This window comes from Felis catus, chromosome F2 (genome assembly GCF_018350175.1).
Source record: "Felis catus isolate Fca126 chromosome F2, F.catus_Fca126_mat1.0, whole genome shotgun sequence".
Lineage (NCBI taxonomy): Eukaryota > Metazoa > Chordata > Mammalia > Carnivora > Felidae > Felis > Felis catus.
This window is the reverse complement of record NC_058385.1, coordinates 61,054,223-61,126,311: the sequence shown is the minus strand read 5'-3', so window position 1 is coordinate 61,126,311 and position 72,089 is coordinate 61,054,223. Positions and strand designations below refer to the sequence as shown.

Below are 72,089 nucleotides of genomic sequence, written 5' to 3'. Positions count from 1 at the left end.
ATTTAGCTACCTGAATATATTTCACAATGCCATTAATTACCATCCTTTTAGAATGAGGCAGCTATTTGATGTGTTGCAACAATATTGTATCAAGATACTTTTAGTTGCAATTAAGAGAAAAACTTTGTTCATATAGCCTAAGCAAAAAGGAAAATTTATGAGCTCATATAACTGAGAAGTAGAGAGATAGTTCAGGCTTCAGGCATGACTGGATCCAGTTGCTTGATGATTTTACCAATGACTCCGTTTCTTTCCATTTCTACAGTCTGCTTTGAATGAACCTCACGAAACATGCCGCTTTTCATCTCAATATGGTTATCAGCCACACAAAGCTACACACGCCTTCTCCTTCACCCAATGAGCAAAGAGGAAGCTCCTTTACAGAAAGGTCCTAGCAAAATTTCCTCCTACCCTACTGGTTTAAACTGGGTCATCGGTCTAGCCCTAAAATGACACTTGTAACCAAGAATGTGGGAGAACCAGCTGATTGTCTTAGGCCAGTCAGAGACCACATCTGACACAGAAGAGGTGAAATTGCCCTCACACAGATTACATAGCTGAGATACTGAAGATTAAGAAATCTAATAAATTGAAAACGATGAAGGGAAAAATGAATTCTGGAGAAGGAATCCACAAATGTTCCTACAGCAGCTAAGATTAAATGCTTATTCTATGCCACGAACAGTATACTAAGCACCATATGTTATCACATATCATTCTCATATTGAGCCTAAAGCCTCAAGAGGATAAATAACTTACCAAGTGACTGTGGTGGAGTCAGCCACCCAACTCTAAAGTCCATTATACTTTTAAACCACTTGGAACAATTTCTGGCACAGAGCCCCCAACCAATATCAGCTTTGAGCAATAGTCACTTGACTATTTCACTTTCTAAAACAATACAGTGATTTTTCCCCATTTTTTCACCTTCAATTGTAACATTAGAGTGTTGTATAAATAGAGCCAAAGAATTTGGATTAATATGCTACATTATAAATATTGTCATTTCTCAAGTCAACAGATGTTGAGATCTAGGCACAACGCTAAGAGCACTGGAGGAGATAAATATTCGCCCTTCATTTTAAATTTACAGTGTATACATTTCTATAACTCCTCATAATTGACAATGGAGTAATGCGGGGATTAGCTTGATTTGATCCTTACAACAAACCTGGTCAGAATCCCTATATGCCTGAACCAGACTGTCAAGGGTCAGGGCCCAAGTATGAGTGGACCGGCTGAAAATCATGGTAGTTTGTGCAGCTTCCCCCACTACTGTGCACCCCCACCTCACCAGCCCTACTCCTGACTCTAAGACCAGTGCTAATTTTAAGAAATGACAACTGTTGGGGCACCTGGGTGGCTCAGTCAGTTAAGCATCCAACTTCGGCTCAGGTCACGATCCCACGGTTCGTGAGTTCAAGCCCCGCATCAGGCTCTGTGCTGACAGCTCAGAGCCTGGAGCCTGCTTCAGATTCTGTGTCTCCCTCTCTCTCTTTCCCTCCCCCGATCATGCCCTGTTTGTCTCTGATCTCTCAAAAATGAATAAAAATGTTAAAAAATAAAAAATAATAAATTGAAAAAAAAAAAGAAAGAAATGACAACTGCTGTGCATAACACAAAAGTCAGAGCCAGCCCTGCTTGGGTCTGAGTCATAGTATTTAAAATAGAGCAACAAGTTCAAGCAGCCTGAAATGAATGGAAGGAGATATTCTTGGTGCTTTACTGCTTCTTTCTTCAGTAGGTATAAGCATGCCCCGCAAAGGACCACATTTTCCAAGGATCTTCCAGAGACCAAAGCATCCAGGGCCATCTTAGCTCACAGAGCAGAAATCTTCCCATGAATTACTCTTTCATGGACAGAAAACTTTTGGGAAAATACTTCTGTTGGTATATTCTCTCTGCAGCTACGAAAGTTCTCTGTAATGATTTTCATATCCATCTATTATTTTTTTCATTTCTGCTTGCTTTGTTTCATAATTTATTTTCCTTTTTATGGATATGAAACCTTAATTTATCTCTGAGCATCCTAAACATGCTAATTTTAAAGCCTATATCAATATAAACTATCATAGGATTCATGGTGCAAAATGTGGGAAATTTCATTTATTAATGAGATAAATAAGCGAGGCCTGTATCAGGCACTGCTGTAGAATTAATTGCATCCGAACCAAATTTATGTCCCCATAGTTGGTTTTGTTGGCTGTTTCTCATAAAGCTAGTTTTCTTCATATGCTTCTGAATTCATGTTTTCAGGCTTATTTTGAAAGCAAGTCTTTTGGTCTGAGTCTGGATTTGGGGTCTCATTCTCTATGATCTGCATGTAAACACACTCTCAACTGAGCTTCTGTGTATGTCTCTCTTGCTCTTGCTTTCTGTACTCACTTGTCTCTCTATATGTCCCTACGTACCTCCCTCCACGGTTATCCCAACATGCCCCCGGTCCAGAACCAGGTCTTTCAAGGGTTGGGAGGCTTGGAACGTATCTTAGTTTCCTAGGGCTTCTGTAATAATTACCACAGGCACAGTCCTTCAAACAACAAGTTTATTCTCTCACAGTTCTGGACACCAGACGCCTGAAGTCAAGGTGTTAGCAGGTCCTTGCTCTTTCTGAATGCTTTAGGAGTGAATCCTTCCTTGCCTCTTGCTAGCGTCTGGTGGCTTTGCTTACTGCCAGTTGAATCACTCCAATTTCTGTCTCTCTCCTCACATGGTCTTCTCTTCTGTGTGTCTCTGTGTGTTCTCCTCTTCTTATAAGACATCTTGGTCGATGGGTTTAGAAACTACCCTAAATCCAGGATGATTTCATCTCAACATCCTTACCTAATTACATCTGCAAAGACCTTAATTCCCAATAAGGTCATATCCTGAGGTTCTGGACGGCCATATATTTGGAGGAAGAGGGATCTTATTCAACCCACTACAGGTCATGGGCCCTATGACTACATTGAAAAGAACAAAGACACCAAGCTACCAAACTATTGGATGGTTTCATTCAGCTCCCAGTCACAAGGCTGTTTCTAGGTATCATGACCCAGACAGTAATGAACAGCATTTTTTCCAGCCCTTTTTTTTAATGCTCTGAAAGCAATGTCTGTATCATGGAGAGGATCCTCAGAGAGAACCCTCTCCCTTAAAGAAGCCAAATTCCTGACCATCACTGCCAGTTAAGAGCACAGTATACATTTACTCAAGTCTTACCACCTGTTCATGTTTCTGATCCATTTTCAGTTCTTGAAGATGTTAGCCTTGTTTTTGAACCTAGCTATGTTTGTTAAGCTTTCCTTGTTTACATTTTATCTCTCATTGCTGTATGTTTGGGTACCTCAAAGCATCAGTTTACTACATCATCTTGATGGGTTTCCCCTTCAACTTTTTTTTAGACAACTATGTAAATCAAACAAAATAAGCATCTCACTTTGCAACCTCTGCTTAGCTCAGGTGTCCCAACTTTGACAAGTCTTCTCAGATACCATGGTCAGACAAAGTGGACCTCTTTGCTGTATATCCAGCTCCTTTGCAGCAGTGGCCTACAGATAGCATCATTTCCAGGTGCTTATCTCATGTTTAGACTATGAACCACTTGAAAGCAGACACCCTATTTTTCATAGTTATATCCCTAGTATCTAGCACAGTAGTGCCTCTTATATACTCACTGATTGAATGAATGAGCAGAGAGCCACATCAATAATTTCATAAGTCTTGGGTCCCATTTCATTACATTTCTACCTTTTCCTCATTCCAAAGAAATTCCTCCAGTAAATATTCCTCACTTTCAAACCACCACTTGGGGTGTTTTGCTATGTACCTTGACTAAAATAAAATTTCAAAGTCCTATTTTTAGATCAATTTCACTTGGCAATTATGTTTTGGTAAATAAATTTCATTCCCCTGTTCTGGTTTTAATTTGATGTAAAAACAGCTCAGAAACAATTTACCTTTTTTAAACTGCTTTAATTTTCTAATGGCTAAACATTATAACTGTTCATCATGCCCCCTGTAAATAATCTAGCAGCTGTGAACATTCTATACGCCCAACAAAGAAATATTTTTAATAGAGGACAGGGAAAATGTTGTAAATAATGAGAGTTGTTGTAAAAATTAATGTTTTTTGCATTTTATGGTTCATCTGCAATGAACTATAGATTACATTGTAAAGCATGCTCTGGGATCCCATCTCATAAAAACTATCACCAGAATAACAGGCAAATTGTTCAGTTCCTCATCTTGTAACCCACTGCCCTCTGGTTGGTCACGCTTCTGGAAGTGGATGGAAGGGTAGGAAGGAGCCTTATGAAGCCAATTTCATACCTGTAGACTTCTGTTTCTGGCAGTTCAATGTGCAAACAGGTTTTCAGAAACTGGGCTCACATATCATTCTGGTCACAAGCACCTTTAGAGATACAAACACCGTACATATTTTCTTTACTAAATTGGATTTTGAAGGATGAACTGATGCTTGAGCACACTTCCACCTTGAAGCACTCCAGTCTTTTCTGTTAAATCACTTTCTATTTAGGAAATAGCACAGATACTGGAGTTTTGGAGTTGGGCTGTGTTTCCATTTGTTTTGCACTTTTCTGCTGATGATAATGTGCCTTTCCAGATACCCTTGAGTAGGGGCCATGGTACATGCAAACTTTCAAGGCTCCATGGCTACTGAATAAACATACAGCTGCATGGTGTCTCACAAGCCTGTGTCTCATGGAACAGCATGCATGGTGGGGTGGGGGGTGGGGGTTGCCTGTGCACTCATGTGTAAGGGTGGCGGCCTAAGACCTCCTCAGGGTAAAGGTGCAGTTGCCCTCTCTGACCGAGGAGAGAGAAAAGAGAGAGAAACGGAGACAGAGACAGAGGGAGTTGGAAGTAGACAGGATCACCATGGCAAGATGTCCAGGACTAAAAGTCTGAGGCATTAAATTCTCACCCAGCTCACTGTCTGAGCCTGTTTCCTCCATGAAATGAGAGCTTCAGACAAGAGAGTTTCGAAGATCCCTTTCAGAACTAACATTTTGTGAGTCTATAAAGTATTTACAATCCATTGTACTTATTAGAAACTATTGGGTTTTGAAGATGTGAAGCCTTGGACACAGTGATGCCCCCCCGCCCCCGCCCCACCACATACCTCCGGTGTTCCCAGTGAGCAGTGTATCAGCCTTCCCCAACCCTAGGCTCTAGTCACAGTGTGAGTCTTAGCCAGAGGAGCACATAACAGTCACCAGAAAAGGTTTCTAGAGAGACATATTCCACAGCCTGCACTTCCAGATCTAAATTCCATAGCCAGGGAAGAAGAGAGGGCTTTGATATTATTGTAAGTGCGAGTTTGCTATATACTGCCAGTGGACAGTCACATCTAAGTGAAATGAAGTCTTTGCACCTTTGAGATGCCACAATGAATTGATTAAATAGAGGTAGAAATTTGGCCCTTAGTGGCCTAGTTGGATACTTATCTAGCTCAAGAGCCCTTCATGTCTAAAACCCATGCTCTTTCTAATGAATTCTTGGCATTTCAGAAGCTCACCATAACCAAACATCTCCCAACACTTTATAAACATCTATTAAACCTCACACTGGGGCAGAAAAATTCATCACAGCCATCGCAGAGTAAGGCAGAATCAGTTTAGAGGCCAAGGTTTCTCTCCCAGGCAGCTCTGTGTCTGGTACACTGCTGGGTGTTTTGCCACTAGCATCTGAAGAGGCATTAGCCTGACTTTCCAAGGACTTACTAATTACAGATGGGAGCACACATCCATAAATGAAAGAAAGGAGAGAAAGAGAAAACAATCAGTAGCTTAACATTAGTTGTACTACATTTTTGCAATCTTGCTCCATGATCAGGTTTATAATTCATTTAAAGAAACCCTTCTTATACAAGCTAAGACATATACATGTTATTTTCCATGGTCTCAAATAGGGATTATTCATGTTAAATTTTGAGGATCTACTTTGCTTTGGGGACGGATGGTAGGGGACTTCTTATTGAAGTATGGTATACAAACAAAAGAATTTATAAATCATAAATTTGCCATGTGATTCATTCTTAAAAACTGATCCATCTGTGTAATTAATTCTTATAAAGTGATCCTCCCTAGATCAAGGAACAGAATATTTCCAGGAGCCTGGAAGCCTCTCTCTTCATGCTTCCTGGAATCACCCTTCCACATAACATTAGTTTTTTGCCCGTGTTAACATGAACAAATAGAATCCTGTAGAATTTTAGGCTGTTCTGTGCCTGCTTTCTTTCAGCTGACAATATGTTTATGAGATTCATCCATGTTGAAATGTGTACCTGTGTAGCTGTCATTTCTTTTTCATTGCTGTATAGTATTCCATCATGTGACTAGATCACAATGTATCCATTTGACTCTGCCTCAACATCTGGGTTGTTTCTATTCTGAACAATGAAGCTATGAGCATTCCTCTTCATTCCTTTGGATGCACATATGTACTCATATTTGTTGAGTCTATATCTAAATGTGGTATAAAATGGTCTTGGCACCTACATACGTTCAGACTTGGTAGATAGTGCCAACAGTTTCCCAAAGTGGTTACACAAATCAATTTAAATTCCTACAAGCAATTTATGAGAGGGCTTCCTGCTCCACACTCTCTCTGTTTTTTTACCCTTGAATCATTTCTGTAAATTTAGTTATATATATATTTTTTTCTTTAAAAGTTTGGAAAATTCACCAGTGAAGCTATCTGGGCCTGAAGTTTGTTTGTTTGCTTGTTTGTTGTTTGTTTGTTTAAGATTTTTTATTATAGATTCAATTTCTTTAATAGATATAGGAATGTTAAGATTTTCTATTTCTTTTTTCAGGTTTGAAATATTATGACTTTTAAAAAATTTTTCCATTAAGTCTAAAAATTTTAAATTCATTGTTACTATACTTTTATAATATCTTCTTATTATCTTGATATCTTCTGTAGGCCCTCTACTAATGCCTTTTCTTATTACTGCTATTCTAGTTTTCATTATTTTTAAAATATATATTGTTTTATTGAGATATAATTGACATACGATATTATATTCATTTCAGGTATACAACATAATGATTTGATATTTGTATATATTGCAAAGTGCCCATCACAGTACATATAGTTAACATCTGTCACCATACATAGTTACAATTTTTTTCTTATGATAAGAAATTTTAAGATCCTACTCTCTTAGCAACTTTCAAATACACAATACAGTGTTGTTAACTATACTTACCATGCTGTATGTTATATCCTATGACTTATTTATTTTATAACTGGAAGTTTCTACCTTTGGAATAACTTCACCCATTTTCCCCAACCCCCACCCTTGCCCCATCTGGGTTCTCTGTATCTATTAGTTCTGGGGTTTTTTAGGGGGTTGGAAAGTTTAGTTTCCACATACAATCGAGATCATATTGTGTTTGTCTTTCTCTGTCTAACTTATTTCCCTTAGCATAATGCCCTCAACAATCCATGTTATCACAAATAAAAAGACTTCATTATTTTTTATGGCTGGATAATATTCCATTATTTATCCATTCATCCATGGATGGACATTTAGGTTGTTTCCATATGTTGGCTATTGTAAATAAAGCTGCGATGAACATGGGTGTGCATATATTTTTTTCAAGTTATTGTTTATGTTTTCTTGGTATAAATACCTAAGAGTGGAATTACTGGACCATAGATTAGTTCCAGTTTTAATTGTTCTAGAAACCTTCAGACTTTTCCACAGTGGCTGGACCACTTTGCATTCCCACCACCAGTGTACAACAGCTTCCTTTTCTGCACATCCTCCCACTTGTAATTTTTTCTCTTTTTTGACAGTAGCCATTTTGACAGGTGATATCTCATTGTGGTTTTGATTTACATTCCCCTGATGATTAGGCTAATTAATTTTTTCTCATCAGTCAATTATTAATAAGATTTTCTGATAACTAAATTTTGACTTTGTTTCCTCAGTTGTGTGCCTGTTTCCTATTTCATTTATTTCTGCTCTAATTTATTATATCCCATACTTAATTGTATCTTACTTGTCCTTTGTTTTCTTTAAAAAAATTTTTTTTGAAATATTTATTTATTTTTGGGAGACAGACAGATGCAAGCAGGGGTGGGGCAGAAAGAGAGAGAGAGAGAGAGAGAGAGAGAGAGAGAGAGTCTGAATCAGGCTCCAGGCTCTGAGCTGTCAGCACAGAGCCTGACACGGGGCTCAAACCCATGAAGCACGGGATCATGACCTGGGCTGAAGTCAGACACTCAACTGACTGAGCCACCCAGGCACCCCTGTTTTCTAATTTCTTGAGTTAGATAATGTATCACTAGTTTTAATCTTTTATCTTTTCTTCTTGTATACATTGAAAGCTATTAATTTCTCTCCATCACTGCTATAGCTGCATTCTACAAGTTTTGATACATTAGTGTGTAAATTATTCAGTTCAAACTATTTTATAATTTTCATTCTGTTGATCCATGAATGGTTTTAAAGTGTGTTTCTTAATTTCTCAACATTTGGATATTTTTATACTTCCTAGTTTTAAAATATAACTTAATTCCAAACTTGACAGAGAACATATGCTGCTGACTTAAATTATTTGAAATATGATGAGGCTTGCTCTATGTCCCAGAGTATGATGTTTTTCTAAATAACCCATGTGCACTTGAAAACAATGTATGTACTGAAGTTTTAGCTATAGCGTTAGTTATACCATTTTATGTACTTTGATTTGATCAAGTGTATTAATTATATTGCCCATATCTTCTATAACCTTACTGATTTTCTGTCTGTATATTCCATCAGTGAGAGAGAAACGTATTAAAAATCTGCAACTACAATTATAGAGTTACCTCTCTTTTGGGTAATTCTTTATAGATTTTGAAGCTATGTTATTAGATGCATTTACACTTAACATTGTTCCACTTTCCTGTTGAGTCAACCCTTTATCACCATGAAATATATTTCATTATCTCCTATATTGCTCTGCCTTAAAGTCTACTTCGATATAGATATAAACATACCAGATTTCTTCTGGTTAGTGTGGTATATGTTTTTCCATGCTTTTAAACTCAACCTATGTCTTGATTTCATATGTGGTTCTTGTAAACTAAATGTTTTTTTTTCTTTTCTGTTCTTTTCTTTGACTCAAATATGATAATTTTCATTTTTAATTGGTGCATTTTAGTTCATATGCATTTAGCTTTGTTACTAATATAGTTGAGGTTATTGTCGGTTATTTTGACATTTTCCCTCTGTTCCATCTGCTCTGTTTCTTTAGTGCTCCTTTCTGCATTCTCTGTATTAATCAAGTCTTTTTAATATTCTGTTGTGTCTCATGTCTCACTTATTAGCCACTTTGTCATACTTCGTAATGTCATTCTCATAGGGGTCACACTAAAAATTATAATATGCCTCCTTAACCTATTATACTTTAAGTTGTTACCTTACCTACTGCCCAAACGACACAAGAAATGTACAGAGCTTACATCCATTTTTCTCTTATGTTCTTTGTGCCATTGCTGTCATATATTTTACTTTTATTGATGTTATAAATTGCAAAAGACTTTATTGTTTCAGTCAGTCAATATTCATTATAATTACTCACATATTACCTTTTATTATATACTTCATTCCTTCCTATGCTCCCATGCTTCCATCTGGGATCATTTTCCTTGAGTAGGAAGAATTCTGTGGGTCTGCTGCTGACAGTCTTCCAGCTTCAATTTGTCTGAAATTGTGTGTATTTTGCTTTCATTTTTTCAGTAATATTTTGCTAGGTATGGCAGTGGAGGTTGATTTTTCTAGCACTTACAGATGTCATTCTATTGTTTTCTGGTTTCCATTATTTCCATTAGGAATTCAGCTATTAATTCTAATGTATTTTTTTTCTCTCTGGCTGCTTTTAAGGTTTTCTTTTCAGATACATCATTTGCAAATTTCTTCATTCAATAGATTACCTTTTTGTTTTGTTGATAGTGTCCTTTAGTGTGCAAACCTTTTTTATTTGGTGTAATCCCAGTAGTTTAATTTTGCTTTTGTTTTTCTTGTCAAAGGAAACATATCTAGAAAAACATTTCTACAGGCAATGTCAAAGAATTACTGCCTGTGTTTTCTCCTAGGAATTTTATGTTTTCAGGTCTCACATTTAGGCCTTTAATCCATTTTGAGTTAATTTTTGTACATGGTGTGAGAAAGTAGTCCAGTTTTATTCTTTTGCAAATAATATATCTGATAAGGAGTTAATATCCAAAATATGTAATGAAATTATACAACTCAACACACAAAAAAACAAACAATCCAATTAGAAATGGGCAGAGGACATCAATAGACATTTTGCCAAAGAAGACATACAAATGGCCAATAGACACATGAAAAATGCTCACCATCACTAATCATCAGGGAAAGATGCTCACCATCACTAATCATCAGGGAAATGCAAATCAAAACCACAATGAAATATCACCTCACATCTGTCAGGGTGGCCTAAAAAGGAAGGAAGGGAGGGAGGGAGGGAGGGAGGGAGGAAGGAAGGACGAAAGAAAAAGAAGTGTCGACAAGGATGTGGAGAAAAAGGAACCCTCATGCACTGTTGGTGGAAATGCAAACTGGTGCAGCCACCATGAAAAACAGTATAGAGGTTTCTCAAAAAATTAAAAATAGAATTACCATATGATCTAGTAATTCTACTACTGGATATTTACCCAAAGAAAATGAAAGTACTAATTCAAAAAGATATATACACCTCTATGTTTATTTACATTATTTACAATAGCCAAGGTTGGAAACAACCTAAGTGTTCATCAATAGATGAAAGCATAAAGAAAAAGTGATACACATACACATACATGTACACAGTGGAATATTACTCTGCCATAAAAGGGAATAAGATTTTGCCATTTGCAACAACACATATAAATCTAGAAATTATAATGCTAAATGGAATAAGTTAGACAAAGATAAATACCGTATATTATCTCACTCATATATGGGATTTAAGAAACAAAACAAATGGGGGTGCCTGGGTGGCTCAGTCGGTTGAGCGTCCGACTTCGGCTAGGTCATGATCTCACAGCTCGTGAGTTCGAGCCCCACGTTGGGCTCTGTGCTGACAGCTCAGAGCCTGGAGCCTGCTTCTGCTTCTGTGTCTCCCTCTCTCTCTGCCCCTAACCCACTCACATTCTGTCTCTGTCTTTCTCAAAAATAAATAAACATTAAAAAAGTTTTTTAAAAAAAGAAACAAAACAAATGAACAAAGAAAAAAGAGACAAAAAAACAGACTCCTAAATACAGAGAACAAACTGGTAGTTGCTGGGTGGGTGGGTAGCATGAACTAGGTGAAGGGGATTAAAAGTACACTTATCATCATGAGCACTGATAAATGTATACAATTGTTGAATCATATATAACACCTATATGTTAATTATACTTGGATTAAAAAAAAGATTTTTCTCTTTGTCTTTGAATTTTAGCAATTTGACTCTAGTTTGCCAGGTGTGGTTTTCTTTGTTGTTTGTTGTTGTTGTTGTTGTTTGTTTGTCTGTTTTTCTTGGCATTTACTCAGGTTCTTGAATTAGAGGAGTAAAATCTTCTTAATCAGATTTGGGAAGTTCTTGGTCAATATCTCTTCAAGTATTGTTTCCGTTCCATTTTATCTCCCTCCTCTTTGGGGAGCTATCAGTTGCTGTGTAGGCCTTTTGATTGTGTTCTCTCATTTCATGTTCTATTTTATTATTACTTCTTACATTGTCTTGCAAACTGAATATTTCCTGTTGGCATGTCTTTGAGTCTACGAGTCTTGTCTTATGTTATATCCAGTCTACTTTAAACTCATTTGATCAGTTCTGATTTCAGATACTGTGCTTTGCAGATCTGAAAGGTCCATTTGACTTTTTTTTTTATAGATTTTGAATATCTGTTAATATTCTCCATATTTTCATGTATTTTTCATCTTCTATGTTTTAATATAATAATTGTGGTTATTCTAACATATTTAAATGTGAACTCCAACGTCTGGATTATCTCTGGGGTCTGACTCTATCTTTTCTCCAAATTATTGATCACCTTGCACACTTTTTTGCATGTCAGCAATTTGTTTAGGCATGGTACATGCTTTGAATTACATTTTCTCCATCTCAAGAATGTTAAATTTGTTCTGGTGGACAGTAAAATTACAAATAGATCACCTTGACCTCTTTTAGGTTGTGTAAGTGTGGGTCTTAGGTTTTAGTTTTGCCCACATTCATTGGGCATTGTCCTTACTCCTAAAATGTGGCCTTTCCGTTGTGTCAACTGAAGTCCAAGGTGTTTCCAGGATTTCTCCACTCTTCCTGGATTTCGACTCCAAACTGTCTCTCCAGCCCTGTGCAGCCTCTGAAATATTTGCTCAGACCTAAGCCTCCCAACTATTCTCTGCTAAGCCTCTAGGAGCAGCACACTGTTCCTGTAGATTAGGAGTAGGCCAAGGATTCAAGAGAATTATTTACTCAGATTTGGGGGACTTTTCTCCCTAATAATTTGGTTGCCTTTTCTCTGGGACCATGCTCCCAAGTCCCAGACACCTCGGCTGTCTAAAATTTCTATCTCAGTCTCCTTCATGTAGCAAGACCACAATTCTTTGCTTAGGCTCCATTTTCTTGCTCTGAAAATGGGAAACTTGCCATCAGAGAGAACCCACCAGGAATGTGGGGATCACGTCTTATGCTTTCCTTCTCTCAAGGATTAAAGCTCTGTGTGCTGGTTGCTGTCCAATAGCCGCAAATTGTTATTCTTGGTATTTTGTGCATCTCTTACACATGTTTGTAACAATAGGGTAAATCCAATACCAGCTAAGGGAAGTCTCTTCTCCTTAGGTGTATGCCTCTTAGCCTCTGCTTGGTTTCTAAGCTTCCGGTCCCACACATGCAGCCCTTTGTAACTAATAGATGCCTCATGGGGAAACTGCATACAAACTCTCAGGCTCACTTTTTTGGGACTGCCTTGGTCATCCTGCTCTCCCAGTTTTGTCTCCCCCATCCATAAGACTGCCCCAGCTCTAGGATACCACCCTTTCTTAGCTTCTAAGCCTCATATCGCATACAGGCAAATGCTCTGAGGGGTTAAAATCATGACAAATTGAGGGCTTATGATGTATGTTCTTTCTCCATTGAATCTTGGCCCCATACTTCTGGTCACGGTCTGGCCACTTCTAGACATCAACATTTCCTTTGTTTTGTGCTTTAATTCAACTTTGATAGTTGTTCTCAGTGAAGGCTTAGCCTGATACAAGTGCCTCTGTCGTTGCAAAAATCCTCCGTTTGGATTTTCATTTTAACTTTCTACCAGAACCATTTTTTAGTTCTGGCCCTAGAGTGAAACTAAGCTAAAATCAAATCAAGGGAAGAGATGGCGTGACTGGTTTTTCTAAGTTTTGTCGCCTTGTTATTTTTGAATCCCCTCCTACATAATTTATACCGTGCTTCACCTATAATATAGTTCATTGATGCAAGTAATTTCAATGCATTTTAGTCAAATAAATCTCCCCAGTGAAATATTCTTAGTTAATAACTAACACATAAAAAGCCAGAAGTATTTGCCAGAACTATAAATTTTAAGTTAATTTTACAGCTGTTGAAGAGCAGAATGTCCTCCCAGGTTGTAGACCCCGCACTGCCAGTCTTCAGGGCCACAGGACACTTACTATGGAATGAAACGGACCTTGATAAGCATCATCAAATGTGGCTCTCATGTTATCCTTTTTTTCACATTAGCAGTAGACCCTCGCATGATTCCCTCTGACTATAAATCAGAGGGAATATATTGTTCTAGTCAGGAAAAGTAATTTAAACTTCAATATTATGAATGTGTACTGACTAATATCAGCAAGAAAATAAAAGATAAACGGGCCGAATTTACATATCTATTGTTAAGCCAAATCTTTTATTTGGTTTAAAGATTAAGATTCACAACTGATGTCATGAATGATAAACGTGTGTCTGAGTTCTGCGAGTAAATTGGAAGAAAACAGAAAGTAAAGTAGTTCAGAATAGCACATGGAAATGTGGGAAGACATCAAAAAGGATAGATTCTTGATAGAAGATAGTGGAATTAGTATTTGAAAGTAGAGGAAGTGCGAGGAAAATACTGACTCTTCTGGTACTTCATTTATAAAGAGAAAAAGAGGAAGAAAAATTCTAACTACTGTGAGGTAAGGAAGACTCAAAAGTAGAATGATAAATATTAACTAAACAGGTCACCAGTGGCATCCACCTCAACATTTCCCCTCAGGTGAAATATTCTGAAGGCTAGATTTCAGATCTATAGTATTTGAACAAATTTTTAGTGCACACGCACATAGGCACATACACCATAAAATACACACAGCTCATTAACAAATTTTGTGTAGTTGTTTGGGTTTTAATAAAATTTTTATTGTAGAATGATTATAGATTCATAGCAAAGTTGCAAAGATAACAAAAAGTTCCTCACTTGGGGTATCTGTCACCAAGCTTGCCATATTGTTAACATCTTACATTGTCACAGTACATTTTCCAAAGCCAAGAAGCCAACGTAGTACATTGCTATTAACTAAACTTCAGGCTTTATTTTATTTCCCTGGTTTTCCTGTGACATTCTTTTTCTCTTTCAGGATGCCACACTGCATTTAATTGTGGTGTCACCTTAGGCTCATCTTGGTGTGGACAGTTTCTCAGTCTTTCCTTGTTTTGTGTGACTGACAGTTTTGAGAAGTATTGGTCAGATAAGTTGTAGAATGTCCCCTTAATTTGGGTTTGGCTGATGGTTTCTCATGATTAAACTCGGAGTTTTAGGATTTGTGGAGGAATACCACAGACACAAAGTGCCCTTATCATGTATCAAAGAGTACATGCCATCAATATGATTTATCATGGGGTATGTTGACCCTGAGCAGTTGGTTAGGAAGGGCTTGCCAGTTTCCTCCACTGGAGAGTTATATATATATATATATATATATATATATATATATATATATATATTTCCCTCTGTTTATGCTATTCTTTGGAAGCCATCCTCAAGGGCAATGGGAGAAATTAGGCTCTATCTATTTAAAGGGGCAACAAATGACTTCAAAATGTAGATCTTAGGAATAAGCATGAAAGAACAAAAAAAACAAACGAAAAACCCTACCTCTTTCACTCAGGTTTTGTAACAACTCCAAAACGAATTTATAGTATATCTTATTGCAGAACCCAAGTGAACAAAATCCTAAATGCCATAGTCTTAACTGCAGGAATTAGAAATTAGTTTTCAGTTCTTGCTATTCAACTGACGGGGTAGATGGCATAGTCCTAAAATGGTAAATGCATGGGCATGCCATCCCCACTCTCATGGCAGATATCACTGACCAATGAAGGAATCTTTTCCAATTCTATCCAATGCTTTGGAGCTCTTTCATTATTAACTGCACTGGTAGTAGATGTGTAAGTAGAAGCCTAACATCATTTCTTTGGTTTCCTGCACTGAAGAACACTGCTACAAACTCTACCATCATGCTTTCAGCAAATGTTTTAGTATTATTCAATGGTCTTTCTTGAGGAGCTAGAATTGCATTCTTGAGGAGCTAGAATTGCATAGGACATTCAGAGTTACTTGAGTATCTTTATCCATCCCCTCTTCTGTGTTTAATTCAGCAAAAATATACAGTAATTCTAGAAAATCAACCAAGGTGATCCTGCTTGTTACCTACTTTTTATGCGTTCAAAAAAATTTTTTTGAATAGCTACTTTCTTCAGTGACTTGCATTAGGCTCTGGAGAAGACACAAAGTTTCCTGGGATAGTGCTGCTTCCCTCAAAGAATTATACTCTGCAGAAGGAGACATCTGCAAATCAGGGAATGCAATGAAAAGTCTGTATAAATGGCAGAGAGTATTACAAGCACTAGGAAGAAGGGGATCACTTCCCTCTAAGATAATCCAAAGGAAGTAGCACAAAAGGCAAGTATAGTTCCCAGTGCAAGTCTGGGTTTATCCATTCATTCTACAAATATTTATCAAATTCCAAGTATATGCCAGGGGCTTTATTGGAGACTGGGGATTGTAGTGTGATAATAATAACAACAATAATATCAATAATTACTTTTAATCAGAGGTTTCTCTGTGCTGGATGAACAAAACTACAGGCATGGTCTTTGACAAGTGTTCTGAGAGGAGTATGCATAAGAGGCTAAGGAAGCAAAGAGGAAAATCATCTAAAAATTTTATGGGCAACAAAGGCAAAAACTCTAGCAGGTTTCCTAGAGGAGTGACTCTTTGGCCAAGTTTTAAAGGATGAATAGGAGGTAACTCTATGAATGGGACCAGAACACCACTTCAGAGAGGGAAGAGCTTGGGGGAAGCCTCCAAAGCCAGAGGCTGCATGGTATACCCTGAAAGAGATTTGGTGTGATAAGAGGAAAGGATGCTGCCCATGCAAAATGGCACTGGAGAGCCGGGCAGTGTATGGGAGGAAGAATGAAGACGAAGACCCATGCTTCATAGTACTTAACCCACCAGCTGACTGTGTAGCATAATGTAACAGTATTAAAAATGGAGGTTACATTCAAATATCTTCTAGTCACCTGTCATGAGTTCCTTTGGATCATGATATTGCCTCCGGAATGCCCCTTGACTATGTTGCCCATTGAGATCACATCTGCATGGATGAGTTTGTCAGAGTAAGAGTATGCAAGGCAGAAAGCTGGTGGGGCCAGACGGGACAGAAAGATCCCAATGATGCAGAACATGGTCCTAGGGTGTAAATCTAAAACATGGACCTCAGCCCTAACTTAATAAAGTACCAAATGGGGACAGCTCAGTTTAAGTGTGCAGAAACAGAGCACCCACCAAAAAAAAAACAAGGTTTTTTTTAAATTTAAATAAATAAAAATATAGATCAAACTTCATGAACTCACAGGAAATGTATTTCTATTTTATTTTATTTTATTTTAATTAATTAATACATTTATTTATTTATTTATTTATTTATTTTGGTAGATGGTGGTGAGATGCCTGGATATGATGCTAATGAAATAGCTAACGGAACTTCTTATTGGTATTGACTTGAAAGAGGAATTCAAAGATTTCATAGGTGTGGGGTTTAATTTTTCCAAGTCCAGACTAGTAAATGTTTCTTTTAATCCTCTATTATTCACAGAACCCCCTGCCCATTATTAAAAAGACGCATTTCAGAAAGATATTCTACTGAAGAAGTTCTATACCATGACATGAATAGAAACTGGATCCTCTAACTTGGGCAATACTTATCCCATTTCTAACTCTAAGAGTTGATTTTGCTCCTACACCAATGTGCTATTGTTGGTGGGATATCATATTATGTCTTTTACTTAGAGATGTGTTTTCACATACAAGGACCGAACAGTGATAATATAAATCTGTAAAAGACTGGGTAATATATCGCTTTATCATCCTCCTTAGAAAATGTAAGGTGGTGAGGTAAGAGGAATAAAGATATATGGAGTAGAGCAGTTTGATTTTTTCAAGTCTACACCTAGGCTTCATTATAACCAGTCTTTTTAAAACTAGAAAATGCTTATTTATAAGGACCTTCCTTACAAATTGTAGTGAAAAGCCACCTCACACTATCTGTCTGCTTATAAAATCCCCATCCAGGGCCTGCCTTGCCCTTCCCCCCCACCCCCCCACCCCCACCCCCGCCAGCTTGCACTGTGTTTGCTGATGGCTGAGTAGGTGATCATTGCTTGTTAGGCAACTTTCTTGACTGGGGTATGACTGATTAATTCTCTTTGAACACCATACAAGATGAGCTGCTAATTTTGTTTGTTTTTAGGCCTATCTTCTGATGTAGTGATTGATTCCCACCACAGATCATCAATGGAAATTGTTTTGATTCAGCTCTTAATTTGAATTTTAATTAAGTTTTCGATCCAGCTTCTGAAGTGTTCAATAAGTAGAATTGCCCTTTGTATCTAATCATCTGCTCATCAGGATGGGGTTTAAGCATGTCCTCCTCTGTCTTGGCCTGACTTCCTGTCCAGGAGTCTTTGGAGGCTCTTCCTGGATGGGGAGGCTTTGTTTACTCTTTTCCCTCCCCACCCACATTTCAGATTGTGGGTCAGTAGACACAGTCCTCCTATCCCTGGTGCCCTGGGCTTATGCCAGTTAGATGGTAAATAAATAGTAGTTAAGCAAACAAATGAGTGGATGGATGAATGGATGACTAAACCCTGAGAAAAATTAAGAAGAAACTATCTATCAGATATTCCTCTGTTTATAGATAACCTTCCCTCACTCTACAACTACTAGATGATACAGTTAGACTTCTGGAACTATATGGTGGATGGGATATTTCCTACTGGTGATGTTTTGACAAATCTCATTGGCTCCCTCATAGCACAACAAAGCAGAAAGTTGCTGACTCTCCAGAGTGTAAAACTCATCTCTGTTGGCTTTAGAAGTACATCCTTTCTTTTATTTTATAAAACCTCCACCAGCACACATTCCAAAGAATTTGAATTTTATAGAGTTAAATATAAAACTGTGTTCCTTAACAATCCCACACACACACACACACACACACACACACACACACACAATCTCTTAAATCTATTTAGAATTCAGAAAAATCTGAGAGCATTTTTTACTTTTCAGATAGACGAAGAATAAAATATTGATTAATTTCCAGAGTAGGTGAGGATATTGGGAAATTGGCACTTCGATACCTCGTTAGCAGGAGCATATTTTGATGCTCCATTTTTAAAGGACAGTTTGCCAATACTATCAAAATTGTCAAAGCACATACCCTGTGATTTAAGAATTTTACGTACAGGAATTTATTCTCAATAAATACTTGTACAATTATATGTACAAGAAAATTTATGGCAACATTATTTAGCATAGTAAATAAAACTCCTATAAACAATTGTCTGTTATTAGGAGAAAGATTATATAAATTATGGCTTATCCCTGCAGCTGTCAAAAATAATGAGAATGATCTTGATGTACTGCTACCAAGAGATATGTCAAGTAGAAAATATTAAGTGTTACAAAACAGTACATACAGTATAATCCCCTTTGGGTTTAAAGAAAGATAGTTGTGTATGTGTGCTTTTATATGTCTAGAGAAATTCTAGGAAGATGCACAAGAAAAAATTAACGGGTACCTCAGGAAATAAAACGAGCAGTGGTAAAGTGCACTTTTTCTTTGAATTTTACCTTTCTGCACTTGAAATTCTTTAATAGGCGTGTGTTACTTTTATAAATTAAAAACAAATTAGTAAAGAAAGACTTCTGTCTAAAATAATACGCAGGTTAATTTTATAATTTTGGGGTGGAGAAGGCTTTTCTAAGCTACACATAAACCCAGAAATCATAAATGAAAAGATCAACAGATTTGACCACGTAAGTCTATTTTAAAATTTTAACAGCAAGTAAAAAAAAAAACCAAACAAACAAAACAACAACAACAACAAAAAAAAACATTAAAAGGTACTGTCTGGGGCTGGATGAAGGGGTTTTAGAGTTAATACCAAGGCTATAATCCACAAAAGAAAAAAAAAGATAAATTGGACTATATTGAGACTAAAAACATCCTTTGTGAAAGACTCAAATGAAGAGGATGAAAAGATTAGCTATAGACTTGGAGAAAACATCTGAAAAGAAGAAGAAGAAGAAGAAGAAGAAGAAGAAGAAGAAGAAGAAGAAGAAGAAGAAGAAGAAAGAACAAACAACACCCTGCTGTCAGACTTGCCCACATTTTATCCTTGGTTTGCAACACTACCGATCATCTCATTTAGGTTAGGAGCCTGCTAAGAAGAGGTCATATCTCTTGTTATATTTATAAAGCATCAAGCATAGTGCATGCTGAAAACAATGTTAGTGGTTCATGGCTGATGCTTTTCTATTTGTTGCTTCTGCTTTATGTTAAATGATGCAGATGCTGTTCAGAAATTCCTCCCGCCCTCCCAAATAAATCTTTAATGGTACAACAGATTTTAAGTGTCTGTTCCCCATTCAGTTGGTCAATTTATTGTGGCATTCAGGCATATTTATTGTGAATAATAGCAAACTCTGAGAACATACAATATGTAAGCCACAGTGCTGACTTTACATCTGTAAACAGTATGTTGAAAGACTTGGACTTCCATGTGGAGAACTAGTTATAGTACAGCCTCCACTGGTATAAAAAAAGTGACCAAAATAGAGTGGTTTCAATGGGAAGGTTATATTTCTTGTTCAAGACAATGAAGAGGGGAACTGCCCAAAGCTCACAGGATAGATCTGCCATCCTCAACTCACGGGCTCCAAGGTTCTTCAAAAAGAAGCCATTTCCCATCAAGCAGAGGAAGACAGGGAAGATTCATGGCAAGCAGCTTATCTTTCAGGATGGCGGATAAAAATACAACCACCAGAGCTAAAAAACTAAGCTGAATTTATTTCTTGTCAGGCAAAAGAGAGCCACAGTACTCAAAACCAAGTTCAGTGAGTTAAAAGTGAAAGGGTAGACCTCATGTATTTTGCCTCAATAAGGCAAGATTCTGAAGGGATCATTTGATTGATTAAGAAGAGGATTGTTAATCTCTTTCAGGATGGGTCCTTTCTCAGATTTAAATCACAAAAGCATGGGAAGAGTTCTCCTAAGTCCAAAATGGCATTGCAAGCCCATTGGCATGCACATTTGTCCTCATGTGCAGTTAAAAACTCAAGGCGGGGGTGGGGGCTGGGAGGAGTTATTACTAAAAGGAAGACAGGGAGACTGGCTGCTGAGGAACAATTATCAATGCCTCCGCATTGTGCCTTGCTCACCACCAAAGTATCCATGATCAATCACCCTTCTTCCAATTCACAGAATACCCCTTCCTTCTCCTAAGGAAATAGATCTAAACCCTGCCCAATTACTGCATCTGGCCCAGTTCCCAAAATCTCAAGGTGACGTAGGGTAATCTGCATCAGGTCTGAGGGTGACTTCCATTGGTCCAGTGACTTTAACACCAGTAGACAAGTGACTTCCACCTCCCCATTTTCCAGGCCTCCACATAGCCAGTGGACAATGGTAGGGCAGGAACAGCAGGTGCACAGTAGGAACTCCCACTTAGAAAAGAAAAGAATGGGGAACACTGTGGAGTTGATTTTTGGTTTCTTGTTTTGTTTTGTTTCCTTTTACATTCTAGGGTCCCTAGCACCGATGACACGCTGCCAAGCAGTAATTGTGAAGACCTCCTGCTCTGTCAAGGAAGTAGGTAACCTTGATTGTGCTCTTTGGAAATGGCTCTCCCGTCTACTGCTGTCTGTGACCCTGGTTTTCCTCTCTGGAAGAGTCTTCCTTAGCCATTCCTTTCTGTGGCCCCATCTGTAGATGTTGGAGGGTATGCTCTGCAAGATGACGCATCTTCTGCTTTTACAAGGTTTGGGAGCTCTATGGATTCTTCAGGGATGAGAAAATGCACAGGACTTTGTAAGCCAGTCTTGTGATTTCTTGCTCCCAAAACTCAGAAAGCTACCCGCCTCTTGTTTTCTAGTCAGTTCCATGCAGGGCTGTGCGGGGTCTGGCTCACACCGGCTTGCGAGAACATACTGTGTACATCTCTTCCCAACTCCACACGATCGATCTGTCACATCATATTAGTAGCTTAACATAGACTGTGGCAGGACCATTTACCCCATGAAAATCAGCAGACAATAAAAATCCAGGCTTTTTTAAACATAGGAGTGATTATTAAGTATTTACCAGCTGGTTTCATGTGGAAGTAATCGTACCCAAATTTCTTCTGAAAAACCTTACTAAACCTGCCCCTCCCCCTTCTGTGTTAAGTTCTAGCTCAGCCCATCTTCCTCTCCCTTGTTTCAGCAACTACAGGAAGTCCTGATTCCAGAGGCCATAACTACCTCCCTCTAGCTGAACAGTTTCAGTGGGACACCCTCAAGAAAGGCTGTGAATGAATCTTCTCTCCTGGTCTTTCAGGTACAGATAAAGTTGACTTTTCCAATCTTGCAGGCCCAAATGTCTAGACCTTTAATCTGGAGGACAGACTAAAGGCTGAGAAAGCTTCCTTAGCACACGTTCGTTTCCTTTCATCTCCACTAACAAATTGGTGAATTCTCACCTGGGCTCCTTTCTTTCTTCTGAAATCCTTGGTAAAAGCAGCAAGAAGCAGTCAAGACACAGAGCCTACCTCTTTCTAATCACTTCCCTGAAGTTAAATGGTCTTCCCTCCATGTCACTGCAGGTGACAGTTTTACCGAACATGTTCCCAAAGCATTACAGGAGGGTCATGAGGCTTCCAGCCTTAACATGTTTCTTGGTCACCTTCTACCTGACCACTAAGAAAGGACACATATTTTAGGGTTTTGTTATGATAGCAACACAGTTTTGGATGCTAACTTCTATAGTAAGCAGGGTACAGGTTAAGCTTTACAGCAAAGATACTGAGATATACAATGTCTTAAGAAAATACGATTCATTTTTCTTATAATATGCTATCCCAGAGCTAAGCAGTCTAATGCTGGTGGCACAGCTCTTCTATCCAAATTGTTTCATTAGTTGCCATTACCCATGCATAGGGAAAAGAAGATTTAAATAAAACAGACTGTTTTTAAGGCAGTGACCTAGAAGCTGCAGAGAGCACTTGTGCCCATACTCATTTGTCCAAACTTAAATGGCCACACTGAACTGCAATGACAGCTGGGGAATGTGGTCACTCCTGGGCATCTATCTGATCAGCTCAAAGTTAGGGGGCTTATCACTAGTAAGAAAAACAGTTGGGATGGAAGCCTGTAAACTATTAGTGGTCCCTGTACAGGCCTAAATAGAAAACAAGATATTGTTTCTAGGTCTAGTTAAGCATCATAATTAAAACTCAAACATCCTTCGAGAGTTAAAGTGTTTCTTCTCCAGGGAGCTCAGGTCTGCTGAAAGTGGGAAATCTACATTGAGAAGAGAGTGCATGGTTGCCTTCTCTTTCTTTTCCTGGTGGTCCCATCTTAACCAGCTCAAAAACAGCAGTCCCTGATTCCTCCGTGGTTGAAGTCATTCAACCTGTTGACTCACTTCCTTGCCTCAGTTCAACAAAAGGTCACAGACGCTACTTCGCTTCTTTTGTGGGCAGCCTGCAGAAAGCAGGTCCCAGACCAGACCTCTAATTCAAGCCTGGTGCCTTGGACCAGTTTTTTAGCAAATTTATAAATTGTTCCCCAGTCACCTGAATCACGTGCCACCAGGCGTAGGAAGAATATTTCTGATGAGTAGAAGATGAGATATAAAGGTGTAATTTGGCATGTTTCATGGGAAGGAGGAGGAAGTAAAAATTTTTTAGAAAAGTAATTGTGTAAGTGGATCTTTTCTCACTCAGCCATGCTTTTGCAGTGTCTGAAACGAGCAGTTATGGGATTTGAGCTAGTTTTTCACTAGGCTGCTTGCCTTATGGTAGGAAAGATCGTTTTCATTTAAACATTTATTTGCATGAATATCTCAGTTTACAGCTATCTCTCCTTATCTAGTAAATTTCAGAGGAGCTATTCAAAGGAAATCCAGGCTAAGTTTTCAAGCAGAATCTGTGATATAGGGAGAGGTATAAACCACACACAGTTTGCATTATGGAACCATCATTGTTATGGCAATGAGGCCATGTGCATTATTACTGTTAGAGTGGTATTTGGGCAATTTGTCTATCTGATTATTGCTCAAAAAGAGTATTAAGCAGTACAAGAATGCAATGCTCTTTGTCTAAGGAAACAAGCCATGGGGGAGAGAAAGACTAATGTTCATTATCAGAAACCAACATCTTTCTGAATTTGATTCTTTGAAAACATAGACAAATTTTCCAGAAAGACAAATTGCTTTGCTTGAAAGCTGTTGAAATAGGGAATATCATCAAAGGTCTCAAAAAAAAGAAACAAAGTTAGTGGCTTATGCCATAATGTGAGCTGTCGTATCTTTCTCCTTACCCTATCTTCCAGTCCCTCTCCGAAGACTGATGACTATAGGACAAAAGAAGAAAGTGATATTGAATTTTGTAGAGAAGGTCAGTTGATTGAGAGATGTGGGAAATTTATATACATCCCCCACCACAGCTACTTTAATTTGATTTGTGTTTTCTACAGGGAATACCACTACAAATTTACTATCCTTTCAATATAGCCAGTGATAATAATAGCTAACACATAAGTACTCACTATATGTGTCAACTTTTGTTCCAAGTAAATATATATACACATACAACCTCATTTCATTTTCTTATTAATCCTGTGAGAGGTGGTAGATAATATTATCCCAATTTTCCAATTGTGCAAACAAGCACAGAAAGGTTAAGTAACTTGCTTAAGCTCTTCTAGCGAGTAACACTGAAGGTAGGATAAAACCCAGGCTCAGAGTCTATGCTTTTACTGACCATCCAATGCATCCTCTCTGACAATAGCAATAGTTATTATGGTAGATTATATTATTGTTCCTGACTATTCACTCCCTCTTCCCGTAAGAGAATTAAATGTACTGATTCATTGCCTTAAGATTTAGTGCCTTGGGGGAAGAAGTACACCTCCCTTCCCCATTAATGGCAGGGTTGGTCACGTGACTGACTTTGGCCAATGGAATATCAGTCTGCCAAGTTCCCACAGATGCTTAAAGAAGCATCATGTGTTTCCTCCAGGTCTCTCAATCTCTCTCTTGCTCTCTCTCTCTCTGCTATGAAAAAGATAGTTCCTACATAGATGCAGCGTCATCTAACTCGTAGCTCTTCACATATAACAGAGTCTAGAATAAGTGTCTGTTGTCTTAATCCACTGAAATTTCGGGTTATTTGTTACTGCAACATAGCTGATTAATATAGTTAGCAATTCCTGAGTGCAAATAGGAGTTGAAATGAATTCTCTGGTCTTGCAGGTATAATACATTGTTGTTCAGAGTTCACAAGGCTAATTAGTGTGTATCTGAATAAGCCAAATATATTCACATGTTTTATTAGGAAAATATCATTATCTTCACTTTATAAAGGGAAAATCTAATCTCAGCTTAAGTGTCTTGACCAAAATCACAGCATTAGTGTTACAAAGCCATCCCCAACCCTTATCGATCTTTGTGATTTCAAAGCACAAGTCTTTCTCATGATAGCACATCGCATCTCCTTCCAGGAAAGAGAAGATGTCAGAAAACCCATATTGCCTACAGAGAGTTTGTGACACTGGAGTCTGAAAACTCAGAACTTCCAGCCTACAACCAGCCTGAGCTAAGTTGCTGGATGTATCACAGAATTTGTTCTCTTTACTAACTTGAAAACCTCCAATTGTAAGTTATATTATTTAGAAAGAACTATCACTTCCATTTCTACCTGGTTATGCTTTATAAACCTATATGCCACCATGAGAAAACCACTATATATTTTAACAATATTAATCATTTTCATTTATGGACTTTCGTTTATTTAGGTACCTACTTCTTACCCCCTGTGAATACTGAAAGACAAAGTATTACCTTTTGAAGATTATGAAATCCAATTGAATTTGATGGCTCGAAATTATAGAAGTGAAATGTACCTTGACCAACATAGAAATCAGAAAGTATCACACTCTTGTTAACTACCAATATCCTGAGTGGACAATCTCCATGGCAACATGGAAGAAAATGTATGATTGGACAAACCTGCTTCATGGAGTATAGACTAGTGCAAATTAAATTAATTCCCCAGGCAATTTAAAAATCATATGGGAAAGTTATCTGGCTGTTCCTCAATTTTTTTATGCTAGCTTTTCATTATCTCCTCTCTTTTCTTCCATCTCCTTTTTCAATATAAGCTAAATTGGAACCACCAAGGTTTTAATGGGTTTTGTTTGTGTTTTTAAATTCAGACTACCATTTAAGACTGAGAAATCTTGAAAATGTATTCACTCTACATTTTTAAAAGTCCATTCCTTGACCCTCAGGGATTTTTATGTAAGTCACAATAATCTCTTGGTCCTTTCTATAATGCACACCTTTACTTTTCTCTTGTGACAATGACAAGATGCAGCCATTCATTACTCGTGAAGATATAAAAGTAGCAGGCTGAACAGTTAGAAACATTCAAGGAGTGAGACTAGATTGCTGCTAATTATCCTGAGTCTCCCTTTGGTGAATGAGTCAGGGACTCATTTCATTCAAATGTTTGGTCCTTGTAGTTCGGCGTGTGTGTAGGAGATGGGAAGCCAGCAGCAAAGTGTCTTCTGGGACTTAGTTTCATTGTCTTCATGGCCTTTGTTGTCATTGTTTTGTACCCAAGTAACAACATATTCTCCTCTCTTATTTCCTGGCAATTTTCTTCCATAATTGAGCGAGTATTTTACAAGAATCTGATGTCACCCTGGGAATATTGATATTCTCATTCTTATTTTATAAAGTAGGTTACCCAAGGCCAAATTCATCAGAATCTATATCTCCTTATAATTAATAGATCCTGGAGAACCTAAAATGTGACAGGCTAAGAGGCTGCCCATGACTGTGAATGCTGGAGAAGGAGGAGGAGGACCTCATTAAATATATGACAGACTAGTAGCATTGCCTTTAAGGCGAAACATATTCCCAGGGTGATGGCCTCATCCACTGCTTCTGCCCCTGGGGCTAGATGAACTTGGCAGGGGGGTGGGGGGGAAATGGGGCTGGAAGCTCCAACTGTCACCTCAAGGAGGTCTGAAAAAGACACAATCAAGGGTCAGTAGAGAGATATCAATGGTAGCAATGCGGAGTCCAGGAAAAAAAGTCCTATCTATTTAAGTAGCCATTGAACTAGAGCAAACCAGAGCCCACGTGGATCCCCTGTGCTCTCAACTGAAAAGTAAAGGTGATAAAATCCCAAACCCTCAGTGTCTTCCTTCTCTTGAGCACACACTCTCCACAGATTCCCAGGGATTCGTACCGAGCCCTCAGCTGCACCCTTAGTTCACTTCACCTTATTAAGAATTGAAACAAACCACAAGAGATTCTTAATGATAGACAATGAACTGAGGATTGATGGAGGGAGGTGGGTGAAGGATGGGCTAGATAGGTGATGGGTATTAAGGATGAGCACCGGGTGTTGCATGTAAGTGATGACGCACTGGATTCTACTCCTGAAACCAGTATTGCACTGTGTGCTGGCTAACTAAAATTTAAATGAATAAATAAAATCAAAAACATTCCTAAGGAAGAACCTCTAATAAGGAGCTTTCATTGTAGTAGAAAGATGGTTAGTGACAAGAACTATTCAGGGATTTTTCTGCTCAAGTTTCACATAAAAAGAATAAAATGTTATTTAAGTCAAAATTGACTTGAGCCAGTGAACTTTTTTCTTTATTCCTTCTTTATTCCAATAGCAGACACTGCTGGAAGGGGGGTGGGAGTGGGAAGAGAAATGAAAGGGAAAGCTCCAGAAACGACTGTTTCAGAAGAAGCTGTAGCTTGGAGTCAGAGTGAGTCAGCGAAAGATAAGCCCCTCAAAATCCGGGGAAGATGTGAAATTCACAGGGATGAGGAATACAGTCAAATTCATTTAAAGCCCAAAGAACAGAATGACTTCAGCTGACATCTAGGTAGTAGGAAGATAAATCCAATATATCTTTTAAATAATCTAATGTATATCTTGGCTTGGAGGAGCAAATTTAAATTTTTTTTAATATTTGTTACTATGTTTACTTTTTTTCTCATTTGATTAGAAGGTTACTGGAGTATTAGCAAGATCTCCGAGTTTGGAATAAGCCATCCTTCGGTGTGCATTTTAGTTTTGACAATTACTTATCCTTTGGAGACCCTGTTTCTTCATTTCTAAAATAAAAGTACTATCCACTCGCATGGTTGTCTTATAAAATAAGAAATATAAAATATATAACACATAGTAGAGTGTTGCAAAGAACTTCATGCTTTGGAATCCTGTTCGGTGTTTGCTGAGTTAACATATGTAAAGTATGTGAAGCACCTTACCCAACAAAGTGCTTGAGTAGGTTATAGAAAGATTTTGTGTAGGGGCACCTGGGTGGCTCAATCGGTTAAGCATCCAACACTTGGTTTTGGCTCAGGTCATGATCTCACAGTTCGTGAGTTTGAGCCCCGCATTGAACCTTGTGTCCAGCTCTACACCGACAGGGTGGAGCCTGCTTGGGGTGTTCTCTCTCTGTCTCTCTCTCTCTCTCTCTGCGCCTCCTGCCCTCTCTCTGTCTCGAAATAAATAAATAAACTTTAGAAAGAAAAAAAAGAAAGATTTCGTGTAGTGTCAGGCAATTTTGAAATTGAGAAAGTAAAATATAGACAGAGGTATTGATATTTTATTTTGGTTTCTGTGCCTGTTGTGTGAGCCTCTCTGACACCTTGCTCCATTATACACATCTTGGATTGATTCAGGTCTAGGAAACAGATTTTTCTCAGACAGTCTGGCATCCAGGAACCCAGACACTCTGGGGGAGAGGTGCTACATACTGAGTGGATGAGCTTCCCAAAAGCACCGTGTGAGTCAAACATGGAATAGGAGCTCTGTGTTCCCCTTCACAAGAGGTTTTAAAACGCTTGTCTAAAGCCGTAAAAATAGTTCTAATTTGTTTTTCACTTGGTTCTCTCTCAAAAACCATTACTAAAGTCTGCTAAAATGCAGCAAATATCCTCTACTCAGCCATGCTTTTGCTTCTTCTCTGAATTAACAGCAATCTTGGGTTTCAGTTCATTAGAATGTTCTGAATAGAGATAAATTAATTAATGGATTTAACAACCGGAATCAGCGTGCCCATACTTCAAAAGGATTGCACTTTCTTTATGCCTCCAATATCTCATTAGGAAAAACAGGTCAAATGGAGGCAAACTAATTCAACTCAATTTGTCTCCTTTCAGCTTCGGGTCTTCCAAGATTGTAAAAGCTTACACCTATACAGATCGAATTTCATGTAAATTTATTGAACTATCAAACTCCTTGCAAACTACACTGTAATGAATGCCTGAGTACATAATATGTTTAATTTATATAAAGGCTGCTTTCAGAAGGCCTTTAACAGTATCACAAAGATTATTAGTCCTCAGAACAATCTTTTGAAGTTGGGAAAGAGAATAAATTACCAAGACACAGGGTAGCCTTGAAAGAAATACTTTTCTCATTAAAAGTAAGCTCAGTAAATGGTACAGCTACAGTGGCAAGCGCTTTGCAATTCCATAATCTAAATATACAATTACCATGTGACTCGGAAATTCCATTCCTGCTTATATGCCCCAAAGACCTGAAAGCAGGTGTTCAAAAAAAAAAAAAAAAACCTCGTACATGGATATTCATAGCAGAACCTTCTCAATAGCCAAAAAGTGGACCCAAATTTCCATCAGCTAATGAATGGATAAACAAAATGTGGTATATCCATACAATGGAATATTATTCAGCCATAACGGGAATGAATATAGCATATGTTCATATATCCTATAATATGCAAGAAATCATTATGGAACTTTGAAGTCATTACACTAAGTGAAAGAAGCCACACACAAAAAGCCACATATTGTATGATTCCATTTATGTGAAATATCCAGAACTGGCAAATCCATAGATACAGAAAGCAGATTAATGGTTTCCAGGGCCTGTGGGGTGGAGGAAATGAAGTGTGACTTCTCAATGGGTATGGGTTTCATTTTGAGGTGATGAAAATGTTCTGGAACTAGATAGGATGGCTGTACAACATTGTGAATGTACTAAACATCACTAATGGTCAGCTTTATGTTTATTCGTCCACAACTTTTCTAAAAGACCGTTTTTTTTGAGTAAGTTTGATTCTCATGTTTCCAGAAGGGTAACACCACAAGCCTGCCTGAAATCTTAGGGAGAATTTTAGACAGCCTCATGGTTCCTTTCAGATCTGGTGTTCCAGAGAAATAAATGAGGCTCAATTTAAGTTATTCTAGTTCCATGAAGTGAGCTTTCTCCTTCCAGGCCTGAAGATCTCCTAAGTGTTTTTGTTTTGTTTTGTTTTTTAACGTTTACTTATTTTTGAGAGAGAGAGAGACAGAGTCACCAGGAGAGGAGCAAAGGGTGCGGAGGGAGGCGGGGGGGACACAGAACCTGAATCAGGCTCCAGGCTCTGAGCTCTCAGCACAGAACCCAACGCGGGGCTCAAACCCACGAACCGCGAGATTATGACCTGAGCCAAAGTCAAACGTTCAACTGACTGAGCCACCCACACACCCCCAAGATCTCCTAAGTTTTTAAATAAACTTCCTGACCTCTCCCATTCCTGATCCAATTTAGATAATTCCTAAATATAGGTATTATACAGAACATATATTAATACTACCACATATGTCATAACCGTTTGCTGGCTCATCTCCCTTCCCGACCTGACTCTACGTTCCTTGAGTCTTATGTCTTTTTCTGTGGTCCTGGCACTCTGCCTTGACACACAGGAGAGGTGTCAGAAATCACTCTACCTCGTGCATTAAAATGACAACCATACACTGCTGCCAAATTATCGACCTGGTAATGCATCAAATAATCTTCCATAGAACAGTATGTCAGTTTCCCTTCCAGTGAACTGAAACCAGATCTTTGCAGGGCAGTGTTATACAAGAAAAGCAGTGCCTTTAGACATGGCTGTGGTTATACTATTTCCTACCTGGTGATTAGATATATCAGGAGTGTCTACGGCCATACCACCCTGAACGGCCCGACCTCGTCTCATCTAGATATGTCGGGAGCAACATGAGATTTTTGTGACTTTAGTTGATCTTTCCTTAACTTTTAATTCTTTGAAAATGAATCAACTACTGGCTAAACATCATAAACTCAAACTACTCCCAGGCTACTAATGCTCATAAAATGTCATGACTTTAACGGCATGACTAGAGCAGGCATCAATAAGGACAGTTTTGTGAAGGTTCAGGGAGAATAAATGCTATGATGGGATAAAATCTACATGAATGTCTTGACATCACTGTAGAATGAGAAAGTTAAAACAGAGGTGGGGAAAAGGGAGATTACTGAAAAGAATTATAACTTTTTTTTCAATATGGAGGAGGCATAGCTTTTATTGGTATAACCAAAGATTAGCCAACACACACAAAAAAAAATTGTCCTTATTTTTAGTTACTGCTCTGTAAGCCCTGCTGTTCAACTATCCTAAAGCCAAAAGTCATCATTTCCGGCAGCCTTCATTGATCCTAATTGCCTTATGGTTAATGAGCCAATAAAATGAGTTAACTTATTCAGTTCCTAGACACCTATATTGCAAACAATTTGTCTTCGATGGTACACCAGAAATAGACTAGATTATTTTTTTGTTTTTATTGTTGTTAACTGTTAGAGATCCTGCAACTCAAAATTCAGCTCATTACTTGCAAATACTCAAGATTTAATATTTCAAGTACTGATCTTAACCTTGTGTCAACTGTTCACCCTGTTTTGTTTTTCTTCATTTCACTTTTTCATCTGTATCTTATTTTCTGCCTTTATATTGTATATATTTTTGGAGGTTGACATAAATCCTTTTAAAACAAGTTGTTTCTTATATATAAATAAAAGCCTCTCAACTATGTCTTAAATGAATGAGTAAATAAACAACTATACTTCATCCTTTTTTCTCCCTTTCTTTCCTTTTCTCCCTCCCTTTCTTTCCCTTTCTCCCTCCTTTCTTTCTCTTTCTTTCTTTCCTCTTTCTCTTTCTCTTTCTCTTTCTTTTTCCCTTCCTTCTTCCCTTCTTCCTTCCTTCCTTCTTTCCTCCTTTCCTTTATTCTCTACTAAGGACACTGAGGAAATCTTAGGAATATTCATTATTTAAGATAAGAGACATAAAGAGGAGAAGCATAAAACAAGTCACAACAATATGCAAGTATTACGATTTTCCACGTTCTTTAAGACAAAAATAAAAAAGGAGATTTTCCTAACTTTAAATTTTCTTTAAAGTTGTGGAAACCTGCATTTCCCTCAGTTCCTCAAATATGATTGCTTCAACTTACGTAGAACTTTCCAGATTCTACCCTCTGAGTTTCCTAAACAAGCAGACAGAAATTATCTCAAGTTACTTAGTATCTCAAATTACACACAGTATCTCAAATTACACACAGTATCTCAAAATACTTAGCTAGTTGTTTTAATGAACATATATAGTTGTTTTTATAATAACTGCTACATGACTAAAAGGAATCATTCACTGTCCCTTACTACTATGGTGTGTGTGGATACCTGTCTGTGGCCATCGACAAAAAGGAATCATTTGCCCCTATACTAAAATTGGCAAGAATGGAGGGATTTGAAAGAGTGAGTATAAGAGAACTCAAATTTTCCTTTGTTGTACAATGAAAGCTTCATGTCTAAAATCAACAAAAGAAAGAAGCATACTCACATTATTCAGAAGGCCAAAGAACTGAAAGTGGTTTTCTTTGGGGCAGTATGGGGTTGGGATAGGGATACCGTTAGGGCACTGACAGTTTTTGTGTAAGACTTTATTATTTTTTAGGTATTATTTACATGTACTACCATAATAAAAGTTAAATTTTAAAGTATCATTAATAGCTACCCTTATTCCTAAAAATAGTCTGAAACCCAAAGGAGAGCATGAAAGACCTGTCATCTATAGCAACCTCCACTTACTGTTCCAGCCCTGCTCCTTGACCCCTTACCCCTTCCTTCTAAGCTCCAACTATACTGAGCTTTTTTCACCTCCTCTTAGTAGATGATGACTTTGCTCACCTCGGGGACTTTCCTCTCCCATCACATCTGGGTTAAACATGCTTCCTATTTACTCACTTCCTTAGCATACTGAATTTTCCCCTACCACAGCATGTATCTTCTATTATATCTTCCTGACTTATCTGCCCCCTCATCTACAGTGTAAGCACAGTGAGAAGGAGAACCTCATCTTTCGTGTTTATTGTCCTAAATCCACCTCCTCTTAGTAGATGATGACTTTGCTCACCTCGGGGACTTTCCTCTCCCATCACATCTGGGTTAAACATGCTTCCTATTTACTCACTTCCTTAGCATACTGAATTTTCCCCTACCACAGCATGTATCTTCTATTTTATCTTCCTGACTTATCTGCCCCCTCATCTACAGTGTAAGCACAGTGAGAAGGAGAACCTCATCTTTCGTGTTTATTGTCCTAAATCCAGCACCCAGTGAGATATTTATTTCAAAGTGGATGCTCAACACATACCTAGAATAATGCCTGACACCTAGTAGACACAACAATAAGTTTGAAAGACAGGAAGAAAGGAAGAGAGGGAGGGAGAGAGAGAAAGAGAAAGAAAGAGAAACAAAGAATGTTTGGACTTTTAGATTCATGTTAATTGAACTTAAGGCAAAATGATAAGGTATAGAGAATTTAAATTTAGTATCCTTTTTTTTCCTTGTTCCCTTCTCTTATTTAATTGTTCACTATAGACACTCTGAAACCCAGTGTTTTCCCATCACCAACTGTGACAAATGAAAGTGCTTCTCTGACAGAATTAGGTAGGTGGTAGGTTCCATAGGCATTTGGAGATCCTTGATGGAGTTAAAAATTTTTTAGAGTTTATATGAACAAAAATCGACTTGAATTGGGCAGAATCCAATCTAGCAAATAGAAAGGAGCTCCGAGGAGCTATATAAAATGAAAGGCTTTTATAGGCAGAAGGCAGCGTGAACAAGGAAATCATACTGGGCAAAAGAAAGCGGGTTGGTTATTGCAAAATCACTTTCTTTTCAGGGTTGGCAGAGGTCTATCAGGCTGATTACCTAATGGTGCTGATCAGGCGATTTCTGTCTCACTGGTTTAAGATTCCATTTCTGGGGGAGCTGAAACCATAAGTCTCAGTTTGGTGACTTTGGGCTTAACATAGTTTGGGGCTTGTTGTCTTGTTTTTCTGTTTTGTTTTTGGTTTTTGGTTTTTTGGTTTTCTTGAGAGAACACTAGAGTGCAAGTGGGGGAGGGGCAGAGAGAGAGAGAAGACAGAATCCCAAGCAGGCTCTACTCAGCACTCAGCGCCGAGCCTGATGCAGAGCTCAAGCTCACAAAGTGAGATCATGGCCCGGGCCAAAATCATGAGTCAGACACTTAACTGACTGAGCCACTCACGCGCCATGTTGTCTTGTTTTTAACAAGTGTAAGAATGAGGAAGTGTCTTTGATGGTCAGAACATTCACTGTGGAATTCTAGAGTCTCCACAGGGTTCCAGAGGCTTGTTCCTCTCAGACAAGTCTCCCCCAATATACTCTAATTGGTATCCTATTTCAGAAGACGGGTTCTCACTAAAGGCATGTGTGAGGCACTTAAGCACCCAGATGATGTCTCTGGAGTCCTTTGCCCATAGTTTCTAATGATATGCACGGTTGCAATCAGACCAACACATCATCCTGAACTTTATCCCTGGAGGTTGTTAGGTGTGTCAGGATGCTCCAGGTGCGAGGAACTGAAAGCCCAAATAAAAGTGGCTTAAACAATAGAATCCTATCATTGCTGCTGCCTCACAGGTCAAGACTAACCACAGGGAGGCAATCTGAGGGTTGGCTCAGCAGTTCAATGATGCCATCAGAGACACTGCTTGTTTTCATCTTCCTATCTTCCCATCCTCAAAGTGTCCGTATATCTCCCACATTAGTCACAGGGTGGCTGCAGCAGGTACAAGCTTTACACCCTCATGTGACACTGTTCCTAAGCAAGAAAGGAAGAAGGAGGATGATAGCTTACCTCCTGTCTTTCCTTTTGTAAGAAAAACACATGTTTCTCAGAAACCCTCCAGCAAACTTCCCCCCTTATGTCTTATTGGACAAAACTGGGTTCCATAGGCAACCTGAGCCCCCAGGGGGTCTGTGAAAAGTGAAGCTGGCATTCTCAGTCTCTGTCTTGGAATTGGGCTCTTCTAATAGGCAGGAAGGATGAGCAAAACGTCTGCTGGGTAGGCTGTTAGAATAATAGACACTACTTGAGAGTATTCTAATACTTCATGGGTATTAATCCATCAGATCTTCACAAGCCCATGGGGGTAGGTGTAATTATTACCATTTTACAGAGAAGCAGACTCAACTCGGAGACAGTAACAGAGCAAAGCAGTGAAGCCAAGATTCGAACTCCATTGTCTAGCTCCAGAGGCTGCTCTCCAAACTACACATAACACTGCTCTCAGCCTACAGTGCCTGCCACAGCAGGCAATCCACCAGGCTGCTTCTAAAATCTAACACATAAAAAGTCTGAGCAGTGCCTGTCTCCCTCTGAAGTGCAAATGTGACATTTCCCCTGGCTGCAGTCATGTATGGGTGAGAAGAGCAGAGAGGCTTCCCAGAGAGACAAGAATTGCTTCCTGTCATCATCAAGGCTGCAATAGCCAGGGCTGTGATCAGGGCAAGGGCTGGGGCCTGGAGAGTCCACTTTGTGGCCAGGGCCACTGATCGAGTCCATGACCTACTGTGCCACCACCGGTATCAGAAAGCCTGGGCGAGGGAAGGTGAGTGATTGAAGAGTCCACTTCCCACAGGCAGGATTAGAACAGAATAGTTTCTATAAGTTCGAGTAATGTTTTACAGGCCACCTCCACTCTTCATTTTCGAATGTGATGGATGAGTCCCGTACAGAGTGGAGTTATTGTCTAAGAGCACCCAGCTAGTTGATGTAGAATGTGAGACCCAAAATAAGGGCTTTTTTATCAGGCAGACACAGACAACTTGCGGGCATGTCCTCAATGAAGCTGTCTTTGACTTACTCTTGCAAAAAGCATCCCTATACTTGATACATGCTTCTGTTATAATTTCTGTTCTACCTGCCTAGAATCATCGTGAGGATTAACTAAGCTAATACGCATGCAGTTCTCGGCATGGGGACTGGTACAGGAGTAGTGGCTCATACCACTGCTAGTTTCCTTATTATCCTTACAATCCATGGTTCTTCCTGCACTGGCCCCGGCAGGGAAAGGTGGCGGCGCCCTCACTCCTCAGGAAGAGGCGGAGTCTCCTGACCCTCAGCATTCATCCCAGCCAGGATCAGGAAGCAGCGAGAAGTATGCGGCCCTCTGAGAAGCGGTGCCCGTCTCAGAGTTCTATTGCCCAGCACTTGGTTCAGGTGAAACAAGAGGCTGCCAGACCCAGAGGGAGGCAGGGTGGCAAAGGTTCCACTCTAAACCTGTGCGTGTCTCTAATCCTCCCATAACCCTCGTTAATCACGTGACCGAGAGGCAGGGGGAAATGGCTGTGTTGGCGGCAGCAGCACCCAGAGCACCGAGAGAGAAAGCAGCTGGCCCTGGAGGGCCTTGTGCCAGGCTCAGGGCCTGGAGGGACTCCGGCATTGATTGCAGCGGTAAATAAACAGAGCTGATGGCTGCACCGGGGGCCCATACCCTGCCAGAGAAGGGGCTGGGGGAGGAGGGGTTCTTGTAATTACACTTGGTGTGGGCTCAGCCATCATGGGTTTACTGTGATCTGTCCCCAGATGGGAGCTCCAGAAACACCTGTTACAGCAGACGTCATTTGGCAAGCCAAACAAAACGTGGGTTCATCCAGGCCACCTGTAAAGGGATTTAATGCCTAACAACCTGTGCGAGGCTTCTAATTGTCATAATTAATTTGGCACCTCTTCACTGGTAGGTGCTAAACAAGTATCATATTGTACTGGGAAAGCCCATTTCCTGCTAACATGGTTTTTCCCTCCATAATTAAAGCTGTGAGAAATTGTGTCATTTGAAAAAACTTAACACCACATTTTCCTCACTGAACTGTTTTGTTTTTAAGTTCCTCTTCTTCTGGCCCTCTCTCCTCACTCTTGGTATGAACATCTTACTTTCTTTGGCTTATCCACTTGCTGCTTCCCTGTTGCATAATTTAGGCTATAATTATTTTCTCATTTTCCCCTCCAGCTGGCATTAGTTTGGTCCCTTCCACCTCGTATTTCCTTAAAATGTCACACTATTGCCCTAGCTTGTTTAAACACTCTGGAAAGCCAGGAAATGTAGCTGTTGTAGGCACATCCACATCCCTCAGAAAAGTGTCCCTGCTGCCTTTCCATGTGCCACAGCGGGCAGGACCAGAATCCAGCAAGCCAACAACAAACAGACAAGTGCCACTGTAAAGAAAAAATATTGAAACAATGTGGCTTCTGCTACTTTAAAACAAACAAACAAAAACCAAGTGATGTCATACGAGAGAATTCACTTTGCAAGGGGAAACAAACCAAAAACCTGGAATAACGGTAGTGTCCCACATATCAGGCTCTCATTGATCTCCGTATGGCCAGCTGATATCCCAGGCCAGTTCCACCAGTTAGGGCTCCCCCAAACCAGAGGCTTTTGAAAAAAGTTTCTTATTCTGTCTCTGCATCTGTCACTCCTAAAAGATACAGTGATCCAAAGCTTATCACTAGAAGACTGGGAGAGGGGGGATGACGGACAGAGAAGCAGTGACCAAAAACTTTACAATAAACTGATCAGTACTTTTATGTCTGAAAAAGTGGAAGACAGGGATCCATTATTTAGAAGCTCTTCTTTGGGAACCTGGGTGGCTCAGTCAGTTAAGCGTGGATTCAGCTCAGGTCATGATCTCGTGGTTAGTGAGTTTGAGCCCAGCATGATGGGGCTCTGTGCTGACAGCTCAGAGCCTTGAGCCTGCTTCAGATTCTGTGTCTCCCTCTCTCTCTCTGCCCCTCTTCTGCTCATGTGCTCTCTCTCTCTCTCTCTCAAAGTTAAACAAACATTAAAGAAGTTCTCTTTTAAGTTTCTTTTGATTCCCGATAGAGTACATTATCAGTATAATTGAATTATTCACATGAAAACTAATCAGTATCAGCTTCTCTGTATTCCGTAAGGAACTTAACTCATAAAATGAATCATCTTGAATATTTTCTAAACACAAAATCACAATTTATGAATATTAACCTTAAAAATGTACTTGAGAATGACTGCTCCAATAAATTAGAATTTTTTTCAAAGAACAGATCACAAGGAATTCCACTCTTTCCCCAGAATTTCTGTAACTTTGAGGGAGAGACATATAGAAAATCTATTTTATGAAAATGATTTAAGAAATCAGTGTATATTTATCAGCCAAGAGCTTATATGGAGAATTTCTCAAGAAATCCAGAGATCAGATATCAGGATGCTACCCACTCCTTGCTGACAATGTCCTATAAGTTGAACATAGTAATACCTCAGTTTTACAGAGGGAAGAAATAAAGTACCAAAAGGCTTGAATGATTCACTTCTAGTGGGAAAAAAAAGTTAAGGACAAATGAAATGTCCAGATAATCCTCAAATCCTCACACCCATAAAACAACTTGTGTTTGTTTTAAGAGAAAGACCATGTCCATTCTGTTCTCCTTTCTCTTCAACAATTTTTATTTTTAAATAATAAAATTATATGTCTTGTAAATTAATATTTATTTTTACAGATAATGACCACTATGAATATCACTTAAATCTGCAACTATTTTTTTTTATTAACTTGATTTTTTGCATTACAGAGACAATACTTTTAGGGATAAGATAGATATTCTAATTCAACATGAATCTTCTTAAGTGCTAAAAACCTAACAAAGGAATTGTGTTAGGAATCTTTGGGGTGCAAGCCATAAAAATCCAACTCAACTGACTTAGGCCAAAGAAGATTTTATTGGGAGGATATCACACTATTTTCATGGGGGATTCAGGGCTGGAATTTTATGCAGCTCAACCCCAGGGACAAGGAAAATTGGCTCTTTCCCTCACTTTTGTGCACTCTGGTTCAGTTTCAACCTCCTTCACTAGAGCTGGCACTTTCTCACATGGTGGTCACCAGCAGCCTCCAAGCCCCCCACCCCATGGCCTCTACCATCAAGCAATACTCATCCACTTCTTTTGTTTTACTTCAAAAGCTCCTAGGACAAGCTGATCAATCTGCCTTGATCTGGGTGACTCTATCCAGGGAGGTGGGGCATCTGTATTGGCAGACTCTACCCTAAGGGTATGGTTAGAATCTAGGTGGACATAATTATCAAATACAAAAGAGGCAGGGGAAGATACTGAGAGCTAACTGGACAGACAAACCAAGAATAATCAAGTAAAACAAAAACTTGCATGGATTCTAAAAGTTCAGGTAACGACAGAAAGTTGAGGTGGCACAAGACAGAATGCTAGAAATTGGCCTTAGGCATTCTTCAATATATTTTTCTTGCATTTCTATTTCCCAGTCAAAACTATGAATATATAACTCTTAAACTTGATAACACACCATTTTCTCTCTCCTTTCTCTCAAAGCGTCAGAATTGTTTTGGAGTCGTGTTACTTTTCGGGTTCAGATCTTCAAGTGTGCATATTCTTCTTTCAGGGTCACAACGTTCTCCTCAGGGCTTTGAGATTCGGATACAATTTACAGTTCATACCCTTTTTCAACTGCGACATTTTCGTGTTTAAATCCAGGAAGGTTCTGGCCAGCTGGTGGTTTTGGAAATGCATTTCCAGCTAAAAGTTAGAAAAAGAATAAGGATTTTTATTAGCCTGAGATAACGGATCAAATGAAACTGCTTTCTGCACAGGAAAAATAAGGACTTTGTAGGAAAGGAAAATAAGATATCAAGAAAGATGTATTTCTCATCTTATTCTCCATTTCTGACTGTTTGGCCTGGCTATAAAACTGACTTTCTATGCGACAAGGTAAAATCCAGATATACAAATAGCTTTTGAAATGGCCTTGAAATGAAAACAAAAATAGCTGATGCACAAAGCTGTCCATATGAAAAATTCCTGTGCACGGACGGCTGTTTTCAAGCAATGGCGTGTGATCTGCAATGAAATCATTTATCTTTATGAGCTTTCTGAGCCACAGGATAGCTGCCCAGGGCCACCTGAGCTCTCAGGACCTGGGCCCATTTACTTGGGTACTTGTCATTTCAAGTTTTTAGGATTTTAAATGGTCACCCTGCTGAGCAAAACCATTTAACGACACCTTAGAGGCACATGTGCAGTTATATGTACTTATATAATCTAACAATTTTCACTCTAGAGTGAAATCTGTTATACAGCAAGACTGATTTATACCCTCCTCCAGTGGGGGTTTATGAAGGTCCTCATGTATTAAAAAATAAATCTCTAGGGCAGTTTACCTATAAGACTGCCCAACAAAGCTTAGTCCAACATAATCTTTATTTTGTGGTTGAAAACTAATAATTAAATGTTTGCAAATTTCTTCAATTAGGGCCTTGTTTAATACAGGAGGACCCTGTTCTCGGCTTAAAACCCTCAGCAACTCACCAACAGAACCACCCCAGGACAAACCAGCGTGTTCCATTAGTAAAAAGCAAATACTGGTCTCCCTCACCCCAATTTGCAAAGTAAAATCATTGGATAAAAATTTTTTTCAGTTTCCTTTGCCATGGTTTTTTGTTTGTTTTTTTTTTATTCTTCAGCACCTGGAACCACTTTTCTGATAGCGAGAGAATTCACAAAGGACAAAGTAAATGAACATACAGCACGCTAAGAGTAACACAGTGAGCCACACAGAAAGCCCCTGCCCCTTGTCTCCAGGGAGCCTCAGTTCTCCAGTACCGCACAGGTGCTCTCCAGTCCTGCCCTAGTCTTCTAGCTTCATTTCCCGCACTTGTCTCCACACCAGCCCCCACTGCAGCTGGTCAGAAGTGCACCTTATGCACATACATAATTTGCCTACAATTTTAGGTATATGGAACTCCCAAAATTCAGAGCCTAGAAATCAATGCATCCTAAGAAGACCAAACAACAAATAATAGCATAACTGACAAATAGCAACACGTCTCTAAATTAACTGAACCTGTTCACCATTGTTCCTTACACAAATACCACCCTAACACATGACACATGGACATATACATATGGTTGTGTGTGGATTCCTACAGAAATCTGGTAACAGCCTTTTATCAGAAACTGCTTCTTCTAGTGGTGATGGTGTTAAGGTAAAGCAACCAGACCCTTTTGCCTCTTCCTCATGACCAGTCATACACCTTGGTGAAATGGTTGATCAAGATGTTGACCATGGTCTAGAACCCAAGAACAGAATATCTGTGTATGTGTGAAAATTGCTGGCTTCTTTCTGGGAAAAAAAAAAAAAAAAAAAAAAAAAAACCTTGATCTTTCATACCTGTGTATTTGTCATTCTGAGTTTTGTTTTTGTTTTCTTGGTACCGTTTCCAAGGTCTATAATAATAATTATGATAATAAAGAGGCGCCTGGGTGGCTCAGTAGGTTGAGCGTCAGACTTAGGCTTAGGTCATGATCTCGCAGTTCGTGAGTTCGAGCCCTGCGACGGGCTCTGTGCTGACAGCTCAGAGCCTGGAGCCTGCTTCCGATTCTGTGCCTCCCTCTATCCTCCCCTTTCCCGCTCTTACTCTCTCTGTGTCTCTCAAAAAATGAATAAACGTTAAAAAAATTTTTTTTAAATAATAATTATCATAATAGCTGCTGAATAGTGCCTATGTTCTAGATGCTTATATAACATTATCTCATATAATCCTAATGGCAGTCCCATGAGGTTATTATCTCTATTTTATATACAAGTAAACTGAAACCCAGTTGCTCATTACCATTCCTGAAGACCTAGACCCAGTAGGAACTAGAAGAGCATGTAAATGTTAACGCTGGGATTTGAACCCTCATCTGTTTGGAATTTTATTCTCCACTTCCTCCCCACCCCCACAGGGAGCTTTCCATATGGCAGAAAAATATAGAACAAGTTGGAGAGGTTGGTCACTGGGGTCTTGGGTGTGTCTCTAGTAGACTCCGCCCCGGGCAGGTGCCATCACCCCGGGTCCCGAAGGCCCTCCTCGCTCCAGGCTGCCGCTGGGAGGTGGGTGCGTGAGCACCGAGTCGGGACGGGAGCCTGGGGCCGGCGCCAGAAGACCGACGGCCAGTGTCCAGCTCGACCTCGCCGCGCGCTCTCATCTCTTCCTCTCCGGGAAAAGCTCCCCGCGGCCTCTCAAGTCCTCAAATGGACCACAAGGCTCTGGTGCCCGAGGGGAGGAGGAAGGCGACGGTGTCCCCGAGAGCCGGTCGCCGACGCGCGCTCTCACCAGCTCGGCTCGCAGCCCGGGCAGGGCGCTCTAGACGCTCGGGTCTCTGCTCCTCCTGCGCCTCCGCTTCCGCCTCCGCCGGGGGGCGCCGGGAGCCTCCTCGCGGCACAGCCAGCTGGAAGGCGCCCGCCAGCCGCCGCCTGAGGTCTTCCGGCAGCCGGCATGGGGGCGACGGGGGCCTCCTCCTGGCCGTCCGTGCGCTTACTGCCCCCGGGGGAGCCGCGCGTCGGGCAAGGGCCTCGGGGCCAAAGCCCAACACTGACTGGGACTCCGTGGGGTCCCCGGGAAGTCGCTTCTCTGCGGCTGCCGGAGTCCCCGGGGCCCATTCCAGAGGCGGCGGGGCCCATTCCAGGCATGTATTGCTAACCGTTGGTTTGCAAGTGCGAGAATTAGGGCGGGTGAGGGCGGGGACGGGGGTAACTAACAGAACCGACGGGACCGCTGGCAAGTGGGACGCCGCTGTCGCTCAGCCCCTCGGGGGCGCTTCCTTTCTCCCAGACTCATCTCTGGCCTTCCTCCCATTTTAGCGGCAGTCGGAGGAGGTGGTTCCCCGTAACTCCGCGAAGAGGTTGCAACTGGATCACTTCTTGCTCCTTGGAGTGTCTAAGAGGAAGACTTGTATCTCTCCAGGTAGGTGGAAGTTGAGGTGCAGACGGAAGGTTTGGGACCAAACGTAGAATATCTTGCCACAAAGGCTGCCCCAGTTGCCTTGATTACTGAATACTCCATTCCTGTAAAATATGTTTTTCTGACTTTTCTCCTGTCGGTTAGGCACTGTGGCCTGGTGTTGGGGGTTTAAAGTCTAATTAGGCCCGTAACCTCTCCACAGGTGTTGCTCACAGTCTGGGAAGTTGTCTCTCCGAGTTAGTAAGAATAGCCTTTCCACGTGCCCAACAGCGCAGAAAGCACTTGATATTCAGAAACTCTGTGCTCCTTTTTATATTTGACTTTCTGCCGCTTTCACGAAATTTATGAAGGGGCTGAAATGAACCATGAAAATTCCTCTTACCCCAACATGTGTTGTCTCATAGTTCCCAATTCAGTGTAATCATGTGCTAGTATGACTTGTATGTCCTCTTTCAATGAGCGTAATCAACTGCCTCATTTTGATCTAATGGAGAATTTCTAAAAAGGAACAATCAAAACCTTTGTGTTTTCACGAACACAGTCCCCCCACTCCCCTGCAAAAAATGTGGCAGAGATGTTCATACAGTACTCTTAATCTTACTCATTTGTTCAGTAAAGATCTACAAGTCCCCTGTAACGATCTAGGTTCGTGGTAGGCATTGAAGGCAATAAGAACTATTTTTTATTAGTGCTTACGATGTGCCAGGCACTTCTCATGTACTCATTTGTTCTTCACAACAGTCCTGTGAGGGAGGTACTGTTAGTTTCTGCATTTTACAGATGAGGCATCTAAGGCAGAGGTTAAGCTGTGTGCCAAAGATCGCAATGCTGGTTAAATGGTCTAGTGGGGATTTGCACCTAGGAAGGCTGCTTTGTGCTGTAAACCACTGGACCACACCTAGGTATGCACACTGCCTCCTCAAGAGGGAAAAGTAGTTGCTCAATTTATATGTTGCATGTGGTTTTCAAACTCCCTATGCTCATAAAATTCAGCTCTACTAAAATGGTTTAAGGCTTTGACTAGATAAGGAGGAATTCAGATTACCAAATTAGCCTCTGCGGCTAATTTGCCAAATTCAACATCTTAACAATAGTTTACAATCTAAGCACAAATACCTATCATTGTATGTTGTTTCATAAAGATTCTCTAGAAATATTCGACGATGGGTTCTAGTGATGGGGATTGTGAAAATCCTTAAGGTCTGTGAGGAACCGACAGAGTATATAAATTTAGGGTATTTTTGTTTGGTGGGTTTTTTGTTTGTTATGGTGATAGGAAGTGGGGCTTGAAAATAAGCACTGGTCAAGGTACAGTATAAATGTTTAAAATGAGTTTTCTGCCATGATTTTTCACTTCTGTTTCCAGATCATTTACTTCAACAAGAACTTCAGGTAAGTTTGGCTTACTTCAACAGCAAACGGGGCCTATTTGTTCAGTGTTAAGTATTGTACCATGAATAAGACACAGATTTTACCCTCCAGAAGGTAAAACCTGGAGGAGCAAATTCATTTATTAATTCTGCAATATTTAATCAATGTCTTATTATATACCAGGCATTATACAAGGTGCTCAGGCTGGAAAGGTAAACCAGAAAGACAAAATGGTATTTTAAAATAGACTGGAGTTATCAAAAATTAATAATTTCCTTCCATAGATTGATTTTTTCAGCTACAGTGTATCTTGAATTTTACAATTTTTTTGGTAGAAGTGAATTGAAGCATTGGTGAATTAGAGTGACTATAACATGTAGAGACATTTTAGTTAGGAAATGTAGTTATCCGTTGCTGTATTACAAATCACCCCCAAATTTATTGGCTTGAAACAACAATAAATGTTTATTATCTCTCACATTTTCTGTGAGAAGAATTTGAAAAAAGCTAAGGTTATGATCTGAGACTTTCATAGCATGGTAGTCAAATGTCACCAAAACTGTGGTCATTTGAAGCTGGATGTGATTGGGGTTGGTGGATGATCTATGTGGAAGATGTATCACTCACATGGCAGGCATTGGCGCTGATGGTGAGCAGGTGACCTCATTCCTCTCCTTGGGAACCCTTTCCCAGAACTGCTTGAGTGTCCTCATACTATGGTGCCCACCCTCCCTTAGAACAAGACAGAGAGATCAAGAATAAGCCAGATAGAAGCTCTTTGTTTCCTGAACTACATTTTTATGACTAGTCTTAGAAGTTACACATATTCACTTCCACCACTGTTCATTCTGTTTATTAGAATAAAGTCTTTAAGTCTGGACTACATTCAAATGGAGGGAAATTAGGCTCCACCTTTTCAAGTCTCAAAAACTTTGCAGATATATTTTTAATTTTCCATGGGAAAAATATATGCAAACGATTCAAATGACTGCTGACTTCCTGTTAGAAAAATTGAAAGCTAGAAGATATTAAGACAATATTTTTTAGATTTAGAAAGGAAAAATTTGGGCTACCTGGGTGACTCGGTTGAGCATCCAACTACTGATTTCAGCTCAGGTCATGATCCCAGGGTCATGGGATCGAGCCCTGTCTTGGGCTTAATGCTGAGTGTGGAGCCTGCTTAAGATTCTCTCTCTCTCTCTCTCTCTCTCTCTCTCTCTCTCTCTCTCTCTCTCCCCTCCCTCCCCCTCCCTCCCCCTCCCTCCCCCTCCCTCCCCCTCCCTCCCCCTCCCTCCCCCTCCCTCCCCCTCCCTCCCCCTCTCTCCCCCTCCCTCCCTCCCTCTCCCCTCCCCCTCCCTCTCTCTCTCTCCCTTCACCCCCCCCGCCCCTCTCCCCTGCTCATGCTCTCTCTCTCTCTCTCTCAAAAAGAAGGGGCGCCTGGGTGACTCAGTTGATTAAGCATCCGACTTCGGCTCAGGTCATGATCTTGCAGTTTGTGAGTTCGAGCCCCCCATTGGGCTCTGTGCTGTACAGCTCAGAACCTGGAGCCTGGTTCCAATTCTGTGTCTCCCTCTCTCTACCCCTCCCCTGTTCATGCTCTGTCTCTTAATAATAAATAAATGTTAAAAAAAATTTTTAAAGAAAAAAGGATTAAAAAGAAAAAAGATTTAACAGATATTTTTATATCCAGCAAAAATATCCTTCAAAGGCAAAATAAACATGTTTTGATGTAGCAGAAAACTAAGAAAATTTCTTACCAGTCTAACTGAAGGAAACACCCCAGGCTGAAGTAAAATGATAGGAGAGGAAAACTTAGACCTTTACAAAGGAATGAGGAGCATAAGAAATTATAAATGTCTGTGTATATATATAAATGACTTTCATTCCTGTTTTTCAAAAAATATATGACTTTACACCCAACGTGGGGCTCAGACTTATGACCCCAAGATCAAGGGTCACATGTTCCATCAATGGAGCTAGCCAGCCAAATTATGAAAACAGCCCATGTCCATCAATTGCTGAATGGATAAAGAAGTTGTGAGATATATAGATAGATATTAGATATAGATATAGATATTATGGATATAGATATTATGGATATAGATCTCTCTATATATGTATATGTATGTGTGTCTATATATGTATGTATATATGTATCTATATACATATATATACACACACACATATACATATATATACATATGTGTGTGTGTATATATATGTATATAGATACATATATACATACATATATATACAATGGAATATTACTCAGCCATAAAAAAGAATGAAATCTTACCATTTGCAATGAAATAGACAGAGCTAGAGAGAACTAAGTGAAATAAGTCAGTGAGAGAAAGACAAATACCATATGATTTCACTCATATGTGGAATTTAAGAAACAAAACAATGGGCAAGGGGAAAACAAGAGGGAAGGGGGCAAACAAAGAAATAGGCTCTTAATTATAAAGAACAAACTGATGGTTACCTCTTGAGGATAAATGGAGCTATGTATTTTATGTGAAGTGGTATGGTATTGATCCTATGTGCACTGTAAAACATTAAGAGCATATATTTTATAGTCTAGAGCAACCACCAAACAATAGTGCAAAGAGTTACAGCTAAAATACTGATAGAATGGGTATCTGTGTAGAAAATTTTAAAAGATCAACAGAAAAACTTCTGGAACTAAGAAGCAATTACATCAAGTTGTCAGGATACAAGTAGAATATACAAAAGTTAATCACTTTCCTATATACCAGCAATGAACAAGTGGAATTTGAAATGTAAAGCACACATTACCACTTACATTAGCACCAAAAAAAAAAAAAAAAAAAAGAGAGAGAGAGAGAGAGAAATACTTAGGTATAAATCTAACAAAATATGTACAAGATCTATATCAGAAAAACTACAAAACTGAAAAAATGAAACTTAGCTAAATAAATGGAGAGATATTCCATGTTCCTGGACAGGAATACTCAATATTGACAAGATGCCAGTTCCTCAAACTTTATCTATAGATTCAATGCAATACCAAACAAAATCTCAGCAAATTATTTTGTGCATTCCAACAAACTGGTTCTAAGTTTATACAGAATTTCAGAATACCCAGAATAGCCAACATAATATTAAAGGAGAAGAGCATAATTTGAAGACTTATACTACCTGACTATAAGACTTAATATAAAGCTACAGTAATCAAAAGAGGGTGGTATTGACAAAAGAATGGACATATAGGTCAGTGGGGCAGAACAGAGAGCCCATAAATACATCCACATAAATACAGGCAGCTGATCTTTGACAAAAGAGGAAAGACAACACAATGGAGAAAATGCAGCCTTTTCAATAAATAGTCCTGGAACAACTGGTCATCCATATGCCAAAAAGAAGGAAAAAAAAGAATCTAGACCTAGACTTACAACCTTCACAAAAATTAATTCAAAATGAATCATAGTCCTAAATGTAAAATGCAAACTATACTACTTTTAGAAGATAAAAGAAAATTTAGATGGCTTTGGATATAGTGATGACTTTTTAGATATAATATCAAAGGCACAACCCATAAAAGAAATACTAACCTGAACTTCATTAAAATTAAAGAAACTTCTGCTTTGTGAAACGCACTATCAAGAAAATGAGAAGACAAGACACAGACTGGGAGAAAATATTTGCAAAATATGTATCTGATAAAAGTCTGTGATCCAAAATATGCAAATCACTCTTAAAATTCAACAATAAGAAAATAACCCAGTTAAAAAGTGGGTAAAAGACCTGGGCACCTCATCAAAGATACACAGAAAACAAGCATATAAGAAGATGCTCATTGCATGTCATTATGGAATTGCAAATTAAAACAGAATTGAGATATCAATATCCACTGATTAGAATGGCCAAAATCAAAAACACTGACAACACCAAATGCTGGCAAGCATGTGGTACAATAGGCACCTTCATTCATTGATGCTGGGAATGCAAAATGGTAAAGCCACTTTGGAAAATAGTTTGGCAATTTCCTACAAAACTGAGTGTACTCTTACCAAATAATCCACCAATAATGCTCCTTAGTATTTGTATGAAGAAGTTAAAAATACATCCACACAAAAACCTGAACATAAATGTTTTTAGCAGCTTTCTTCATAATTGCCAATATTTGCGAACAGCCAAGATATCATATAGTAGGTAGATGGACAAATTGTGGTACACTCAGGTAATGGAATATTATTCAGCTAAAAAGAAATGAGCTATCAAGCCATGAAAAGACATAGAGGAACCTTAAATCCATATTGCTAATTGAAAGAACCCAATCTGAAAAGGGTGTATACTGTATAATTCCAATTCTATAACATTCTGGAAAAGGCAAAATTATGGAGACACTAAACAGATCAGTGGTTGCAGGAGTTGGAGGGGGAGGGATGACTAGGCAGAGCATATTGACTTTTAGGGCAGTGAAACTATTCTGTATGATACTTCAATGGTGGATGCGTGTCATTATACCTTTGTCAAAATTCATAGAATGTATAACATCAAGAGTGAACCCTAATGTAAACTATGGGTTTTGGGTGATAATGATGTGTCAGTATAAGTTCATCAGTTGTAACAAATGTACCATTTTGGTGAAAGATGTTGATAGTGGGGAGTTTATGTAGCTGGAGAGAGGCAGGAGTACTGGAGACTCTTTGTACTTTTGGCTTAATTTGTGAATCTAAAACTGCTCTAAAAATAAAGTCTGTTTTTTTAAGCCATTAGGTAAACTAAAACGGTTTTCTAAAAACATTAAATTAATCCAAAATGAGGTAGGAAATGGGTTACAGAGAATCAAAACAGAAAGGGAACAAACATAAAACAAGTAAAATGATCTAAATTAGATCATATCAAAAATTACATTAAATATTAATGTACTAAATATTCCAACTAAAAGGTAGAGATGACAAAAGCAAGAAACAAATATATTCTTCCTAAAAGAGATGCAGTTTGTTTTTAATTACTTTTTTTACAGGGGAGATGCACTTTAGATACAAAGATACAACTTCTGTGTCTTGTAAAGATAGAGTAACATGAACTAGATTTATCCTCAATTCTGAAACAACCAAGAAACACAAAATATATGATAGAACAGACTTTATGACACTGGATATCAGGCAAAGAAGGACAGTGGTCCCTGAAGGAAGTTTTTGTGAGCATCCTTCTGAGCCTTGCTTACTGATTCCTCTCATCTTTGAGTTTTTTATATTTAGAATGTTTTCATGTTTTCTCCTTGTACCTCTTCTCTTTTCTTTCTCTCCTCACTGCATAGTGACTTCATCCTGTTTTATGGCTTTTATTACTATCTATATGGTATGCCAACATCTCAAACTTTTATCTTTAGGTCAGATCGCTCTTCTAACTCTATCTTTACCCTTGGATTTTCAGCTTAATATATCTCACTCTTAAATCTTGATTCCCCACATCCCTTATATATATTCTAATTTCAGTCCCCCATCCCCATAGAATGGAAATTCAATTCTGTCAGTTACTCAGAATACAAAATTTGGAATCACCCACAATTTACTTCTCCCTCTTTCACCCTACATGCAATTTATCAACATGGCTGTACTTTATGAAAGATCCAAAATCAAAGAGTGTCTAACTGCTACCATTCTAGACTAATCTTCCCACTCCCTGTTATCTAGACTATTGGCATAGGGTCTTACCCTACATCATTGCCCTTTTTTTTCTTCCCTACATTGTTCACCTTGAAGAAGATCATGCCACCTCATTCAAAATCTTCAGTGTGTTCCCATCTTAGAATAAAGTCCAATGTTCTGCCATAGCCTACAAGGTTCTTCCTAATTCACCCCATATGGCATTTCTTCCATTTCTCTGATCTCATCTCCTTCTTCTCTTTCCTTCACTTACTCCACCCCAGCCACCTGGTCTCTATGCTGTTCTCATCTCAGTGCTTTTGAATTTGTTGTTCCTTTTGCCTAGAATTCTCTTTTCCCAGGTATGTGGATGGCTAGTTCCCTTACTGTGTTCAGGTCTGTGCTCAAATATTGCCTCATCAGGGGCGCCTGGGTGGCGCAGTCGGTTAAGCGTCCAACTTCAGCCAGGTCACGATCTCGCGGTCCGTGAGTTCGAGCCCCGCGTCGGGCTCTGGGCTGATGGCTCGGAGCCTGGAGCCTGTTTCCGATTCTGTGTCTCCCTCTCTCTCTCTGCCCCTCCCCCGTTCATGCTCTGTCTCTCTGTCCCAAAAATAAAAATAAACGCTGAAAAAAAAAATTTTAAAAACAAATATTGCCTCATCAGAGAGGCTTTCCCTGATCTAGTGTATATACATGCATCCATTTTCGTCATTCTTTGTGTCTTTATCCTGCTTTTTCTCTCTTAACACACCAACTGTCATATATTTGTTTCCTATTCTATTGTTTATTTTCTCCTAATAGAACATAATCTCCATGAGAACAGATATTTTCTTGTTAACTATATCCCCCATGCCTAAAATGGTACCTACACTTAATAGGCACTACATAAAATTTTGTTAAGTGAATGAAAAAGAGAGAAGGAAAGAGAAAGAAAACAGCAGAATAGTGGGAAAGGAGGAAGGGGAAACAGAAGGAGGAAGGCACTGAGTAGGCTAGCACCTGAAGCAAACATGTGTAAGTTAATGAAATTTTCCACAGTGAGTCCAAAATGGTAAGTCAGGCTTGCTTGAAAAGAGTACAGTATCTTCTAATGAAAAGAAAAAGAACTGGCCTTGAAGCATATTTTATCAGTGTACTTGTATAAAGTGGATCACATGATTCATTGAGAGGTCATGACATCAACTCCAAATGCAACAAGCTGTCAGTCTCTGAACTCAGCAGTCTCAGCCAACTTTCGGAAATCATGTAATATCTGGAATTCTGTGGTCTGTATGTCTCTTTTTCATTTTTGCTTCTTAAGGACAGTTTCTGGATCTTCATCGCCTTTTCGTCCTCTCTAGAAACTAGCACAATGTTAGCATAAAAGATACACGTAAATATTGGTTAAACTGATCGATACAGCAGGGGCAATGAACATTCATAGAGCATTTCTTAAGCATTAGATAGATGTGGACACAGATACAAGTACAGATGCAGATATATATGTGTATACACACACACACACACACACACACACACACAAATATAGATGTAGCATACAGATGCCCTACAGATATGGCACAGATATAGATAGGTATACAATTCATTTAATCACAAAAATTCTGTGTTAGATTGTTTTGTTTGTTTTGTTTTGTTTTGTTTTCAGATGGAAACCTGAGGTTCAAAGAAAGTAAGAAACTTGCCGAAGGTCGCATAGTAGGCAGGGAAACAGCTGAGGTAGGATTTGACTCCAGGTCCAGGTGGCTCCAAGGGTTATGCTCTTTCCCTTATACCACATCAAGCCTTAAAACTCAGCTAAAGGAGGTTGAAAGTTAAATTTTGTTTATTCCTATTACCTAGACCAATCTTCCTTAGCTTCCTTCCTAATTCATGCAGAACAGCAGCCAAACAAAAGCCTGAAACTCCTTACACAAAAGCCCAATTGTCTCTCTGCACCTTCTTACATAAATTCATCATTTAATATCTACCTTTGTTGCAACTCATTTCTTATCTTTTTTTCCTGCCTGTCCTGTTCACCTTTCCCTAGGAAACCTAGTCCCCAGTTCTTTTATGTGTTCTTTTTTTTTTTTTAATTTTTTTTTAACGTTGATTTATTTTTGAGACAGAGAGAGACAGAGCATGAACGGGGGAGGGTCAGAGAGAGGGAAACACAGAATCCGAAACAGGCTCCAGGCTCTGAGCTGTCAGCACAGAGCCCGACACAGGGCTCGAACTCACGGACCGCGAGATCATGACCTGAGCCAAAGTCAGCCGCTCAACCGACTGAGCGAGCCACCCAGGCGCCCCTTTTATGTGTTCTTTAGCTGTGCCTTAGGAACCTTAGATCTAATTCCACTTCTTTGCCTCGTCTTCAACCATCCCTTGACAATTATTCTTTTGAGCAATGGGCCCTGTGTTTTCCAACTGCAAACAGAATGTCTCTGAGTGCTCTGTGCAAAAAGAAAAAAAAAATTTCCCTAGGCATCAGAGAGAGGAAATTTTCCTTATAAGGCTTAAAACAAATACTTGTAATTTTTTCGGTGAACAGTTTAGTGGCTTGAGCCATTTGAAAGTGTTTGGGGAACACAGTCATGTTGTCTTGCGGCTGGCAAAAATTCCTTATTGGTTATGGAATGTCCAAAATGTAGTCATTGTCTTTCTAGGACAGTTTTCTAGAACTCTGAAGTCAAAATGCTGGTTTCAAATCCCAGTTTCACATGTTGCTAGCCACGTGACTTTGTATAAGCTGTCTGGGTTGATTTGTTCACAAGTAAAATGAGAATAATCTTTTCTTTCTCACTTGGTTGCTGAGTAGATTAAAGTACCCAAGAGTGCACTGAACCAAATAGGACCTTTATAAATGTGGTTCTTCCATCTGACATAAGGGATGTGAGTAGGGTTCTTGCCATAGGCACATGTTTCTGAACATTGCATCAATGAACATCACAGTACTATGTGATCTGAAAGATCCAGGAGAATTGGTGTTAGGATTACGAGGGAAACTGAATGAGGTCTGACCTATAACAGTGAAATTGAGTTGGACAATGCCCATTCCAGTGGGTTGGATGACCATTTTAAATTGTCAGTGATCATATAGGACACATTTAATCATGCCCATCGCATCTTCTAACTGTATGGCAAGTTGTGTTACTGTTCAAGATATTCTCTGTCTCATATGGCAGGAAGATCATATTTCTCCACTCCACTGACCTCAAGCTTGGTCACAGGATTTGCTTAACTCAGTAAACTGTGAGCAGAAGGGACATATGCAGTTTCCCAGTGACATCTTTGGTGCCATCACACAATCCACCTTTTCTTTTCCTTCAGTGTCTTAGGGCAGGCAGCTCCTTCATCCTGGGTCCTGAAATGAAGATAGCATCAAGCAGAGTGGAAGCTGGCCTGTCATGAATATATAGCTTGATTGATAAATAAACATATGTAGTAATTCAAGGAGGTTAGGATGTTTGCTTTCTTGAAAGCCCTGGTATCAGTTTCTCTTTTTGATTTATTTCCTTTTCTGAAAGTAGTATGCAAAAGTAAGCATCCAGAAGACTGAGTTTTATCTAGTAAATAGAAGTTTTACTGAATAGTTTCTGTAGAGATGCACAGAAGCTTATTTGCCTCAAACAAGAAAAATCTAGTTCTTGGAAGGTACAAAGCATTTCTAGTATCTGTCCAAATACATTTGCTCTTTTATTAGATGAATTTAAATGACTTATGAAAGTCATGTATGAAATATAGATAACAGTAACTTTTTTATTGACAGAGAATATATTAAAGCTCATATTCAGGATACTGTATAATTTTAGACTGTCAGTTTATAGTCTGAAAAGAATATCACAACTTCATTTCTATAGCAAGTATAAAAAGAGATATGTTTCTTTTAATATAGCATTGGCTGTTTATCTTCTCTTCATGCTCTGTATCTTGAAGACATTTCAATTACAGCCTTTTTCTAAGATTCAACTAAACATGACACCAGAAAATCATAGAAACTAGAAAACTTATGGCACTTTTCTGTAGGGCCTTTTGTGTACTGTGACATTCAAGAGTTTTGAGACATAGAATAAATGTCAAATTTGTCCAAACAGCTTTAATAAATATATTTTAGAATAAGATATACAAGTTAACTATTTTCTTTGGCAATTTCAATTCTAAGACTAGTTATTAGTACTCAAGAAGCAATATCTGCTGGAAAACATTGCTACCTCATTTTAAGATTTAATTTTCTTTTCAGTAAAATCAAAATATTATGGAATCATCATAAACGTTTGTTGAACTGTACTTAGTGCAATGCACCATTCAAAGAATACCCAACCAAGGAAGTATGTTAACAAATGCATTCCTTTTGTAACTGATGACACAACTTGATTGAAATGGTGACAACTGACAGAAATGGTTTTAGTATTGGAGGTAGGCAGCCTTTAAAATGGTCTCTTGGAATGGGATGTGTTTTCTAAGATTAGATTTACAAAAAGAGTGAATTTTATGTCCTTTCTTGCTTGTTCTGAAGAAAGCCAGCTGTTGTACAGTGAGCTGATCTATGGAGAGGCCCATGTAGCAAGGAATAGAGGGAGGCCCCTGGTCAGGAGCCACTGAGAAACTGAAGTCTTCAATCCAGTAGCCATGAGGGACTGAATCTTGGCACAACCATGTGCATGAGCTTGAACGACAATCCTCCCCCAGTCAAGCCTCCAAATGACACTGTAGCTCCACCCAACACCTTGATTGCATCCTTACAAGAGAATACGAAATCCCTGAACACAGAAATTTCAAGATAATAAATATTTATTATTTTAAGCTTGTAAAGTTTAACTTTTTTAATTAAAAACAAACTTTATTGAGATGTGACTGACATGCAAAAAATTGAACATATTTAATGTGTACAACTTGATGAGTTTGGACTTAAGTATACGCTCATGAGACCATCACCACAATCTATGCCATAAACATATCCATCACCTCCAAAAATTTACTCCTTTCCTCTTTTATTATTTGTGATAAGAACACTTAACATATGATCTACTCTCATCAAAATTTTAAGTGTTTGGATTAATTATAGGATTAAGTTTGGATTAAGTAAGTATAGGATTATTAACTATAAGCTTTATGCTGTACAGTGGCATTAAAATCTTGAGGATTTATTCATCTTATATAAAGGAAACTGTGTATGCCATATACCCCATTGCCCACTCCTCTAGCCCCTGAACACCACCATTCTACTCTCTGTTTTTGAGTTTGACTATTTTAGGTTCCTCATAAGTGGTATTATGTAGAATATGTCCTTCTGTCTCCGGTTTATTCCACTTAGCATGATGTCTTCCAGGTTCATCTGTGGTAGGTTCATCTGTGTTGTCACAAATGGCAGGATTTTCTTCTCATGGCTAAATAATATTCCTGTGTGTGTGTGTGTGTACACTATATTTTTTTTTTATCCATCTATCTATTAATGGGCATAAAGGTTGCTACCGTGTCTTGGCTATTGTGAATAATGCTGCAGTGAACATGGGAGTGCAGCTATCACTTTCAGAGCCTGATTTAACTTCCTTTGTGTACATACCCAGAAGCGGGATTGCCAGATCATAATGTAGTTCTATTTTTAATTTTTTGAGGAACCTCCATTACTGTTTTTCTGTAATGGCTATAACAATTTACATACCCACCAACAGTGTACAAGGGTTCCCTTTTTGCAACACTCCTGCCAACACTTGTTATCTTTGTTTTTGTTTTGATAATAGCCATCTTAACATGTGTGAAGTTTTATCTCATTGTGGTTTTGTTTGTATTTCCCTGAGGATTAGTGATGTTGAGCACCTTTTCATATTCTTGTTGATCATTTGAATGTCTTCTTTGAAGAAATGTCTATTCACTTCCTTTGTTTATTTTTTAATTAGGCTATTTTGGCTTTTGCTGTTGAGTTGTATAAGTTCCTTATATTTTTTCAATATTAATCCTCTGTCAGATGTATAGTTTGCAAATATTTTCTCTGATTCCATAGGTTGTCTTTACATAGTGTTGATTGTTTTCTTTGCTGTGCAGAAGCTTTTCAGTTTGATGTAATCCCTTTTGTCTATTTTTGGTTTTCTTGCCAGTGTTTCTGGTGTAATATCCAAGAAATCATTGCCAAGACCAATGTCAAGAAGCTTTGCCCCTATGTTTTCTTCTATGAGTTTTGTGGTTTCAGGTCTAACACTTAAGTCTTTAATCTATTTTGAATTAACTCTTGTGTATGGTGTAAAATAAGGGTCCAATTTTATTCTTTTACATGTAGATACCCAGTTTTCCCAACACCATTTATTGAAGAAACTATCCTTTCTCCATTATGCATTCTTGGCACCCTTGTTGAAGACAAGTTGTTCATTATCTACACGTTTATTTATAAGCTATCTGTTCCATCAATCTATATGTCTGTTTTTATATCAGTACCATACTGTTTTGATTATGTAGCTTTATAATATGTTTTGATATCAGGAAGTATGCCTCCAGCTTTGTTGTTCTTGCTCAAAATTGCTTTCGCTATTTTGGGTCTGTTGTGATTTAACATGAATGTTAGGATTTTTTTTCTTTTTCTCTAAAAAATGCTGTTGAGATTTTTTTTAATTCTAGTTAGTTAACATACATATAATATTCGTTTCAAGTGTACAATATAGTGACTTCAGCACTTCCATAAAACACCTTGTGCTCTTCACACGGCAAGTGCTCTCCTTAATCCCCATCACCTATCTTAGCCATCCCCCACCCAGCTTCCTTCTGGTAATCATCAGTTTGTTCTCTATAGTTGAGAGTCTGTTTTTTGGTTTGCCTCCCTCTCTTCCCCCCCCCCTTTGTTTTGTTTCTTAAACTCCACATATGAGTGAAATAATACGTAATTTGTTTTTCTCTGACTTATTTCGCTTAGCATAATGCTTTCTAGCTCTATCCATGTTGTTGCAAATGGCAAGATTTCATTCTTTTTTATGACTGAATAATATTCCATTATATATACATACATACCACATCTTCTTTATCCATGCATCAGTTGATGGACATTTGGGCTCTGTCCACAATTTGGCTATGGTAGATAATACTGCTATAAACATCAGGATGCATGTATCCCTTTGAATTAGCATTTTTGTATTCTTTTGGTGAATACCTAAGAGTGCAATTGCCAGATGGTAAATTAGTTCTATTTTTAACTTTTTGAGGAAACTCTGTACTGTTTTTCCAGAGCAGCTGTACCAGTTTGCATTCCACCAACAGTACAAGAGGATTCCCTTTCTCCACATCCTCACTAGCACTTATTATTTCTTGTATCGTTGATTTTATACATTCTGACAGGTATGAAGTGATATCTCATTGTAGTTTTGATTTGTATTTGCCTGATGATGAGTGATGTTGATCATCTTTTCATGTGTCTATTAGCCATCTCTGTGTCTTCTTTAGAAAAATGTCTATTCATGCCCACTTTTAATTGCATTATTTGTTTTTTGAGTGTTGAGTTTTATAAGTTCTTTATGTAGTTTGGATACTAACTTTATTGGATATGTCATTTGCAAATATCTTCTCTCCTTCCATAGACTGCCTTTTAGTTTTATTTATTGTCTCTTTTGCTGTGCAGAAGCTTTTTACCTTAATGAGGTCCCAATAGTTTATTTTTGCTTTTGTTTCCCTTGCCTCCAGAGAGGCACCTAGAAAGAAGCTGCTACAACCAATGTCAAAGAGTTTACTGCCTGTGTTCTCCTCTAAGATTTTTGTGGTTTGAATTGAAGTCTCACACTTAGGTCTCTCAACTATTTTGAATTTATTTTTGTGTGTGGTATAAGAAAGTGGTCCGATTTCATTCTTTTGCATGTTGCTTGCTTTCTAGTTTTCCCAAAACTGTTTGTTGAAGAGGCTATTTTTTTCCCATTAGAGACTCTTGCTTGCTTTGCTGAAGATTAATTGACCATATACTTGTGGGTGCTATTGGGACTTTGATAAAGATTGCATTGAGTCTATACATCATTTTAGGTTATATGGACTTTTTTAGCATACTGATTCTTCCAGTCCATAAACAAAGAATGTCTTCCCATTTATGTCTGTGTTCTTTAATATTTTCATCAGTGTTTTATACTTTTCAGTATACAGATATTTTACCTCCTTCATTTAGTTTATTGCTAAGTATTTTTTTATGCTATTGTAAATGGGAGTGTCTTCCAAATTTCTTTTTCAGATAGATCACTGTTACTGTATAGAAATGCAACTGATCTTTGTATGTTGATTTTGTATCCTGAAACTTTGCTGAATTCATTTATTAATTCAAGTAGTATTTTGTGTGTTTGTGGAGTCTTTAGAGTTTTCTACATATAAGGTCATGTCATATGCAAACAGATAATTTTACTTGTTCCTTTCCAGTTTGGATAATTTTCTTTCTTTTTCTCACCTAGTATCTCTGGCTAGGACTTCCAGTATGATGTTGAATAGAAGTGGTGAGAGTGGGCATCCCTGCCCTGTTCCATATTCTATAGGGAAGTGATCAGCTTTTCACCACTGAGTATCATGTTAGCTGTGGGCTTTTATATATGGCCTTTATTATGTTTAGGAAAGTTCTTCCTATACTTGATTTGTTGAGAGCTTTTATCATGGAAAGGTTTTAAATTTTGTCAGGTTTTATCTGTATCTATTGAAATGGTCGTGTAATTTTTATGCTTCATTCTATCAATGTGGTATACCATATTGATTGATTTGCATATATTGAACCATCCATGCTTCCCAGGGGTAAATCTGCTTGGCCATGGTATATAATCCTTTTAGTTTGCTCTTTAATTCCCCTTGCTAATATTGTGTTGAGGATTTTTGTATCCAGGTTCATCAGAGATATTCGTCTACAATTTTCTTTTTACGTGGTATCTTTGTCTTGGTTTGACATCAGTGTGATTCTGACCTCATAAAATGAGTTTGGAAGTGTTCCTTTCTATATTTTGTAAGAGTTTAAGAAGGATTGGTATTCTTTAAACATTTAATAGAATTCATCTGTAAAGCCATAAGATCCTGGGCTTTTCTTTGTTGGGAGGATTTTGATGACTAATTCAATCTCCGTATTTATTATTGGTCTGTTTGGGTTTTCTATTTCTTCTTGATTCAGTCTTGGCAGGTTGTATGTTTCTAGGAATATATCTATTTCTCCTAGGTTGTCCAATTTTATGGCATATAATTCATATTTGCTTATGATCTTTTTTTATATCTGTGGTATTGGTTATGCAGTTTCTTCTTCCATTTCTGGTTAATTTATTTGAGTCTTCTCTAATTTTTTCTCATTCTAGCTAAGGATGTGTTGAATTTATCTTTTAAAGAAAGTAAATCTTAGTTTTGTTGATTTTTTTTTTCTATTCTCTTTCATTTTTCTGCTTTAATCCTTAATATTTCCTTCTTTATGTTAAATTTGGGCTTGATTTGTTCTTTTTTTAGTTTGTAAGGGTAAAAATTTAGGTTATTTCAATCTTCTTTTTTAAGCTAGGCATTTATCACTATCAGATTCCTTCTTAGAACTTATTTTGCTACATTTCCCAAGTTTGTATATGTTGTGTTGAGATATTTTCTCATTTCCTTTTTGATTTCTTCTTTGACCCGTTGGATATTCAATAATATGTTAATTTATATGTGTTTCTGAGTTTTTCCATTTTCATATTGTTTTTTAATTCTAGTTTCAATCCATTTTGGTCATAAAAGATGCTTGGAATTATTTCAGTATTCTTAAATTTGTTAAGTCTTGTCTTATAATCTAGCATGTGATCTATTCTAAAGAATGTTCCATGTGAGCTTAAGAAGAATATATATTTAGAATGTTTCCTCTATATCAGTGAGGTCCATTTGGTTTGTTTTGTTCAGTTCTATTGCTATTGTTATATTCCTGTCTATTTCTCCCTTCAGATATGTCAGTATTTGCTTTAAGTATTTAGGTGCTCTAATGTTAGATTTATACATATCTGTAAGTGTTACATGTTCCTTTTGAACTGACTCTTTTATCATTGACTGATGACCTCTTTGTCTTTTGTGACAGGTTTTGACTTAAAGTCTATTTTATCTGATATAAGTATAACCATTCCTGCTCTATTTTGGTTATCCTTTGTATGGAATATCTTTTTCCATCCCTATACTTTCAGCATATGTGTTCTTAAACCTAGAGTGAGTCTTGTAGACTTCATATAATTGAATCTTTTTTTCATCCCTTCAGCCATTATTTATCTTTTGATTGGTGACATAGAAAGTAATTATTGATTGGTAAGAACTTACTATTGTGATTTTATTTATTGTTTTTTGTCTGTTTTGTAGTTCTTTTGTTCTCTTTCCCTCTTGCTGTCTTCTTTTGTGATGTGATTATTTTTATTGTGCTATACTTTGATTTTTTTTCTCATGTTTTTTACATCTATATAGGTTTTTTTATTTGTGGTTATCATAAGGCTTGCAAAAAACTTTTGGTTGTTATAACAGTCTATCTTAAGCTGATAACAACTTCAATTGTATACAAAAAGTCCTACACTTTATTCCCAACCTATGTATGTTATTGATGTCATAATTTACTTTTTGTATTGTGTATCTATTAACAAATTGTTTGTGCTTATAGTTGTTAATATTTTGGTATTTTAACTCTTACATTAATGTTAAAAGTGATTTACACACCACTATTACATTATTCTCTGTTTGCCTATATATTTACCAGTACAATTTATAATTCATAAGGTTTCATGTTGTTGTTTAACAACCTTGTTTCAACTTGAAGAACTCATTTTATTACCTCTTCCAAGGCAAGTCTTGTGGTGATGAACCTGTTCAGTTTTTGTTTGCCTAGGAAAGTTTTTACCACTCCTTTAGTTTTAAAAGAGAGTTTTGTTGGATATAACAATTCATTTCTTTCAGCATTTTGAATGTATCATTCCATTTTTTCCTGGCCTGCAAGGTTTCTGCTGAGAAATCTACTTATAGTCTTATGGGGATTCCTTTGTATGTGACTAGTAATTTTCCCCTGGCTGCTTTCAAAATTCTCTTTGTCTTTGGGCTAGTATCCAAAATCTATAAAGAGCTCACCAAACTCCACACCCGAAAAACAAATAATCCAGTGAAGAAATGGGCAGAAAACATGAATAGACACTTCTCTAAAGAAGATATCCGGATGGCCAACAGGCACATGAAAAGATGTTCAGCGTCGCTCCTTATCAGGGAAATACAAATCAAAACCACACTCAGGTATCACCTCACGCCAGTCAGAGTGGCCAAAATGAACAAATCAGGAGACTATAGATGCTGGAGAGGATGTGGAGAAACGGGAACCCTCTTGCACTGTTGGTGGGAATGCAAATTGGTGCAGCCGCTCTGGAAAGCAGTGTGGAGGTTCCTCAGAAAATTAAAAATAGACCTACCCTATGACCCAGCAATAGCACTGCTAGGAATTTATCCAAGGGATACAGGAGTACTGATGCATAGGGCCACTTGTACCCCAATGTTCATAGCAGCACTCTCAACAATAGCCAAATTATGGAAAGAGCCTAAATGTCCATCAACTGATGAATGGATAAAGAAATTGTGGTTTATATACACAATGGAATATTACGTGGCAATGAGAAAAAATGAAATATGGCCTTTTGTAGCAACGTGGATGGAACTGGAGAGTGTGATGCTAAGTGAAATAAGCCATACAGAGAAAGACAGATACCATATGGTTTCACTCTTATGTGGATCCTGAGAAACTTAACAGGAACCCATGGGGGAGGGGAAGGAAAAAAAAAAAGAGGTTAGAGTGGGAGAGAGCCAAAGCATAAGAGACTGTTAAAAACTGAGAACAAACTGAGGGTTGATGGGGGGTGGGAGGGAGGAGAGGGTGGGTGATGGGTATTGAGGAGGGCACCTTTTGGGATGAGCACTGGGTGTTGTATGGAAACCAATTTGTCAATAAATTTCATATAAAAAAAAATTCTCTTTGTCTTCAACTTCTGACAGTTTCGCTATAATGTTTCTCATTATAGACCTCTTTAGGTTCATCCTATTTGGAACCTTTGTGCTTCATCAATACAAATGACTATTTCCCTCCTCAGATTTTATGATTTTCAGCCATTACTGTTTAAAATAAGCTTTCTGTCCCTTTCTCTTTACCTCTGGGAATCCCATGATAGGTATCTTTGTTTTTTGATGTTGTCCTATAAGTTGTATAGGCTTTCTTTACTCTTTTTTATTCTTTTTTCCTTTGTCCTTCTGACTGGATAATTTCAAATAACTTGCTTTGAGTTTGCTCTTTCTTATGATTGATCCAGTTTGCCATTGAAGATATTTGTTGCATTTTTTCCATTCAATCTTTGTATTGTTCGGGTCCAGAATTGTGTTTTTTATGCTGTCTGTATCTTTGCTGAACTTCTCATTTTGTTCATGTATTAATTTCCTATTTTTATTTATCTGTTTTTTTCTTGTAGCTTACTGTGCTCCTTTAAGAATTTATTTTGAGAGTCACTTGGGTGGCTCAGTTGATTAAGCATCTGACTCTTGATTTCATTCAAAAGAAATCAATTTTTTAAGTTTATTTATTTTGAGAGAGAGAGAGAGCACGCACACATGAGTGTAAGTGGAGAGGGGCAGGGAGAGAGGGAGAGAGAGTATCCAAGCAGGCTCAGTGCTGTCAGGATAGAGCCAGACATGGCGCTTGATTTCATGACCATGAGATCATGACTTGAGCCAAAGTCCAGTTGGATGCTTAACCAACTAAGCCACACAGGTGCCCTGAGAAATTAATTTTTAAGTCTTCTCCTGCCTTTATATTTCTTTTTTCCCAGCCAGAACCCCATGGTAAATTTGTTTCTCTAACTCATATCAGCACCATCTAGCGTTCTATACTCTGGGTCTTCTGCCAGCCCGACCCTGTCAGTCCTAACCCTAATTTAATCTATTTGTCCATTGTCTTTACTCCTGTTCCTAAGCAGTCAAGTACTGCCATGTGCCCATGTTCATCATAAATACATGATTCCCAGCCTCAGCTGTCTTTTCCATATTGTTCAATAATCCTTTAATTAACTCCATTTTGGCCATCTCAAATCCCTCACAAAAACTATTCTGGACTCTGAACACCACTCACCTTCTCTTTCTGCCTCCATTCCAATCATCCTACATATAAAGTTTTTTTTTTTTTTTTTTAACATTTATTTATTTTTTTGGGAAAGAGCACAAGTGGGGGAGGGACAGAGAGAGAGGGAGACACAGAATCTGAAGCAGGCTCAAATCAAAAAGACTTGATTGCTAGAGTTCCAACAGACATTTCGGGACCATGATATTCCTTTGAAGATAGGAACCACACTCAGTATCAGAACACCGAAGGCATCCTATTCCTAAAACATTGTGGAGTCGTAACATCTGCCCAGGACTGTTCAATTTTAACAACAGATATATGCTACATTACTTGTATTATAAAAATAATAGGGATGAAGAAAAAGAAAGAGAAGCCAATCACAATCCATTCTATAACTCCCTGGGATTTCTTTACACGGAGTTCTACCTCAGTAATATTGGAGGTAGCTTGTAAAGAATGCTTATGCAGTAGTCTGAGTGCATCAGTGTACTGCATTAAAATAGAGTCTAAAAGTTCAGATTCATTGTTTTGACATCTCATTGTCATTTCTTCTTAGGGCTTAAATGTTATATAGAGACATAAAATGTAAAATATTAAGCTATTCATTATCCTGTATTTTTTCCTTGCTTCTAGAATTGGTCCCAAATTTACATCTTTTAAATAGTTATGTTCCAGAAACTTGGCAGCTATATGCTACAAGACTGCCTTTCCATTGAATCACTTCTCTTTGGCATAGACACCAATATAAACAATAGGAGAGGTTTACCTGACTTGGAAAACTCAGCCAAAGTACTGTGGGGTTGGTAGGAAATGTATGTAAATGCATCCTTTGTGGACTATTGGTAAATGCAGGAAGCCAGTAGAAACCTTCAGTCATATCAATGCCAAGCATACAATGGATCCATTGTTTAATCCAAACACAGACACCCACAATATTTACATGAATTTTTTTAAGAATACCAAGTATACTCTGTATGTCCATCTGCACAAGAATATTTTCATAATGCTCCTTTACCATTAATCAAAAGGAGTTGGGGAACCCCAACACCTGAGATTCTCTTCTTAAACCTCTGAATAGAGAGGGAAACATAACTTCTTCCTTTTTTATTATATTCTTTTTAGAATCTATCCTGATTGATAAATAATATCAAATATACAGACCCTAAACATAAGATTATAACCAAAAAAGTATTCCTTTTCATCAATATACTACTAAACATTAAATTAAAATTAAATATCATTAATATTAAGTGTTTAAGAAAACATTACATTTCTAGTAGGAAAAACAAGGTAACATTTAACTACAACTTAACCTAGCAATACTCGTAGATCAATAAAACCAAGTGGAGTTTACCGGGAACACATAAGATTTCTCCATTTCTCCATTGGGCAGAAAAAGGCCATTGTTTTCTACCAAGAGACCACTTCCACCTGACCTGTGTCAAGTTAATCAGAAAGAGAATCAGAATTTCTAAAAGAATTCTATTAGTCACTCTTTTCTCTCTTATTGGGTAGAGAAATGAAGGGCATTGCTCCTTACACCTCATTTACACATCGGTATTACTTTTTATGGAATCTCTCTATTAAAGGAACAGTTAATAGAGTCATCACCATCATAACCATACTGACAACTTCTGGCAGACACAGAATAGAAAAACACTTAATAAATGATGATGCATATAACAGAAAAAAAAAAAGAGCCTGGGCATAAGATAAGAAGAAACAATTTGTACTTCAACTTACAGTTTGTTGTTTTGAAAAAAACACCAGGGCTATCAAGTAGAGGCTTGGTTTCTATGCAGTATTGAAGTAGCCTAGCATCTAAACTCATGTGCACCAATTCACACTGATTTTAATGTTTATGGAGGTAAAGGGCAGAGCATCAACATTCATTCAACATTCAAGTATTTTGGAGCACTTATTATTTGCCAGGCACAGTGCTCTAGATGCTAGTGTGGACATTTTTCTTGTCACTGTTGGTTTTGTTTTTGTTTTTGTTTTGTTTTGTTTTTACATTAATTAGGTTGTCCTTACTAACCTTTTATTTCCTTCCATCCCTTCAAATCCACATGGTAAAAATTTCTCAGTCTTGAAAAATAGTAATGCTCAAAGTTAACTTACATACCTGAAACTACTCCACTAATAAAACAAAAACAACAGCATCTCTCTTGCTTTGAGTTCATCTAATGATTAGACTCTAAAGTTTTCAAAGAGACCTGGCATCTTGGTTGACTTATTAATTTATTTGGCTACAGGTACACTCACATTGCTTAGGACAGGTAAGTGCTAACTGTGAACTAAGAGAATGAAAAGTGAGGACCTGGAGTGGATTCTACTTGTTTGCTATTTTAGGTTAAAGTCAGACTATGTAAATACCCACTTTTTTAAAACTTGTTTTTTAAATAACAGAAAAATTATTAAAGAAAAAATGTAATATCAAAATTAGAAAAAGAGAAAAGTGACTTCTGAGACATGATTCTTTGAATGAGGAAGAAAGGAATTAGTAACTAAAAAATATGCTGATAGAAATACCATGTCTAGAATTACAGAATCTGTGATTTAGTCACCCATAGCTCTGTGACGCAGCTCTCTATAAAACAGTGAAGTGAAGGGAGTAGGGAACTAGAAATCTACAGATGTGGACTCTTTATTCACTGAATTTTGACTTCTCTTTATCCTGTTTGTTCCTTTTCTACAAACTGTATTTGCTGCTCCTGGAACACTTCTCAGACATTTTTATTCCTCCACGCCTTTGCACATGTGCTGTTCCTGTGTGTGGAATGCCCTTCTCACCTTACCCAGCTATTATGATGAGTCTTCAAATTCCCTGAGCAGGAATACAACCTCCCTCTTGTGAGTTTCCACTGCTGTATCTGTAACTCCAACTTTTATTCTTTTTTATGCTAGATGCTCTTCCTTTGTTTTCCCCTTTAACCTGTGAGTTTATGATGAAGGCGTCTTGTCTTATTCATGGGGTCTAGCGACTGTTCCATAATTGCTGCAGAAAGGATGGATGGATGGATGGTTGGATGGATGGATGGATGTTAAACTATAGACTGAGATACGTTCCAGCTCTATAAGGTTCAGTGGATGTCAGGTACCTAATAGAGAAAGTTGTGCATTTATGATTCTAGAATTACATAACTTCTTTATAATCATGACATCAGACGAGGCCAGCTCACTTTTGCCAGCAGTAAGAAAGTTAACTGCAAAGTACAGAAAACAGTAGACTTGCTTACTGCTTTCCAGTGCCTTGGAGCCCCCTGCTGTCCAGAAAAATAAAAATAAATACTGCAACCTCCCCCCAGGCTAATGGTGTTAGACACTTTAACATAAACCTTAAAAACTTACTTTCACCATCTCTTATACCAGGTCATCATTATCAACTGCTTTTATTAAACATCTTCCTTAAGAATCACCCAAGTCTTCTTTATGAGTTTTCAGTTTTTCTTAATGGTACCACCATGATCCACATCATCCTGGATCAAACCGTCCTTCCTCCTCATCCTCTTTCTCAGCAATCATGGTCATGTATTGAACTTTGCTATGTGTCGGGCACTGTACTAAGCTCCTCACATGCACTAAACATCATTTAACCTCTCAGTAGTCTCAATAGCCCTTATTGAGGACAAGCTATTATGTTTTTGTGAAGGGAAAACTGAGGCTTAAGATGGTTAAGTAACTTGTCTTAAGTTATAGACATGGCAGGGCCCTAAGCTGGGATTTGAACCAGGAATTCTGGCTGCAGAGCTCTTAAGCAGGTGTTCCCTTCCAACCCACTGCTTCTGCATCCAGCCTGAGTCCTCCTTTTAAAGCCCTGTGCTACTACAGTTCAGCTCCTTATTATATCACACCTGAACCATGATAAAAGTCCTGGCTGTGCTCCTCCCCTCTTGCTTCATTCTGCTGACATCTGATATTTCACCATTAGTTTTATCAATTTGGTTAACTGGTTTCCTAACATTCGAGAAGTATCCACTCTTTCTAGAATTGCTGGACTTTTGACCTTTAAAGTCCTAAAGCCATGTTTCAAGTCTAAGGGACTTACTTGATCTCTCTTTCCCATCTTGTCATGAGTCTGCTCAACAGACTTCTTGTTGTCTTCTAATGCTGACAGCACTACCTCAACTTCTGTGTTCTTCCACCAAAGCTGGGTTACCAATGGCATAATAACTGGAAGAGTTGGTTTTGGAGACATGTGGGTTTGAGCCCCTGCTTAGCTAGCTACCTATTAATTGCATTATGTTGAACAAGACTTACCATCTAGCCTAATGTGGTAATAGAACTGAATATTTAAAATGTTTTCCCCCAAGTCATTGTACAGATAATACAAAATGAATTTTAATAATTCCATTGTTTTACACTCTTAATACTCTCTTCCCCAAAAAACTTTGAAATAATAATACCTATAATTAATTGACTACCTAACTTGTAACAATAGCATTTACTAGGTGTTTTGTGAAGGGTAAGATATGAGCATATGAAATAATCATTAGATAAGTGAATGTTGTAAGAGCAAATACAAATTAACATTAATGATAATTTATGTTTTTGAATTATTAAAATGTTTTACTAGTAACATACATTAGTAAATGCATGCTAGTTGAATATAAATTGAGCCGTTGTTCACTTTGCTTATTTTTAACCTAAAATCTTTCAGCAGATAATTTCAAACAAGTGACTGGCACACACATTTGAGCATTTTGATTTGATTTGATTTCTATAGAAGATACATTTCAATGCACTTGAGTATGCAGAATCCATTCTCCTTCCTCCCCCAGTTGTCTCCTCTTTCCCATCATATACGCTAAGATGTTTTAAACTTTCTCACCTCTAGCCACGTACAGATGTGGGGGATAGGAAAGAAGAGAATAGGTAGAGGACAAAAGTGGTCTGAACCTCACAGATTGCAGAGTCCTTTTCTGGCTGCTGATAAAGATTTACTTTAGAGGCAAAAACCAACCTGAGAAGACCTCATTGATTCTAAGGTTGCTCAAACATATTGTAATGAAATGGCTAATACTGAATCTAGCTCTTCCATCTCTGGATGTCTATTTTAAAGTACATTTGGCTAAAATTTATACCTGACTTTTATTTTCTTACAGAATTACTCCAAAGAAAAAGGTATTGAATGAAGAGAATATTGGACAAAGATCCAATATACATGTGAAAACTGTGTGTGTTTGTTTGTTTGATGATTATTTTGTGAAATATCTTCTTGGTGAGCAGGTTGTAGGAATGGGAACTTGAAAAGTAGAGCTGAATGTTCCATAATTTGGAACTTGCTTGGAAGCTTAAAGTCAAATATCATTTGGTAATTTTTTTCATCAAAAAATCTATAAAAAATAATGTGAGCTTTGGATGATGTTTACCACTCAACACTGATACCTATTCATCACTAATACCCTGACCTGCTTCCAGAAAGAGGCAGCTTATGAAGTTGAACATTTCCATTGATGGCACTGTGATAAATTTGTGATGGTAGCTCACTGGCTTCTAGGAAAATACAAAGAGAGGGCTACTAAGGCAGATTGGATGAGGATCGGGAAATTGGAGGAATTGCCAAGAAAAGTCAAGGCCAAAAGAGAAAGACAAGGCCAATCATGAAGGCTTCTCTCTGTCCTATCAGGAGTATAACATAAATAAGTAGGATACAGAAAATACCTGAATTAATCATCAGAAACCAACTATGTCTGCAACTTTGAATAATCCTCAAACAGGCAAGGAGCAACATATGTAAGTTTCCAGTGGTCAGAAATGTCTTTCCTCAACATCAGTATTGTGTCCTAATCATGAAACCTATGCATCTACAGCCCCAAGGAAGCTCCATCCTCAAAGAACAAGAATGCTATTTTTACTTGTTCAGCCTGTTAGTATACTTCACCAAGGAGGGAGACATTGGGTGATCTCTTTTCAAAAGATCTTCAACAGGGATTTTTGATTTTCTAGGTAATTATAAGTTAATTTAAAAAAATGTTTCAAAGTATCTGGGTACCTTGCTTCTCAAGAAGGAGTTCATCAAGGTTTTATTTTAGTGATTCAAGGCTTTAGGTTGAAGCACTAAATATACATCTGAGTAGAATAATGGGGAAGATTCTTCATTACAGCTTTTAGTAATCAAATAAGAAAATGTTATCTAGAAAGAAGTCAAGGTACAGCATGATGACTATAGTTAACGATTCTGTGTTGCATATTTGAAAATTGCTGAGAGAGTAGATCTTAAAAGTTCTCATCGCAAAAAAATAAGTTGTAATTATGTACAGTAACAAATGTTAACTAGACTTCTGATCCTTTTACATATATGTGAATATTAAATCATTATGTTATATACCTGAAACTAACATAATATTGTGTGTGAGTTATATCTCAATAAAAAAAGAAAAATTTTTTAAAAGTTAAGGCATAGGAAAAAGACTAAGGATGTAGGTATTAGATGAAACAATCAGAAAGCACTCAGTAAAAGAAAGATTTATGACTCTGTATCTTTTTTTAAGTTTTCTGATAAAAGGTAATGTTCACTGAGGAAAGCTTGAAAAATATAGAGGGATAAATACCACTCAGTTTCACTACTTGGGCACGACTGCTGTTAATATTATGGTTTTCAAAGTTTCTTAACCTCTATGAGCTTTAGTTGCTTTATCTGTTAAATGAAGTTAATAATAGTACCAACCTCATAAGGTTATTCTGAGAATTAAATAGATAAAACACGTGAAAGCTTAATGTTTGGTCAGAGTATGCACACACACAAAAGATTAGCTGTCATTATATTTCAACGCCTATCTCCATTATTTTTAATTTTGCAAATCGGAGTCATACTTAACTTTTGTTTCATATCATGGTTTTTTTATTAAAATATTATGAACATCTTCCTAGGCCCTTAAAATTCTTTACAATGTATATATAATAGCTTTATAGTATAGTATTCCGTGCTGTAGAATACGTGGTTCTCAGTCAGGTGCAATTTTGCCCCCAGTGGACATTTTGAAAGTTTGATTGGCACGTTTTGATTGGCACAACTGGGGAAAGTGAGCATCTAGGGTGCCGCTAAAAATCCTACAATGTACAGGAAAATCCCCCACAATTCTCCAGCCCCAAATTTCAAAAGTGCTGCGATTGAGAAACCTGAGAATATATCATGATTTTTTTAAAACAAGCCATTCTTATTAGACATTTAAATAAAATGCATTCGTATACATAACATTGGGATGAATACCCTAGTAATTACTACTTGCTGAGGCTGTTCTGTGGTGTGCATGATTATTTACTTTAAATTGCATCAACATAGCATGGGGCAGGGGTGGGGGGTCGGGACAGAGGGCAAGGGGGGTTGCAGGCATGCAATTGGCAGTGTAATGCAGATTATCCCTAATCCACATTGTAGGGACAATTAATTACTACCTCAAATGTGCTAAAAAGGATCGACATTTTAAGAGATTATTTGGTACTTAACGTACTCTTTTCAATAGCTATACCAGGGGGTGTGTTAGTTAACATAAGCAGTATTAAAAATAATCTTTCGTTTGTGTAATGGGTGGTTGCAACAGGTGATTAAGAATTGGTTAATGTGTCCTTGAAATATGCTTATTGATATCTATACCAAAGGGTGTGTTAATTAGCATAGGTGGTATTAAAAAATAATTTTTATTGGTGTAATGACTGATATTTCCTATAAGTGACTGAGAAGGAATAACTTACAAGACACATCACTCTTGGATGCCTGGGATGTAGGAATAGGACAAGCTCAGGAATCCAATGCCATTGGTAAAGTATTTGAGGGCAAGAGTTCTTTTGGTCACTAGTCCCTCCGTCCATAACAGACCCTGAAGCCTATTAGACTCAACACTCATGTCCCTGCCTTTAGGCTATTGTTGTGTTAGCCTTTCAAGCAAGGTGCTCCTAACTGCACACAAACCAGAAAGTCAGTGTCTCTGAGAGAATTGCAGGTAGAATGTGTTCAATCTTGTTTGGGGGAAATATAACTAACACGTCAAAAACATAATTTCCCTGAAATTATTGCTTAGGACAAAACTATCCTGAAACATACACACACACCTGGAGGTAAAACCCAAAAGACTGCTGTTTGGAAAAAAACTGGCCATATGGTCATCAGATAGATTTGAGTTAATCTAGATACTTCATGGATTTATGACTTGAGTCAAGTTACTCCTCTGAGCCTGTTTCCCTCATAAAACAAGGATCATAATACCACCAACTTTAGTGTAGTGTTTTGTGTTTTCATTGTGTTCTCTTTTGGGGGAAAAGGAGGTTAGTCTTTCTTTTGTTCTTTTAGTGGGAGTTAGCTTTTTTATTTGATTTCACTAGTTTACTCGGGGAGCCTGATATTCACATTTCTCTCCCACCCACCCTGTATTCAAGTGCAACACTTCTCGAATTCTCCCACCCAACTTCTGGGATAATTCTAGAAAGAGCTCCTCAGACAGAGGGAAATAGATCCTGTTCTTTGCCCTCAGGAAAGATTATTTGCATTTTATAACTAGAAACACAAAAAGTATACAGTTCTCCAAAATCACAAAGGTAGTATGAGTATGTTAATGATGTATATGTATACATATGAAGAAGTATCAATGTAGGTTCATCAGTTAAAACAAATGTACCACTCAGGTAGGGGGATATTCATAGTAGGAGAGGCTTGGAGGTGGGAGTGCAGAGGTAGGGGGTATATGGGAAATCTCTGTTACTTCCTGTTCAATTTGCTGTGAACTTAAAACTGCTCTAAAAATTATAGTCTATTTTTTTAAAATATAACTAATAACAATACTTTCATCATGGGCTTTGGGAAGAATGGAATGAGCTATCTATAGGGAAAGCTCTTAGTACAATGCCAGGCATATTATAACTGCTCAGTGTTTATCATTGCTATTGTCATTGGGAAAAACATAAACAAGGCAATTGCTTAATTTGTACATGTATTTCCTGCATAATAATGAAATAATCTAAATACTTGGTTAAAAAAAGGAGAGGGACAAAGAGAAAGCAGGCAAAAACCTCTTTGATCTTGGCCACAGCAACTTCTCATTCAACACGTCTCTGGAGGCAAGGGAAACAAAAGGAAAAATGAACTATTGGGGCCTCATCAAAATAAAAAGCTTCTGCACAGCAAAGGAAACAATCAGCAAAACTAAAAGGCAACCGACCGAATAGGAGAAGATATTTGCAAATGACATATCAGATAAAGGGTTAGTATCCAAAATCTATAAAGAACTTATCAAACTCAACACCCAAAAAACAAATAATCCAGTGAAGAAATGGGCAAATGACATGAATAGCCACTTCTCCAAAGAAGACATCCAGATGGCCAACCGACACATGAAAAAATTCTCAACATCACTCATCATCAGGGAAATACAAATCAAAACCACAATGAGATACCACCTCACACCTGTCAGAATGGCTAACATTAACAACTCAGGCAACAACAGATATTGGCAAGGATGCAGAGAAAGAGGATCTCTTTTGCATTGCTGGTGGGAATGCAAGCTGGTGCAGCCACTCTGGAAAACAGTATGGAGGTTCCTCAAAAAATTAA

At 38.2% G+C, this 72,089-nt stretch overlaps 1 protein-coding gene across 1 annotated transcript; it reads left to right on the top strand.

The window, feature by feature from the left end:
- Positions 1–41,704: 41,704 nt before the first annotated feature.
- LOC123383019 lies at positions 41,705–69,812 on the top strand. Its single transcript, XM_045049571.1, has 4 exons — positions 41,705–42,233; positions 42,409–42,511; positions 43,875–43,900; positions 67,648–69,812. Exons 1-4 carry the CDS (start codon positions 41,800–41,802, stop codon positions 67,790–67,792), a joined length of 708 nt encoding a protein of 235 aa, XP_044905506.1. The 5' UTR covers positions 41,705–41,799; the 3' UTR covers positions 67,793–69,812.
- The last annotated feature ends 2,277 nt before the right edge of the window (positions 69,813–72,089 follow it).

Bases quoted from the DNA above. Each gene is read 5' to 3' on its own strand.
- LOC123383019 (XM_045049571.1), top strand. From the start codon at position 41,800: ATGGACCACAAGGCTCTGGTGCCCGAGGGGAGGAGGAAGGCGACGGTG. The intron at 42,512-43,874 runs GTAGGTGGAAGT...TTCTGTTTCCAG, and splicing joins GAAGACTTGTATCTCTCCAG to ATCATTTACTTCAACAAGAA. The intron at 43,901-67,647 runs GTAAGTTTGGCT...ATTTTCTTACAG, and splicing joins TACTTCAACAAGAACTTCAG to AATTACTCCAAAGAAAAAGG.